Source organism: Cricetulus griseus, chromosome 10 (genome assembly GCF_003668045.3).
Source record: "Cricetulus griseus strain 17A/GY chromosome 10, alternate assembly CriGri-PICRH-1.0, whole genome shotgun sequence".
NCBI classification, from domain to species: Eukaryota; Metazoa; Chordata; class Mammalia; order Rodentia; family Cricetidae; genus Cricetulus; species Cricetulus griseus.
The window spans coordinates 2,813,768-2,885,856 of record NC_048603.1 but is presented as its reverse complement, the minus strand read 5'-3'; the positions used below and the strand labels follow the sequence as shown (position 1 = coordinate 2,885,856).

Below are 72,089 nucleotides of genomic sequence, written 5' to 3'. Positions count from 1 at the left end.
CTCTGGCTTCTGTTAGAGGGCAGACCTCAGGCCATGCTTCATCAATACTCCCACCTTCAATATTTCGTCCTTGTCACTCAGGTGTTAGCCATGCTCTTCAGGGCCAAAGTTTTAATACTTGACAAGAGAATATGCCAACATTTAAACTTTCTCATTTATTCAGATGACACCAAGACTAAAGGTCTACTCCCCAACCAAATGAATGCATGTTTTAAAATGTGACCTAGTTGATTTAATGCAATGCATAAACTGACATCAAAATGAGACTGATGGGTGACATTTGCATAAATAGTCTATCAATATTAAAATAACATGGAAGAAACTTTAAATGCAACATTAATTAGAAACCTGATCTAATTTTGTTATTAACCATTGATACCCTCAAAACATGATTGTACTCTTTAAAATACTGAAATGAAAGTTTGTGAGTCACATTTTATGTGTAGAATAATATAATAATTTCATGAAACAAGGCAATATTTTATTTTATTTTTGGTTTTTCGAGACAGGGTTTCTCTGTGTAGCTTTGGAGCCTATCCTGGCACTTGCTCTGGAGACCAGGCTGGCCTCGAACTCACAGAGATCCACCTGCCTCTGCCTCCCGAGTGCTGGGATTAAAGGTGTGTGCCACCAACGCCCGGCTCGAAATATTTTATTTTTAAATTTACACTTTTGTAAAAGAAATCACATATTTCATTTTATTATTTCAATGCCTTTTTTGAAAGATAATTCTTTATCTGCCACAAAGTTTACTTAAGCATACAATACAAAGATTCTTAGTAAATTTACAAAATTATATAATATTACTAAATTACAATTTTAGGACAGAACACTTATTTTTGAGACAGCCCTGGCTGTCCTAGAACTCGATTTATAGATCAGGCTGGCCTCAAACTCACAGAGATTCACTTGCCTCTGCCTCCTGAGTGCTGGGATTAAAGGCTTGCACCCCTGCCCCTGGTCCAGAATATAACATTCTAAATGTGCCTCACATGTATAACACAGTTGTTGACATTAATTTCTTAATTTGTTAATAGGCCAGAGAAATGACACTGAAAATAGTAGGAAGTACTGAGTATTGATGAAGACACTGAACAAAAGTTGGATTGAATATTACCTGGAATAGTCACTGTGAGAAAACCTTTCTTTTCTCATATTTTGAGTGCACATTTTCAGAAGTAATATACAGACAACACCAGTAACTTTAACATTACAATTCTCTCTCTCTCTCTCTCTCTCTCTCTCTCTCTCTCTCTCTCTCTCTCTCTCTCTCTCTCTCTCCCTCTCTCTGAGACAAGATACTATTATGTAGCTCAGTGTGGTGGTTTGAAAGAAAATGGCCCCCAAAGGGAGTGGCACTATTAGAAGGTGTGGCTTTGCTGGAGTATGTGTGGCCTTTTATGAGGAAGTGTGTTGCTATAGGGGTAGGCTTTGAGGTCTCATTTGCTCAAGCTATGTTCAGTGTGGCTCACAATTCACTTCCTGTCACCTGTGACAGGTAGACGTAGAATTCTCAGCTCCTGCTCCAGCACCATGTCTGCCTGCACAATGCCATGTCCTGGAAAAACCTCTGAAATTGTAAGCTACCCCCAGTTAAATGTTTTCCTTTATAAGAGTTGCTATGGTCATGGAATCTCTTCATGGCGAGAGAAACCCCAACTAAGATAGTCAAGCCTGGTCTTGAAGCTGCAATCCGCTTGCCTTACTAGAGTGCAGACGTTACTGTTGTATGCGATCATACTCAGTTTCTGACAAATGTCCTCTCCCCTCTCCCCTCCTCTCCTCCCCTCTCCTCCCCTCCCCTCCTCTCCTTCTCTCTGCTTGTATGTTTGCAGTATTAAAAGTTAAACCTAGCGCCTCTTACCTGTAGCCCCTTTTAATTAAAAAAGATTTTTTTTAAAGACAAGCTCTCACTAAGGTAACCAGGTTGTCCTTGAGGGTATGTTGTAGTCCAGGAGGGCACTAAACTTGTAATCCTCTTATCTCATTCTCCCCAGTATCTGGGATTATGGGCCTACATCACTTGTCCCAGATTTTGTGACAATTGATAGAAGATACCCTAGGCAGATGCAAAGCCGTGGAGGGATGCAGATATTTATAAAGACTGACAGAGTCTCACGAGTAACCCCTTCAAGTAGTACCTTTCCAGACATAGATACTCAGAGAGAATGCTTGAAAGGATATAAGGAACTATTCTGAGTGCTAGTTATCTTTTTTTTTTTTTTCTGTTTGATATTTCGAGACAGGGTTTCTCTGTATTGCTTTGGAGCCTGTCCTGGCACTTACTCTGTAGACCAGGCTGGACTCGAACTTACAGAGATCTGCCTGCCTCTACCTCCCGAATGCTGGAACCAAAGTTGTGTGCCACCACCGCCCAGCTGAGTGCTAGTTATCATAACAGTAAGATCTGTATAAGGGGGTGGAATATTTGGACAAACGGTAAGGTAACCAAGGCAAAGCACTGTACCAAACTTTTATACTACTAATGTAATTTATGCTGCAGAATGATAAAAGGAAAAAAAAATTGGGATATTTAAATTCTAGCATCAGAATTCTTTGTTAATAAGAGCAGACTTTCTATTTGAAAACCCGCCTTGACGGATGGCTGTGTCATACCATTAACAACTAGCAAACAGAGAAGAAAGGAGCTTACCAGTAAGTCCCTGAATGTGTAAGTTCAATCTTTGCTCTGATTCGAGGAAGAGGAATATTTTATAAGAGGGATCACACAGCAGAGGGTAAACCAGAAACCAAAATAGTAAACACCTCAAATACTAGTAAACAATGGAAGTACTTGGCTTCAATCTCACACAATCAAAACAGTTCACATGGCTGCAAGTGAGATCCTCTTACGTGATTCCCCCCACCCCCCCCCCACTCCAAGTCTTCTGTAAATTAGTCACAGTCAACAATTTTCTATGTACAGAGATTGTTCTGTGAAGGAGTTCAGGGTGTTTTTTTTTTTTTTCCTGGCTTTTGGCAATAGCTTGCATGACCATTTGGGTAGAGACACCATATTACAATTTTTGTTCTTTCTGCGTCCTAAGAATGTTGTTAAAACACACACAGAGAAAAGGCTTTGGATTTTCATAGTCTATGAAATTCAGGGCTAAAGCCAAAGAAAAGACGGCCAGAAAGTTTATGAGTTCTGATACCTTTTAAAATTTTCTACTGTTTTATATTTTTGTTTTTCACACGAAGGCGTAGGCAGCCAGCATTTTCAAGATGCTTACGTGGAGGAACCAGGAGTCTGTGCCATCAATTTTCATTGCTACGTCTGGACTGTTAAATACATGCACTTTAAGACTTTTTTCAACTCAAGTTGAAGAGTCACCAGATGTTGTTTTGGATGGACATGTTCTTGGGAAAATTTTATTGTCAGCTGAGACAGCATAGAGGGGAAGACAGGCTCTCTATGAGCAACAGTTCTCATGGCTTTGGAAACCAACGGGGCTCGGGTCCTTGGAAATCAAAAGCTTCCCACACCAGCATTTGCCAGGTGGCTGTGCCCATTGCTAATTTCAGCTGCAGTCATGAGAAGGATAAAATGGAAAAATAAATATTTGTGCAATGACTAGAAAAGCCAATTAGTTCTGCACCAGTGAGAACCAAGGCAGAACTTCTCATGTCTAATAATAAATTGGCTCTTTGCATGTATGTTTTAAAATGTATGTTTACTGCACAATTTAACTAGCACAGGAATAAGCATATTACGAAAGCTTTTAAAGATATACAGTTACGGAATACCTAAATTTTAAGAATAAAAGTAACAAAAACAGGATCTAAGTAAGTATTAATTCATCTAGTCAATGACAGAGTTATTTTGTTGTTGCTTCTAAAACACACGAGCATCAATTATACTTTCCTTCTCCTAGATATCTTCTCTTCTCAAGGAAGCAAACCATCAAGAGCAGTCAGTTAGCAACGCCATTTCATTCTTAATATCCCTGACAATTCCACATACATATCATTAGGTTTTTAAAGAATGAAAAGTCTAACTTGATGGAGGTTTTCCTCCATGTTGCTTGGTTTCAAAGATAGAGATGAAAGTATTTGGTGACTCGTTCCACATTTAATGACACAGTATTGCCTGTATAATGACAGACCAGTTATGAATTTGAGATGCTCATTGCCATATCCTTTGTATATTGAACAATTAATTAGAATGGGATTTGTAAAATCATTCTTTTGTAAATTGATATATTTAGCTTTTTCAATAAGCCTAGAAAAACTTGTAATAGAGGAAAGACAAATAGCCCCCTTCCTACATGTGATGATACAAATTCAGAAAGATTATGAAAATCCAGTTGGTGATACTTAAGCTTTTGTGAATCATGGTGTCATGGTGTCTTCTAGTATTTCGTCTGTTTTTCATCTGCCCATCCATTTATTTCTAAAGTAATGTTCTGCCCCCATGATACATCGGGCACTATTTACTAAAAGTCGGGGATATAACAGTAGGAAGAAGCCCAGTCCCCGCCTAGCAAGAGCTCACATTTTCTTGGGTACAGGCAAAGAAGTAATTAGCAGTCGATCGCCTTAATCACTCAGGAGCATGCAAAAAAGTAAGTAAACAAAATAAAATAAACAACAAAAAAGTGTAGTGAGATAGTCATGGAGGCTCTGCAAGGGGTACCAGTATTTTTCTGGACAGCTGTAGAGGCCTCTTGACAGAGTTTCTGTCCCTTCTGGTCCTGCATTCATTTAGTCCCAAATAAACACACAGAAGCTTATATCAATTATAAACTGTTTGGCTCATGGCTCAGGCTTCTTATTGGCTAGCTCTCTCTTGATGATTAACCCAATTTTATTAATCTGTGTATCTTCACTTGGTCTTGGCTTACTGGTGATGTTCGGGCATCTTGCTTCCTCAGCGGCTACATGCCTGAGTCTGCCTGCTACCTTTCTCTCTCCGTGCTCTAATTTCCCACCTGGCTGAATCCTGCCTGTCCATGGGCTGAAACACTTTATTCATTAACCGATAAGAGAAACATATATTCCCAGCATACAGAAGGACATCCTGCCTCAGAGACCACCAGTCGTATTCTTGGGGTTTTTATTTATTGCATTGTACTACTCTCATCTGCAGGTAAGCATCTTAAGTAAGTGCTGTGAAGAAGAAATTGGAAATGGCTGAATTCACCTCACAGGAGGTGAGGATGGTCCTGGCAGGAGGTAGAGGCAGCATCGCCTGCACTGTCAGAAAGGGAATGTTCTAGAAGAAGGCATGCTATGAAGAGTTGCCTAACTGTCATTTCAAGCTAACAGAGCCTTACTCTCTTGAACACCTGTTTTGAAAAGAAGGTATTCAGTATCACAGGGATGATCTACAACAACAATATGCCTGGCTTTCCCTTAGAAAAGTCTGGGGATGTAGAATGCTTGCCTAGTATTCGTGAGTTCTGGATCCTGTCCTCAGTACTTTAAAAAAAAAAATGGAGCAGCAGACACAGTCCTCCGGTTCTCATTGATCACATTGAAGTCACCAAGACACTCATCTTCATTGCCTCAGCATCTCCAAAGTCTAATTATCTTGTGTGCCACATTTATTTCTGGAACTTGGTAGGATGGCATCTCTTGTGGATGATCTTAAGGGAGAGCGATGGCCAACTCTCACTTCTAATTAGTCTTTTCACGTTACTTAATGTCTTAGCTAAATTGCGTTCTGTTTGGTCGCCTTCCCATTTCCTCTCCTCCGCTGAATAATAAGTTGCTGAGTGTTTGTAAACATCATGCTGAGGAAGAATGACTGAAACCCCCAAATAAATGAGATCCTCAACACAGAGATGCAGCCTAATTTTGCCCTAAGGGTGTTAGGAGAGAAATTATGTCTTGGGAGCTGTCATCACTCCCACAACTAGACTAAGCCAGAAAAGAGTCACCTTCTTGTGACATTTTCTAAAAGATAGGAAAAATATTTGCATGCATGTGACAGCGTGAATGTTTCATTTTAAGTCACGTCACTCTGAAGGATAGTGTTGTTTTAAGTTTCAATGTCTGTCATCTCAGGCGGTGAGATTTCCCCTAAGCCATGCAGAACTGTAACTGTAAGATAATGTATGATGTCTGACATCCTTTTTGATTGATAGAGTTAGGTTTAATAGCCTGAGGGGTTAAAATAGGAGTTCATAATATCTAACATTGACATTGGAGGTGCCTAGATAGGTGATATTTATTTGTTGCGGACTTAACTCTTTGCTCTGATTTTATGAATGAATATTATAGACTTTATGGACAAAATGCTGGCATTAGACGGACAGGTTTGTGATTGCTATGTGATATTACTGCTGGATACATTGCTTTTCAAGGGCAGTTCACTCTTAAAAATTCTCAGGAGGAGGTATATGTGTCTAGACTGCTCTATCTTAGTGTGTGCTTCCAGATTAATCGTTAGCTGTATGAATTTCCTTAGGAGTTGGGAGGGCAAAACGGGCAAAAAGATGAAGTGGCTGTTTTGGGTTGAGCATTGAGTTGAGTTTTTTCCCTAAGGCTCTTCATTGAGTTTTTTTTTTTTAATTACCTTTTCCCCAGTGACAAACAACTTTTGTGGACTTTACTTGTGCAGTTTGCTAGTAAAGAAGACAGAAAGGGGAAATGGGTTAGCTCTTGCTCACTCATAGGGCAGACTGGAACAGTGGGAAGATCTCAGCTTCCTTGTCCGGGAGAGGACAGGTCTGGGAGCTTCCAAGGCATTTGGAAAAACAAATACCCTGCTTAGTTATCATCGTAGCAGTCAGCCGATACCTTCAAAATCTGCCAAACCTGCTTTGAAAAGATTGTGTGTGTGTGTGTGTGTGTGTGTGTGTGTGTGTGTGTGTGTGTGTGTGTGTGTGTATGTGCTCGAGTACCCACAGATGTACCGATAATTCTGTGAAGACTTTCAGAGCGTCTTTAAGACGGTGACTTGTTCCCGGTCACCTCAGCCTTTGCTTTCAAGGAAATGCCCTTTTCATATTTTGAAAATGCTTTGCTGTATCTACATGCTTCTTTTTATAAAGTTAAATTTGTTTGACAATAAATGACTTACTAATATATAATGTGAGTATTTCACACAACAGATAATTCGAGTATATTTTGCTCAGTGTGAAGGAGAAAAGGGATTATTTTTATTAGGAAAGTCTTTTTGGGGGGCCATTGTCATTGCTTTCTCTTTGGCAGGAAATTGAAGCATATTTGCATTGATTACCACTCTTAAAAAGAATTATAACACACATCCCCCATATTTACCAATGGAATGAATTCAGCGTGCAATCATGTTCATTGCTTTGGAAATATGAAGTAAGATAGGTGGATGGACTAGACTTTCATATCAGATATGCTGGTTCTAAGAAGGCTCTGTTCGCAGTAGTTTAATACACCACTGGTTGCAAACTAGAATAGTGTATCTGCTTAGCAAAGTGTTTGAACCCGTAGGCAATGATCACATGACTTATAGGAATCTCCTACAACTTTTAATCTGGCCACTCAGCCATTTGAAGGGGGTATTTGCGTGGACAGTGAACCCATTGTGTCCACACTAGGACCGGTTAGTATACCAACTTTAGCTGTAAGCCTATTCCTTATTTAAAAGTTATGAAGAAAGAATTATATGTTATAAAGTAGATCAAAAAGAACTTTCCTCATTTGTTCACAACGATATCCCTAATTAGGATGCTTCAAAGAAGTGACGCAGGATTAGTGATCATTGGAACATTTTATTAACTGTAGGATTTGTTTCTACTCCTTTTCTCCTCAATAAGCATTCAAGGTGCCTCTGAAAACACATTTTAGACATTATCTCTATCTATGAAATGGATTTTAGGTCAAATTCCATTCTAATAAACAACTGTTACAGTTTTATATTGACTTATGCTTCATAAGTAGCATTTTAAATAAAAGAGCATTGTCACTGTGTCTTAGATGTTATTTTTATCATGATTGAGTACAAACTTTTGTCCATTATCCAGTCAATAAATATTTATTAAAAATTTGCTATATGCTAATCACAGAGACCACAACACTAAGTTTTCAGAAAAAAAGTATCAATGATGAAAACATTTGGACTAAAGATGCGGTTCAGTTGTAGAATGTTTGTGTGTAAGCCCTGGGTGGGGTCCCAGGGCCACAAAAACAAAGTGAAAAAAAAAAAACAAACCCAATAAAACCTTGATACAATATACTTCTGAAGCCCAGCACACTGGCATACTTGGAATCTTAGTGCCTAGGAAGTTGAGGTAGAAGATTATGAGCCGGAGCCCAGTCTGGGCTACACGACAAGAAAACGAAACAGAAACCAAAAAGGTCAAGATTTGAAACTTTTGGCCAACCTGTAGTACAAACTTTTTTTGATGTTTCAGCATAACTCATTGTGGGACTGACCAGTGTCACATGTTTTGTGACGAATCAGAGGATATACTCTTTGCTATAGACTCTAGATGCCCGAGGGGAATCTAATCCCAGCTACATAAGCCTTTCCAAAATCTGTTGGCTATATATACATTGTTTCCAAAAAAGCATTGTGTCGTCTTGTAATTAAGTTAATCGTTTTGTTTTCGAGGCTTAGCTGACTACAGAGAAGTGGAATCTCCTGTCGCTTGGTCATTGATGAGTGTCTAAGTGATTGGATAGAGTTTAATGTTGAAGAAGCTAATATTCTGCCTCACTTCTCTTCCTCAGATGCAAATTCGAAGAAGGCTTCCTCTGACAATAGTGGTGAGGTTTGCCACAATTGGATTCGCAGCATCTGAAACTGTAAGCTCACTGGAAGCACAGTCACTAATACCAGAAGAGAGGAATTAGTTGTAAAGCCTTGTGGTTGTGCTGCCGAGCGGAGAAGACAATAGCATCACTCCATGCATTCAGGAGTCCTCGTGAAAACAAATGGTTCTGCCTTTTCCGAGGAACTCTGAGGCAGCCTTTGCCTGTCTCCCTAGAGGTGCTCCTGGCAGCCAGAAGGCATACAAATCCAGGCTTTGCAATCCACAGGAGAAGATGAGCTGTGCTCTCTTTGCGGCTCAACTGGGGCCTCTGGGAAAATTCTCCTTAAGACAAGTTACAGGCCTCTCTCTCAAACCACCCAAGACCAGAAAATACACAGTACTCACAACTCATGCAGTTTGAACACTGCATTCCAGGTATGGACGAGAGAGCTGTATTGCCGTGATTTCTAATTTAAGACATTTAGGGCTTTCGCTTTGAGTGGCTGTTTTGTGCACGTAGAATCAAGGCAGAAGAATATCAAAGAATATATTTGATTGTCTTCAGTATTGTAATGCCCCCAAATCACAGCTTTGCTTTTTGCAATACCGTTTTGCTTTTTGCATATACAAAATAAAGACAAAAGGCATAAGTACTTGTGGGATTAGGAAGGCACAAAGCAATTGCTTTGAAATTTGTAAGATCAAACCAGTCTGACCTAGAAGGTGATTTTAAGGGTTAATTAGTTCAAATTTGCAGTGTCTGGCACAGCAACTGTCCCATCCAGAATAACTGATAAAATATACTTGACACAAATGTGTCAACTATGCAGACCTGATATTTTCCAAGACGTTCTAGTTTATTTTTCTATTATTTATTTGGATCTTACGAGACTTAATAAAGTGTTTCTTTTATTGTTTGAGTATCAATATTTTATCATGTCTTTTCTCAATAAATACAAATTGGTGCATTTGTATTTATTGTGCTTCTAATGTGCAAACATCTTTAAAAATGCAAATGGTTAAAGGAAAAATTATATGGCCCCTGTTTATCAAGGAAAAAAATAAAATTGGATGGTTCTCAGGCCATTTGTCAGGAATATATGAAATATTGAAAATGATCGATGCTTCATATATGTTTACTTTAGATCGAAATGAAACTTTAATGGTGCTGTTTATAATACAACCCAATCAAAATTTCAGTGCTTTTGTTTTTAATGTTTCCAGTTAGAACTTTTGAAAAACTGACATGGTGGGTAGTAACTGTAAAGTCATCTTGCTGTGGAAATGCTATTCAACTGGGGAATAAGACTGTTACCGTCTGTGTACGGCTGGTCTACACTAGAGACTGTGAACTTCCTGCCCCGTTGTTGACGAGAGCATGGTAAAGGAAAACCTCCATGGAATGCTGTTTTCCTGGGAAAGGGGCAGTGTGAGGCAGACATGGATGTCTAAATTGAGACAGTTGAGTTCAGAGCCTTTGAAAAAATCTAAACTAATGTTGACTTCAAGGCTTCAGGCTCTTATCAGTGGCCATGACTTTCTACTTTCTTCATGGGTATTTCCATTCATTGGTAGTTCTCAGCCTTTTGCTAAAACTGGGACATTGTGCTTCAGTGTGACAGAGTACATGCCAGTGTGTGGTTGTATGTTAGAGATTGTTGTCCTGTGCTAGTCAACTAAGAATATGTATGTATGTATGTATGTATGTATGTATGTATATAGCATGTATGTATATATGTGTGTTTACTATATATGTATATATATAAACAATATTAGATACTTTTCCCTTTTTTGCTTCAGAAAAACTCTATATGGTGAACTTTGTTAATCTTCCCATTATATAAACGAAATCCTAAAATGTTACAGAGACTACACATTTTGTTCAAGTCCGCACATTTAAGGAAGCACAGAAACTAGAAATCAAAATGTAACCTTTCTAATTTATAAGGTCATATATGAAACTAATACCCATCTTCTTGTTCACTAAACATGAAAGAGGCAAGCGTGATGAAAAGCCAAATACATGGTTAATAACAAGATTGCTTTTGTGCCCCTTTTAGATGACAGTTACATGCAAACAGTAACATCAGCAAATATTTTTAAACTATAAATTTATTTGTCAGAACTTGGTAGGGCTATATCTGGGGTGATCATGGCAGCATTTCATAGAAATGTATACACTTTCTGTAAATGAAATATAAAACAATGTGTAAGTAGGATGCTGGGTTGGGCTGGTGAGATGGCTTAGCAGGTAAAGGTGCTGCCCCCAAGGCTACAATCTGAATTTGATCCCTGGGGCCCAGATGATAGAGGGTAAAGGCTAACTTCCATGGTTGTTCTTTGACCTCTATACGTGTGTTATAGCTTATATACCACCCTACTCAGCAAGTAAAATGTTATAAAACCTTGTATGAATGACTTTGCCGAAGGATGAGCTACCTTTTGGAAAATCCTAATAAGAAATTGGAGCTGAAAACAGCCAGCACCAAGAAGCCAAAGCTGTTATGTCTGTGATGTTTTGTGGCTGGCAGAGTATTTATTCTCAGAGGTAACTGTTGTAAATTGCATCTTGCCCCTTCAGTGGCGGTGAGCTTATGATGGAGAGTGGGTGGAGAGGACAACCTATAATTCAGGATGGTTGGGAAGCTGGTTGCCTAGGAAACTGAGATGAACAGCAGAATGCCCACCAAAACCAACTGTCAACAAGAGGGGATTTTCTGTTCTGATTTGAGTGACTTTTCTAATTTATTCTCTGGGTCTCCTATGGTATCCAATTAGGACTATTTACCCTCAATGGGCAGAGCATGCCAAAGTCACCCACATTAGCTAGGAGAGGGTACAAAGCTTTGCATAAGCCATTGTGCTGACTAAATATTTGGAAGGAAGTTGATGCTGCAATTAAAATGGGTTTATAAGATTGTGGTAAATATGAGGCTATTTTAAATATTTAATATAAGGCATATAAAATTTTAATACTGTTTCTGTGTGTACACAGTGTACATGCGTGGGTGCATTGCAGGCTTGTATGCCCATGCTCACGCATGCGGAGGCTGGAGGAAGATGTAAGGTGTTTCCTTTTAGCTACCTCCACTGTCTACATTGGCTCTTATATTCACCATCAGAGCTGGCCTGGCTGAACCTAGAGCTCCCAAGTTCCACCCGTCTCTGCCCACCAGTGCTTAAATTACAGAGGTTTAGCCACACTGGCTTTGACTCAAAGTCCTCTGGCTTGCGCAGCAAGCACTCTTGACCACTGAGCTCTTCAGAAGCACATAAGGGCAACTCTTGTTCATGACTTAGCTGCACCTAAATTGATGGTCACAAGACTTACTTTTGTCTCTAACATGGAAGTTTTATTTGCTATAATCCACTATTCTCTCCACTCTTACGATATTTACATGAGATACTTCAGTGTACAGTAATTATCTTCAAGAATAACACTTAGAAGCCCATAAATATTTGATGAAAATGGTATCTAATTTCTCAATACTTTAAAAATATAGACATTTAATTTTTAATTTTAAATATATTATCTATGTCCATACATATTTTATAGCTATGTATATTTAATAAGATCCCAACATATGAAATTTCAGTACAGAGCCTATGACCAGGGTAATTTCTTTTAGCTAAATTTATAATTAGATGGAATCTATCTGTAGTTTCCCGTCTTACCAATGCTACCTACTCCCCCTCTCCATACCTCTCCACCCATGGCAAGGTATGTGACCTGTGTGCTCAGAATCATGAACACTTACAAATATGCTGGTGAATCCATGTCTAAACTAATAACAGAGCTTATGGCCCAGGCTCAGACTCATGGGTTGCTCTTCTCTGCTGATTTCTATAGCCCAACATTTCCCAGTCTGTATTCAGAGTTGTCTGTCCTTTCTGTCCTCTCATCCTTAGTGAGTTCCAGCCTGATTTGTCCTTGGTTCCCTGTCTTTTCAACTTTCATCCTTCTAGATTCGATTTTTCTCCTCGGTGCCGGAAACTGTTCACAAATGATCCATGCAACAGAGTACAGTCCTGTGTCACCCAGATGGATTAGTAGTTGTTTCCTGGTTTTGTCTAATTTGTCTCTACAGAACAACTTGATATTTTTCTCAGGTAACATAGGATATGTGAGAAGGGAATACTTTAGTTTTATTCGGCTGACATTAGCTGCTGAGGTCTACACCTTCTCCAACAAGGACAGATTGCCTCCCTAGAGCTATTTCTTTGACTCTTCACTGTCAGAGTCAAGTTAATAGTCAGACAATAGTGTTCTGTGCAGAGCCCTTAGAATTTATAATACAGAGGAGAATATTGGAAGTCTTGTGGTTTGCTGGATGTATGACTCCCCACTGATGTGATAGACTTCAGACAAGGGCAGCTTCTTTGTCCTGGTTGACTCCCAGTGCCACTGACATTCTATTCTTCTGGTCAATGATAAATTGATCCGATTAGAACATTGACAGTTATCTCTGCTTGACAAGATGGCATACTCTCGTAACACCAGGATGAGAGGTTATTCTAGAGCTAAACCTCTCCACGTTTTCAGCAGACAGGATAAAAAAGGAGATGGCAGTAAGAACTCAGTGGTTTGGAGCTCTTCCTTCTTCTCCACTCTGCCCCACAGTCTCCTCCACTAAGTCTTCATAGATCTTTGGCCTATATTCAAATGACTGCTGTTTGACCAGGCTCTTGCTCCTTCTCCTCTATGGAAAGGAAGGTAGTTTGGTAATGGGTCAATCATTGGGATTTTGTGACTTGAAGTTCTTTTGGGAACAAACCAGAAGGCTCCATTCCTGATCAATTGTGACTGATGTGCCTGATGCTGCCTGGGCTGTGTCTTCCACACTCAGCTGAGGGTGCTCCAGCAAAGGAAGATGTATTTTACTGTGAAGGGTATTATTTACCCAGCAGGGGACTTGTCAAGGGCAAGGGCATATCCAGCATCGGCTCAGATCATAGATTTCAGTGACTAATATTCTTTGTTCCCCACTTCAGGAGTGAAATCCCAAAATGGTCCTAGGAGAGTTACAATCCTGACAGCTGCTTAGAGGTGGTGTCTGACCTAAATCCCAGGAGAGATGTTTGTGGGGAGAAACCAAACAAAAAGAAGAGAATGGGGTTATTGTAGAGAAAGACAGAAGGGCGGTTGTTTGCAGCTCACTCAGGTGTGTTGTGAAGGTCATTGCCCCATGTCAGCATTACCAGAGCAACTCCACCATTTAGAAAGCACAGTGAGATCACACAGTATGTGCCTGTGTACACACACACACACACACACACACACACACACACACATCTACCTTATGGTTCCACCTTCTGGTCTCCCAGAACAGCGGTTTCTGTGGGCGATAGGATGAGACCAGATGATCTTGCAAGAAGACTCGTTTTCACAGACCTACTACCAACATTGATGGAGGAGGCCTGTTAACTCAGTACTGGAAGCCACTTTTTAAAGTATTCTTAGGAAATTGTGTGATTATAGGAATTCCAGTGCTTCTTTTCTTCCAAAACTGGACAACAGGTCAAACTCCAGCAGCAACAGTAACTACTCCTGCCCTGGCTGCCATGGAGTTTGTTGAGAGAACTTACCTTGTGAATGACCAAGCCACCAAGATGTACACCTTCACTCTAGACAGGTAATAAGATACTTATGTCTGTATTGCCATTTTTCTGTGGCTCGAGTACACAGTAAGGTAACATATATTCTTGCTTTAGAATGGAAAACTTCTGCTTTGCAAACTGGGATCATTTTGAAGCATCTCAGGAATGGCTGACTCATTTGTGCAATTCAGATCCTGAGACATACTGTAGTCTGTATAGCTAGTTTGACTCCTTGAACATGATAAGTTCATAAAAGAAATATCTGTTAAGGCATTTTTCTCTTGCGGTTTTTAATTACAGAAATATTGCAAGGACAATCTCATTGTTTACTGTTGCTTTCTTCAAATTTTCCTACTTTGAAGTTAGAGAATAAACTGTCAAAATTATATGTAGGAAAAAAAGTAATACTTTTCAATGATGGCTCAAAACGAGGGCTATATTCATCTCAAGATTAACTAATGAATGGATTATTTTATGTCAGTAGATGTACCTGTAACAAATGTAGCTGAATTTAATGTTTTCCATAGTTCCAGGTTTTTTTAAATGTCTTTGATGGTGTCATGTGTAATATCATCTTTGATTTTCATTTTAAACAATTATTGATTGAACACATCTATCTTATGTAGTGTATATCTAATTGAAAAGAAAATATTTCTAGTCCTAGATGTGTGTTTATTTGGAACTAAGAATTGTGTAGAAGAATGATTACAGGATATGTTGGGGATATTTAATGAGAATTTTAAGAGAAAACATCAAGAGAAGCTATGGTTTACCAGGGTTTGAGGATGAAGCAAATAACTCCAGAAATGACAGAATTAGGACGCAACAAGACAAAATAGAATCACAGTTGATTTAAGGGAAATCTATGTAGAAAGCCAGGAAATGGGAGATTGGGATGTAGCTCAAAAATAGTGTGTGTCTAGCAAAAGGTCCTGGGTTCAATTCCAAGCCCTGCAACAACAACAACAACAACAACAACAACAACAACAACAACAACAACAACAAAGAGTGAGGGGAATTTTGATCATAATGAGATAATTGCAAACTAAAGAAAGATATATGAAAGGAAGAGAGCTTGGGAGATCACACTAATGAGAAGTTAAGTGGATAAGTGAAAACTTGTAATAGACTCAGGTAGAGCCAATTTTAAGAGAAAAATGTACTTATTAATAATATATGTAATGTTTTCATTTATTTTGTAGAACCAAATTAATCATCTAAAAACAATGTTATGTTCGATCCCATCAAATATATTAAAACTGCAAAGAGGACTTTCCCTAAAGAGTATTTATAACTTGGCTTTACAAATGAATAGTATACAGGATGGACATTTTCTTAGAATTATTTTCTTAGAAAATTTGAGGTCAGTTATTGATCTTATAATTATTAAAAACAAAGCCTCAAATGAAGTCAGGCAAAAACCTTGGACAGCATGTTGTTAGCACTAGGAATACTGCTACATTTTCGAAATAGCAATAATTCCTATGGGCTGGAGAGATGGCTCAGCCATTAAAGGCTAGGCTCACAACCAAAAATAGTTATGGAATTCTGTAATACAAATTGCCAACAGTTTATAGCAATGGTCTTGTTCACCTCATAGGGTGAACTTGGTATGGTTTTCAAGGCATAGTTCTTCCAATTGCCATGAAATCATTCAGTGTTTTCTTTTCACATATAAAGATTAAATCTTAAACAGGTTTTTTTAGGATACTGATCTCTCCATTTTCCTCTGAAGAAAATGAATGCCAAAAACAGGGTGTGCCTTTGTAAGCTCAGATGGCTGAAAGAACATTGAGAAGATCCATGCCCCTAGTCGGTCAGTTTAGTGTCTCTCCTTCTCCTGCACCCACACTCTATATAGCCTCAAAATCTAACTTAATTGCTCCAGAGATAATCTGCATCGTGCAGAGCTCTTAGTCCTTCGCCACCTCTTCCGACCCCCATATCCAGGCATTTTCTTTCATTTCTGAGCTTCGTCTCTTGACAGTCTTTCTCTTCTCCCTCTCCGGGGTTTCCTTTCACCTGCCATGATCTTCCTATTGAGATTGTTATTTGCTGCTGAGACACTGAATCTTGAAGGAAACCTTGTTGGTTTGCAACGAGCTACGGGCACAGTTGGTGGCTGCTAGCACACAGTTCTGTGAGAGGAAACACAGGCATGACTTTTCTTGTGGTTTGCTCAGGAGCCCATTTCCGCCTGGTGTCTAGTCTAGGAGCTCCAAGGCGCCTTTCCTCACATGCCTGGGGTTTTCAGGCTGACTTTTGGCTCGAGTCTTTGTTCTTTTTCTCCCTGTTTACATCAGCCTGAGAGACTCTTGACCTGGAAGTTCAGGACGGAAAAAGTGCAAGACTGGCCGCGGATGGCTGTCACATAGTCCAAGCCCAAAGCAGAATCACTGTTGCCATGTCAACAGGCTAGAGCAAGTCTCAAGGCGTAGGTTTTTATCATGACAGGTATTTCCAGGTGTCATCTTTATACATATTCCACCATAGGGCAAAGGAACATTTGTCAGTGCCACGGTCACTAGTGTGTCCCCTTTCTTTCTTCTGGACTTTTTGTTCCGTGTTATAAGAGCAGTGGAGCCTTTAATCCTAGCACTTGGGAGGCAGAGGCAGGTGAATTTCTGATTTCAGGGCCAGCCTGGTCTCCAGAGTGTGTTTCAGGACAGCCAGGGCTACACGGGGAAACCCTGTCTCAAAACCAAACCAAACCAAACCAAACCAAACCAAACCAAACCAAACCAAACCAAACCAAACCAAACCAAATAAACACAAAGAAGGGCAGTGGAAGCAAGAACAGGGATAGATGGCAGAGATGAGCTGCTAAAGTCTTTTCAACAGTGTGTGTGTGTGTGTGTGTGTGTGTGTGTGTGTGTGTGTGTGTGTGTCTGTGTGTGCTGATGTGTGTATGTGTATGTATTGGTGTGTGTATAGGTGTGTGTCTGTGTGTGCTGATGTTGTTTCTGTGTGTCTGTGTGTATGTGTGTATGTGTGTATGTGTGTATGCTGGTGTGTGTATGTGTGTGTGTCTGTGTGTATATGTGGGCATATATATATGTGTATGTATTGTATATGTGTGTGTATGCATGTATATATATGTGTGTATGTTTGTGTGTCTGTGTTTGCTGACGTGTGTGTCTGTATGTGTGTCTATATGTGTGTATATATGTGTATGCTGGTGTGTATATGTGTGTGTGTCTGTGTGTATACATGTATATGTATATGTTTGTGTATATGTGTGTGCTGATATGTGTGTATTGTATATGTGTATGCATGCATGTATATATGTGTGCTGATGTGTGTATATGTGTGTGTGTCTGTGTGTATACATGTATATGTATGTTTGTGTATATGTGTGTGCTGATATGTGTGTATTGTATATGTGTATGCATGCATGTATATATGTGTGCTGATGTGTGTATATGTGTGTGTGTATGTGTGTATATATGTGTATATATGTGTATGCTGATGTATGTGTATTTATGTGTTTATCTCTGTGTGTATGTATACGTATACATGTATACTGATGAGTGTGTGTATGTGTATATATGCATTTGTGTGTGTATGTATGTAATTTTTTGTATGTATGTGTGTGTATGTGTGTATGCTGTTGTGTGTGTATCTATGTGTATATTTGTGTATCTATGTGTGTATATGTGTGTGCATGTATATGTATATATGTGTGCTGATGAGTGTGTGGATGTGTATGTATATAATTTTTTGTGTATGTATGTGTGTATGTATGTGTGTGTATGTATGTGTATGTATGTGTGTATGCATGTGTATGTATGCATGTGTATATATGTGTGTGTGTATGTATGTATGTGTACATATATGTGTGTATGTTTGTATGTGTGTGTGCGTGTGAGTGTGTGGTATGTATGAGTATATATGTGTGTATGTATGTGTGTGTGTGAGTGTGTGTGTATGTGTGTGTATGTATGTATGTGTATATATATGTGTGTATGTTTGTATGTGTGTGTGTGTATGAGTGTGTGTGTATGTGTGTGTATGTATGAGTATATATGTGTGTATGTATGTGTATGTATGTGCGTGTGTAGTGTGTGTGTATGTATATGTATATATGTGTGCTGATGAGTGTGTGCATGTGTACGCATGCTGATTTGTACACATGTGGAGGGCATCCCTCATTTCCCCTGGCCTGGCACTTGACACGTAGGTTAGGCTGGCCGGTCAGTGAGCCCCAGAGATCCGTGTGTCTCTGCTTACCCAGTCCTGGGATTGCAAGCACGTGCCACACAACTGATTTTTTTACAGCTTCTGAGGACCAAACTCGGGCTCTTTGCCCTGCAGTCGTTTTACTGACTGAACTTTCTCTCCAGCGCTAACAAACACTTAACTGGCGAGTTTGTTTTTCCTATCTGTGGAGTGGTCGTAAGGGCACATGCAGAAAATGGAAATCAACGTGCACACAGCCCTGCTGTATCTCAGCAAGGAGTGCGAGACTGGCTATTTTCAAGCAGAAAAACATTGATGACAACAACGGAATTCTTTTTTCTCCTGGTGAGAAATGAAGACAGAGCTTGATGCTTCATGAGCCATAGACGAGCAAAACCAGCCAGAGATGTCTGAAGTATGAACCACTTCTGGACTGAAGCAAAGCACAGACTGGCACCAGACAGTAACCCTGCCAGGAGGTGTGTGACGAGTTCAAAGTTCATATTCCCCATGCCCCACATTCACGGGTTGACACTTGAAGGCCTCTAAGAATGTAACCAAGTTTAAATGTTGTTACAGGAATAGGTGTTACGTGTGACAAGCCACAGAGTTCCTTTTCTCCTTCTTTGTGTGTACAACGAGGAAAAGCTGTGAGCAGATGTATGAAGGCAGTCATAATTAAGCCAGAAAGAATGTGTCTGATGCAGAAATTTACTGGCAAACTGACCAGGAAGTTCTAAACCCCAGATCTTCGAGAAGATAAATTTCTGTTGCGTTAAGTTGCCCATGCTGTGATGTTTCTTGAAGTTCAAGCAGACTAATGCAAGCCCCAAATTTAGTTAAACCACCTGCATCGTGGGATAGTTTGTATCTTTGAGAATTTTTGGAAACTGGCAGAGCAATTGGGAGGCAATTGAAGAGCCCAAACTCTGGGTGAGAAGCTGGTATAGATAGAACTATACTTACTAGTTAGGGCATGGAAAGAGACGGACAAAGAAAGGGCAACTAAAATGACCACCATACCTGGAGGGTGGGGGCAGGGTAAAGACACACGAGTACAAAGATGGGTCTCCTCAAGGAACACACAGGGTTCACAGGCGTGGAAAACTAGAGGAATTGGATGTTGCTAAACTAGATAAGCAAAGTCACCAAATAAATAAATAAAAAAAGGAGCCGGGCGTTGGTGGCGCACACCTTTAATCCCAGCACTCGGGAGGCAGAGCACTCTGTGAGTTCGAGACCAGCCTGGTCTCCAGAGCGAGTGCCAGGATAGGCTCCAAAGCTACACAGAGAAACCCTGTCTCGAAAAAGAAAGAAAGAAAGAAAGAAAGAAAGAAAGAAAGAAGGAAGGAAAAACCTACAAAAAAATCCACATAGGATCAGTATCTAGCATCGACATAGTGCATATTCTAAATATCTTGGTTTTCAACAAAATCACGAGTCACAAAGAAATGGGAAAAAATGTATAAATAGCAAAAAAAAAAAAAATCCTTTAATAGGAAGTGCCTTTAAAAGGGTTTAACTGTTGGCCTTAAAATTCAAACATTTTAATAGCAGCTACTATAATATATCAAAAGAACCAGATATAATTATGTTTAAAGAATTCATGAGAAACTGGATGGCAATCCACAAATAGTAGATACTAATAAAGAAAGAAATGATAACATCAAAAGGTAACTTTTAGGGTGGAAAGGCATAATAAGTAAAATAAAAAATACATCCCTGGAAGGACCTAGTAACAGATCCTTGATATTGACATGAGCTGACATAACAAAAGTTCAGTGTTCTGGACAATAAAGCAATAATTATCATGTATTTACTATAATGAAAAGAAGGAAAAAGTTAAAGGAAAATGAACAGAGCATTAGAGAAACCTGGCACATTGGCAAATTCACTAATTTATATGTAATAGTGGTACTAGAAAGAGAGAGCAAATTTAATATAAATTAAAGAAAGCAATGCTCCCCAAATTTGGTGTATATTAGTTTGTACTTCCTTTATACTTAGTTGTTGGGAGATCTTGATGATCCAAGGTTGCAGTGTATCCTGGCCTGGCAGCTCTCTCCAAAGCTTGATAAAATGTGGGACTTCCTCCCTAGCAAGACTTCCTGCTCTCGACCTGCCCTTATCTGGAGAATGTCTCTAGGCCTGAAGGACTGACCTTATCTGAAAGCTGTCTCTAAGCCTGGATGCCTGACTTATCTCTAGGGCGACCCTTGGCACAGTTTCCTGTTAGAAGCCTTTCCCCATGCTATACATATGGTAACTAAGACATATACTACGACCTTTGCTATAGAACTTGGCTGCCACATACACAAAGGCTTAATGATAGGAGCCTGCCACTTAATGAAAATGAGGGTTTATGCCCAGGCTTCCCAATCCTATATATTTCCTATACTCTGGAATAAAGTTGAGCTGATTCACGGAAGTCATATCCACAGCCATCTGAACTCTGTTCTCTGATTCTTCTCCCTCCACCCTCATGAGCCTGTGGCCAATGATCCCAAGGAATGAAGGAGAACCATACTCAGTGAAGTATAAGGAGAAGCAAGCAGCAGGGGGGTGGGGTGCATGCCTTTAATACCAGCACTTGGGAGACAGAGGGAGGTGACTCTCTATGTGCTTAAATAGTGAGTTCTGAGATATACAGGGCGACAGAGAGAGAGACTCTGTCTCAAAACACCCCAAATTAATTGATTAACCAATTAATTAATGAATGAAAAAAGAAGAAACAAGCAAACCTATTTATAACCTGACATTTCATACTAAAAGATTTATTTTACCTTTGTGTGTGCACACACATACGGATGCACACATGTACACTTGAGCACACATGCCTAGAGAGTCCAGAATAAGGTTGTAAGCTGCCTGACTTGGTAGGTAGTCGTGAGCCCTCATGTATGTGCTCAGAGCTAAAACCCAGTTCTTCTGAAAAAGCCCTAAGCACTCACTCCCCAAGCCATCTCCTCAGCCCCAAAAGAATCGCCTGACACTGCTCAAAATGGAATGTCATCATTATGAGAGAGGTCAACATTGCACTGTGTATTCTAGATACAACTTTTATGCAAGAAAACAAAATGAGTGATATCAGATTAGAAAGGACAAACAAAAACTCTTTTCGAAAATGATAATATAGTTTACATATAAAAATGTCAATCAGAAAACACTTGGTTATTCCCATAATAGTTATGCAGGTATTACACTGGAGAGAATATTTGTCTGTTCATCTAGGTAACTCACACACACACACACACACAAAGAAGACAAAAGGAGGAGAAGGAAGAAGGGCTTCAGGAGAGAGAGGATAACGCAGGGTGAAAATAACTGAAATTCATTATGTGCATGTATGAAACCACCAGAGAATAAAAACACAGAAAAAGGTAAATACGAAGTTAAATTCACAACATAGGATACCAGTTTAAATACACATACAGAGTAATTGGATGGGTCAATTGTCTTCCAACAAGGTTTTTTTCAATAAGTGTTATTGGGACAACTAAATAGTCACATGCAGGAGAATTAATTTGTCTATATTTCTGACACCATACTAAAAAACTTCATGAAAATGGATCAAAGGCATTAAGGTAGGTGCTAAAATTATACAGCTATAAATCTTCCAAAAGAAAACACAGGCATAAACCTATGACTCTTGGATTAGGCATGCTTTCTTGATAAAATGCTTAAAACACAAATGTTAAAGTTGTGTAAATTTTAAAACCCCAAAGGAAAATATTTTGTTCTTCAAGCAATAGAATGGAAACAATGCCCACACTGCACCAAGTTGTTGTTGTGGCTGTGTGTGTGTGTGTGTGTGTGTGTGTGTGTGTGTGTGTGTGTGTGTAGAATTTGTTTTATTCTCAGCTCTAGGAGGCAGAATGGTTGGGTTTAGACAGCCAAATGTAATGAGGTCTTCTGGTTATAGTAGATGGTTCTCACTTGACGAAATTGGCTTACCTGCAGACTCTTGGGTCAGTTATGAGAGGGAATATTAAATTAGTTTTCTCATTTCTGTAACAAACACCCAACAAAAGCAGCTGAAGGGAGGAAAGATACATTTGTGGTCATGGTTTTGAGAGATTCCAGTCTATCATGCCATGGCAGAGTAGCTCCCTTGTGATGGGAGCATGCACCTGGGCCTCTCACAACTTAGCTTTACCAGGAATTAGAGAGTAAAAGATGAAAATCAAGGAGGAGTTAGACAACCCATAGGCTGGTCCTAGAGCCCACTTCTGCAGCCAAATCCCATACTTTAAACTCCCAAAACAGTTACAGAGGCTGGAGACCCAGAGTTGAAACACATGAGTTACCAATACGCAGCCAGGTAAAGATTAGGGTATGTTTATTAGGGCGCTGCCTTACTTTACAGAGCAACCTAGCCAGCTGGCAGGAAACGTAGTAAGCAGAGCAAGGCCATGAAGCAGGAAAAAAGAAGGGGCTCCACATGTGTGCCCCTCACTCTTAAACCTCTCTCACGTCATCCTGCCCACGCCCTAGGGGGTGTGGCCAGGTACACCTGTAACCAGCCCCAGGAGGCGTGGTTAAGGTGTCCCCTACACATGAGCTCATTGTGGGGGGGGGGAGCTTCAGAGTGAAGCCATGACAGATAACTTCTCCACTTATGCATGAACACCAATGAGCATAGCCTGATACCCTCTGACAACCCTTCCAGGCCAGGAGGAAACTCAGTCCGGGCATAAGGATAGCTGAAGGAGAGAAAAAGCTCTGGAGCCCTGTCCAAATAGGTTCCTCTAGGTGTTTTCAGTAGCAGAACCATTCTCATGCATTATCTTTTCAATATAATTAATGTTTTCTGTACATACAACTCAAAACATTCTAATCAATATTGACTTTCAATATATAAAAATGTGTATTTATATGCTGCAACACTAACCTATACGATATCAATAATTGTGTTTTGGGGATATGCGTACCAGTGCTTTTTCTCTGCTCGGTGCCTCTTTGTAACTCTAGCTTTTCTATAATGATATGCATGAATTTTTTTCAGAAAAATTCAAATATGACAATAATTAGAGAGATCCTAATGCTTATGAGCCAAGTCAAAATCATCAGAGTTTTAATTCCAGGTGGTGATAATCCAAATGAAATAAGTCCCTAAATAGAAGCAAGCTTAAATTTTTTACTTTCAGAGCTAGAAATGAAAAGTTCTTAAGAACCTAATTAGTGTTTTTAAATAAGTTTATTGGGTTAAAAAAATCCTATTAGTTCAAGGTCCATGGGCAGTGTCATCCACACCACCAAATTAGGTGCACTGATATTGGGATGGCAACTCATCTGTGGCATGGTAGCTAAACAATGGGGTTTAGCTCATCTGTTTCTGCCTATTTGACCTTAGAAAATCACATTACCTCTCTTAAACTTACCTACCGCAGCCAGGAAACTATGCGGTTGAGTTTGATTCTATCAATAGTTTCTCCATCTACCATCCCCAAATTAAGTTTTGTGTTGGAGCAGGAGTGGTAGTTACTATTTTGGGATGCACAAGTAGGATCTAGATTTCATCATAACAGTGGGGATTTTGTAGAGGTAAGGTGTGATCATTTGTCTGAGGGTCCCCACAGACCCTCAATACTGAACAAGCACTGTGACCCACTGATGCATATTTGCTATATCGTACAATCTTCCCTGACGATGGTGGTGGTGGGTTCTGTCCATATCCAGAATCTTTTAATAATGGGACAATTAAGAAAGACTTGCCATTAAGTATTTCTGTTTCTTTCCTTCTAGTGCCCTAGCTCAACAAAAGTAGTGATTGGCAGCAAATTGAGAAGACAATGTAATGAGATCTCTGAATATTAACTCGGTTGCTGGTTTGCCAGTGTCCTAAGAGCCACACTGAGAGTGAGTAGGGCTGCCAGGGAGGTGTGTGTTTGCAACCATGCTCACTTCTTGCTCCTGTCCAAATCATTCTTAACAGAGAACTTCGACAGAAACCTCTGAATAAAGGTCAGTGTCCGGGAGACAGGCCAGAGCAGCCAGAGGCAGGAGGCATCCGTCACTGCCACAGCAGCTTCAAGGCCCCGGAGAACAGGTCGAGCAAGCAGGTGCCTGCCAAATGGAGACTCTGCGCTGCTTCAGCGATATGCTTCATCTTTATGGTGGCAGAGGCGGTCGGTAAGTGCTGCCCAGGAAAACTCGGACAAAACCCTGTATCATACTGGGAAGGACAACCGAGTTGTTCTTTAAAAGAAATAGTTAATGTTTTTGGCGTGTATTGAATGACAGTAAGCATAGAGCAGTCAAGTTGGAAAACTAAAGAAAAATAAAATCTATTAATATGTCACGTTCAAAGGATTACCTCTAATAACACCATGGTATTTGCTGTAGTTCGTCTTCCATTATAGCTCAGGGGGTTTTTCTTTTACATAACTGGGACCATGTTGAATGCTCTTCTCAGTCCCATCAAATATTATTTAAAATATGTTTATGTCCAAGTAATGCATTCCACGTAAAGCACATAAGGATTTCTCTGTTGTCAGACCCTTGGGGAGATTTCTTCCTATTTCTGGGCTATACAATGAAGAAAACCTTAATAAAATTCTGCCTACCTTCTAGTTAATCCCTTGAAATGGATTCTAAAAATGGAAATAATAGAAACAATTGGTTGAAAGACATGAATATTTTCTTACTTCTTGTACCATTCTGTTAAACCTATATATCCAGACACTTGAAATGATTCATCTGTATGGAAGCTCTTCATGAAAACGATTTTTCCACCCAGCTCTTTAAAACTATCTTTGTTGGGACTGGAGATTTCTCAGTGGTTAAGAGTGCCTTCTGTTCTTTCAAAGGACCTGAGTTCAGTTCCCAGCACCCATGTTGGACAACTCACAACTACCTGTAAACACGGCTGTAGAGGGTCTAACACCTTGTTCTGGCCTACACACACACACACACACACACACACACACACACACACACACACCATGTACACATATCTCTGTTGATGTAAATATGAGTGCTTTAGTATTCGTTGTTTCCATTATTAGAATATTTCATATACTTATTAGTGGGATGTGACTACCCCTGCTATGCCTCACTTTCTTCCCCCTGTTGTCTTCTTAGTTGAGAACTTTGCAAATTATTTTATTGATATCTGAGAGCTCCTTATATATTGGGATGTTAAGTCTGGACTACATTGTACATAGCTAAGATTTTAGTTTATTGCTTGCCTTTTAATTTGTGTTTTGACTTGAGAAGCTTTAAATTTTCTACAGGCAATGTAGGTCTGAAATAGAGGTGACTATGAAACGTTCAGTCTGAGCTCATTTTTTTGAACTTGGTAATCTCCACCCATGAGAGAATAAATACTTTTTTATGCTTCTTTGTTCAATTTTTGTATGCAACATTTATATCAATGTAAAATTAGGTCTTTTGCATTCTACAAGAACTAAAATCCCCTTTCTAAACAGCTAAAAAAGTTTCCAGCATTGGATATTCAATATATTCTTGTCAGGAATTAACCTTTTAGAAGTACCAAAGTGTGTTTCTTAGGTTGAGTTCCTGTTCTCTGGCAGTAACTTAATTAATTGTAGATTTAAATATTACAGTATCTGTTTTCTTCTCTCTATTTAGCAGAAATGTATAAAGGTTATTCATTTCTGTTTTTTTTTAAATTAAACACAATATTAATTCTGTTCTCACCCAATCTAATTATGATTTGATTGGCATGTGAGTTAATAGAAAAATATAAATACGTATTAATAATTGAAATTGAGCTGTTGGTTTGTGTTTTGGTGTTTTCCTACTTTTTTTTTCAGTCACAATTGAGCATGCTCATATGGAAAGCTGAGTTTTTAAAAATTTCATTTTAATAAACAAGCCGTATGACTTGCAATTGTCTCTTCCTTTTCAGAGAGCATTCTGGGTATATAGTTCTAGAGAACTTTTGATATACTCTTTTGATATGTATTTTATTTTTTTCTCAGTTGTTGGTAATATAAAAATTTCCACTTAGGTACTTTTTTCTCTTCTCTTCTCCTAAACCAATCATCTGATGAAAAATTTCAAAATTCTTGTCATACAATGGGATATGATGGCTTTTTATTTGAGTTATTCATCTTGAAGGTTTTTGAAATACGGTGCTATCTTATTTTCCTCCAAATATGTAAAAGAATACTGTAGGGTACCTATACATAGGACACTGTTACCTTTGCAATCTGGTTACCTCTGCTCCCTGTCTCACTGTTACCAATTTCTTAGGGGTTTTCTATTCATCTCCATTACCCAAAGAAAAATCTAAATGAGTAAGAAGCAGGAGACTAAAGGAAAATAGGCTCCAACTAGATTCTTTGTACACTGTATTTTCTAGCTACTAGAATAAGCTGTGTTTCTGCTAGCTGTGTTTCTTCTTGTATTTAGACTTGTACAGTTGTTGAAAATCTGGTAAAGCCCTAGATCTATTGAATCCAAAACAACCACAGATTTGATACACAGCATTTTAGTCAAAATTTATGAAGAGAATCATTATCACACAATTTCTATACCAAGTGCTCTATCTTTAGAGGAAAGAGATTGAAGGTTTGATGGAGTTGCAAAGTAATTTGCTGTAGGCAATAGGCAGTTCCAATCTAGAGCATCCTCTTGAAATCCACCAGCACCTCACAAAAATGCATGCATGCACATGCACACAGGTGTGCACACAGATAACATACAGACACACACACCCACACATTCACATCCATGTTTATTTAAATAGATGACGCAGTCTACAAATAGGAAATTTCACTCCTTCCTTTCCTATTGGGACGCTTTCTATTCCTTTGTCTTGTTGATTTGCTCTGGTTAAGGCCTCCGGAGCATGGCTAAGGTGAGTTCCTTGGTTTGCTCCTGACCTCCCAGGAAGGGCTTTCCCTTTTCCACCTTGTGTAGCATGAAACTGTGACAATTGGAACTTTATTTTGTTAGCTGCATGTCTACTATTCCTTATTTGATATTTGCCATTTTGTTTCAAAATGTTTCATGTGAGGCAGGCGTGGGGAGCTATCAACACAGTCCTCCTTTCCCTCTTATTTCTATGTGTCCAACGGTGCCAGGTCTCTACTCTCAGAAGTGATTTAGTCAGTAAAGGAACGTAATGGATACTGACTGATACTTGCCCGAGTTTTAAGCTGTATCAATATCAAGCTGGTTGTTCCAAACATGGCTCTTACCATGCTACATCCAGTCTTTAAAATTCTTTAGCTTATTTGTTTTGCTTGAAATGCTGACGAACTTGGGGCTAAACTGACAAGATCATGTGCAGCTGGAAGGGACTAGTTCAGAAATCACTTCTATGCTCGACTCCACTCTGCTCTCCCAAATGAACGGTGATCAATATTTTGGAAGTTTCTGATACCCAGAACAAAAGAAAAGACAGTTCTTTCTTTGGATTTTCAGATAGTCCACCATCATTCTGCCATGTAAATTATTAATACCTGTCCTCTCGACACATCCTTACAGAAATATTGAGTTCTGACTCAGAGATTATTCATTCTCTGCAAAATAATCCTTATGCTTTAGGGTCCCGGTAGCTTCTGTCCTTTTATTTAAATACAAAAGTCTTCTCTTTGTTCCATTTACTAGGCACCATAACTGCAAGCCTGGTCCTCTTGGCCTGAGGACCTGCTACTCACAGTCTCTGGTCTTTATATAAAGAGACTGGATAAAAACTTGCTGCAGAAATATCAGTGTGGAATGATGGTAGTCCCAGAGCTCCGAAAGCCCCGCCTGTATCTTATCCGCCTTCAATAATCTGCCTTAGTAATATCTTTTGATCCTTAGACTTAGGACATGCCTGCTCAATTATGCCCACATTCCCTTTCATTTATACGAGCCAATAACTTAAAATCTTTCTGTTGTTTAAGCTAATTTAGATTAAGCTTTTATGACTTAGACCTGAAAGAGAATTCCTAAAGCAGATTTTGTCAAGGACACAGCTTGAATGGTAATGGGGGCTCAGCTGGGGAACCAGGTCCTTTTGTAGAGCTTGCGTTGTAACTCGTATTTAGAACAGGAGAGAGTCAGGCCGTTGGGCTGTGTTTAGGGAGATCACTGCCACAGTGTTCCCAGCAGAGTGGTGGAAGAACTAAGGAGTGAAGGAGATAGGTACAACATGCCCACTCTTGGGCCTTTGGAGCTGTCAAACGGGGGCTACTTTTGACAGCTTGTAAGAATTCTTCTTTGTGGATGGCTATAAATAAATGGGGGGTTATACTGCAGATGTGAACACTGTCTATTTGGAAAGATGGAATGCAGATACGGAGAACTCCGGAAAATAAGCTCAAGTGTGTCATTGCTGGAAGCAATTGATAGTAGGCAGGGAGAGACATCTGAGATACCACATTCAGGGTTACATAAATATGGGAGAGATGATACTGCCTGGCTGTGACGCAGAGCTGCAGCAGGCTGAAGAGGATACAAGTCTGAGAGTGCGAACCTTCTGTCTCACTAAGAGAAAGACGTAGCGGTAACGTGTGATACCCACATGTTTGATTATTGGCTTTTTACTTGCTTAGTCTGTAGTTACTGTAGTGACCCAGGTCACAAATATTCTTGATTTAAAACCTTTACCCTTTGAGAGAACTGATGGGGAATGTCCTTCTGTGTATGTTTATCCTATTGGTTGTTGAAAAACGTACTCTTGGACAATGAAGAAGCAAGTTAGGTGGGACTAGGAGTCAAGGAGGATTCTGGGAAATGTAGTAAAGATATCCAGGCAGGAAGTGACATAGCAGGCAGAATCATATATAAGCAGGGACAAACAGAAAGTCACTCTCTTCTTGCTCTTGCTCCCTCTCCTGCTCTCTGCTCTGAAGTCACCACGTGACTACCAGAGAGACAGGATGCATTCCGAGGGTGTCCACCATAAGAAAAGGTTATGGTTATGGCTGATAATTAAGACTGAGCTAGCAGATAAGAAATCCTGGTCATTGGCCAAGCAGCATTTGAAACTAATATAAATCTCTCTGTGTTATTTGGGGCCCTAACTTGGCAGGCAGAACTTGGGTGGCTGGCGGAAAGCTTCCACGTGGCAGCAGGACTCGGGAGGCTTTGGTATAAAGACTTATTGTTACAGAGAACTTTATATATGAGCACAAAATCTACCTCTCACTGGCCCCTCCATTTCTCCATCCAACTCCTCCTGTGCCTGCCACCCCAATTCAGGTCACAGATATTTCTTGAGGTTCCTGCTGTTAGGACAATCATAAAACAGGGCCATGAAAATGGTGTTATGGTTTAAGAACTTGCTAAATAATAACTGGAGGTTTTGACACATCAAATTAAACAGTACAGTATGATAAAATGCCACCAATCTGATAGGTGGCATAGGAATTAAAAGCAATTCATAAATGCTGCAGCCCAGTAATTGATGCAAGGCTGTCTTGGCTACTTTTCTTTAGCTAGACAGGACACCATGGCCAAGGCAATTTGGAGAAGAATGAGTTCACTTGGAGCCGACACTTTCAGAGTGTTCTAATCCATGATCATCATAGAAAAAAGTATGGCATCAGGTAACACTGGAGCAGTAATTGAGAGTTCATATCTTGAGGGTAGAGAGAGCTAACCGGAAATGCTGTAGGCATTTGAAACCTCAAAGCCCACCTCCAATGACACACCTCTTCCAACAAAACCACACCTCCTAATCCTTCCCTCACAGTTCCACCAGCCGGGGACCAAACAGTCAAATATATGAACCTGTGAGGGCCGTTCTCATTCTAACCCTCACACAAGCTAATATCACCAGGTGAGCCGTTATTTTCTCAGCACTGTCCATGTACCTCTTCTTCCATGGAAAATGCATGGGAATTTCAACTGTTTAAATCTGAGGGGTTCTGTGCCCAGGAGATGCAGGCCTAGTGTTCTACTGTTGCCTTCCGTGCATGGGGCTCAGGTGATCTGTTTCCAGGGCTGAGCTCTCTCTCTGTGCCTCGGTTGCCCTGGTCTAAGCTCATTCTGCATCTATCTTGCTAGAAATAGAACTGTCAACACTCACTCTGCTTCGCACATTCGCCATGGTTCCCTCCAGTGATTACTGCTGTGGGGTTTTAAAACTTAGCATACAAAGTATTAAGTTGCATTTTGGTATTCTGAAACATTTCTGTCGTTGACTCTTCTGTCTCCTCTTCTCCTTCCTGGTCCTGTTCCCCACATAGACCCTTCTACCTCTACATCATCCTCTCAGCCTTCTTGTCTTGTCTTGTCTAACCCTAACCCTAACCCTAACCCTAACCCTAACCCTAACCCTAACCCTAACCCTAACCCTAACCCTAACCCTCTTCTCCTTTCTCAATAACTCTTTTTCACTCATCTCATGGTCTGCTTTCTAGTTCCATAGCTTGTGCACATTCACATCCATTTTTATAGACAGACAGACATGCACGCGTGTACACACACACACTAAAGCAAGGATCCGAGTATGAGAAAGATCATGTGACATTTGTCTTTCTGAGTCACCTCATACAATGGCTCCAGATCCATGTGTATCAACCACCAGCCTCCTCTCCCTCCAAGTCAGCCTCTATACTGGTGCCAAAGATCGCTCTCAAACCCAAATTGAAACATGCCTCAGCCTTGCCTGAAAATCCTAAGGAGATTTCCTCAGCCTATAGGCCAATGTTCAGTTTCCCTGGTTTTTCATGGAATCCCTCTTCAATGGTCTCTACTCCATCATTGAGGTCTCATTTCCCAGCTGTCTCCAGTCCTCCATTGCAGTCTCATTTCCCATCGTCCTCTGGTGCCTGCCACCTATTTTTACAGAAAAGTGGCACTTTATTTGACTTCTTTTTCTGTGTTCCTGTTTATTCACGAAAGCCCAGCATTTTCTGGTTAATTCTCAGCACTTCTTTGAAGAGTCCCTGAATACCCAGGGTTCTCTGTCTCCATTCCAGTAGCAAGTCTTCAGTGCTGTGTTAGGAGAACACCGAGGAAAAACATTGTAATTTGTTTATCTTTGTGTACTTTGCCCAAGCTACCACGCACAGCAAGGGCTCAATAAATGCTGGCTGGATAGTTGAATTAATGGTCAATAATGCCCCACGCTTTCAGAAACAAATGCACATGCTTCCTTTTGCAAACAGTTTGCTCTGTAGCATTCAGCAGTGCCCACAGCTTTCTGGATAGTTCTTATTGCCGGCTGTGATGGCTGGAAAATGATTGTGGGGGTCTCGGGTCTCCACATGAACACGCTCCTTCTAAAACATACCCCTTTCCTTCTCTGTTGCCTCCTGACCGTCCGAGCCTGCTAAGGAATTCCTCCAAGACTTTCTTCCTTTGACTTAGTGGGCAATTTCAGCATGGCGAGTAGAATCCTCATCATTCATGGCTGAATTGCTGCATGCTGCTTATCTGCATGTAGTCATTCTCCAGGCAAGAAATAATGCATTATTAACACAGCTTTATTATCACGACCGAGGACGGCAGATAGAGGAACATTAGAGGATAATTGGAAGGACAGCTGATTTGTTAGCAAAATGTTGCCTTTTGGCTAATGAATCATTCCGATTTTTGCACCGACAGCTCAGTAACAAGCTCGAAGACTACTTTGCTTCAGACCATTACACTTTGACAAACCAGTTATTAAGTACAGCTCGAGCCCCCGTCTGTGGGGATTATTGCAATTACGAGCCATCCATGTAATTTTTTTTAATCATTAGGCGAGACAAGGTGAGTCTGATGACTGACAGCCTCTGTCGCCTTCTCGTACACCAGGCAATAAACAGCTGCAGGACCGACTCATCAGTCAGCACACCCAAAGCTCTTTGCAGGGAAGAGCTGGTCAGAGTAATAAAGGTTATTGCTCTCAGACAACAAGCCCTGCTGGGGAAGGAAAGGACACAATTTTCCTTTCATTTCTCTTCTGGAGACTGGAGGTCTTTTCAAAGGAGAAACAGAGGGAAGAAAACAGGGATGTCACAAATGCCCAGAAAAGCAAGCTGGGCTCACACGCCTGCAGGGTTCTATCCTATGCTTTGACACAATGTTTGCACTTGGTGCATCCGCGGCCCCATGCCCCCATTTGTCCTTTTCTGCTCTGCTCTCCCGATGTTTCTAGCAAGAATCTCCAGTGCAGTTAGGTAGCATAATTCAGCAGAAGCCGTCAGACTATGGTAAAATTGTAAATAGATAACAGATCTGTGGGCTGATGTAACACTGTTTTCTAGCAAGACTTTCAAGCCTACAGCCTGGATTATGAGACCCCGTGAATCTAGCCAACACCACCACAGCCGAATGTACCTGTAGGCTTATTCCCGAGGCTTCCGGCCTAGCCTAGTTAAAATGCTGTCCCTATTTGCCTCATAATTCCTGTCTCCGTGTTGCCACAGCCTCAGAAATGGCTCCCTTAACATTCAGTTTTATTTGCTTCTAGGGTCTCAGTTATTTTTCAAGTTGAGAGGAAGGGGTGGATTCATTTGACTTGGATAACTTTTGTTCTATGGCGTTCTGGACCTTCAGCCCTGTGTGATATTGTGCATCTCACAGGTGGACACGTTGCTGGGAGTCTTGCCGTCCTCACCGATGCTGCTCACCTCTTAATTGACCTGGCCAGTTTCCTGCTCAGTCTCTTTTCTCTATGGTTGTCGTCGCGGCCTCCCTCCAAGCGGCTGACCTTTGGGTGGTACCGTGCAGGTAACGGTCTACGATTGCCCAATAATGAATGCATACTGACACACACTCAAGCTGAGGGTTCAAAACAGGGCAAGGTAAAGAGCAAAGCCTTGTTCAAAAATTCCCTCTGGGCCACAGGTTTGGTGCTCAGGATAAAATAACCCTGTGGGAATATGTGCTCTCAACATGAGGTCAGCTGACAGCGAGATTAACGGAAGCACCTCCTCCCCGGTGGGACAAGAATATGTGTATCCTGATAGCAGCTATGCCATCCCCAGGGTCTCTGTGGAGCAACAACTAGGAAATGTTCTTTCATTTACTCCGTATCCTTGAGAGAGATGGTGAAGGCAAAGCTTCTGCCTCGTTAGAAACTAAAGCCCCAGAGTCCAAGACAGTGGTGGTACTGAAGGATTTCTCCTCAGGGAGTCAGGCACGAGATACTGGCTGTCCCACTGGCACACAGCGTTTCGCCATTGCTATGGCTGCAATGCTGCTTTTGGATCTCCTGTTGGAATGTAATGATTATTGGCATGGTGCTGAGATGGGACCCCATGAAGTCATGAGGGCAGTGCTCTCGTTAGTGGGTCAAGGTTGTTATCGTTGGAATCCTGATAGGAAAGATGAAGTCATTATAATTTCTTCCCCTTGTCTCGCACACACTTGCTCGATTTTCTATCATGCTACCATGGGGCTCAGAAATGTTTGTCAGCTTCAAGAACCTTGGTCTGGTACTTCCCGGCACCCAGGACTGTGAGCAAAAAACCAAACCAAAACAAGAAACCTTTCATTATAAATCACCTAGCCTGTAGTATTTTGTTACAGCAGCAGAAAATGCACCAAGACAGCCATTCAGGGCATACCTGGCTCAGCTGAATACCTGTTCACTTAATCACCACCGACAAAGTAAAAGCAAATGCTGACTGTGAGAAAGAAGAGAAGGAATAAAATCCACCCCTTCCTCCTTTCTCAGAGCTGCTGCTTGCACTGAGTGACTCCTTGCCCTTGCTCTGCAAACTATTTATCATGGGTTTTCTTTACAGCACCCTCTCACCCATCCACACACACTGCAGCTCTATGTCCCCTGTCTGCTGGAGGAGTTTATATATTAGCTGCAGGAGTTGCTGTTGGAGTGTTTTGTGCCAGTCTTAGAAATACATAGCTGCAGCTCTGTGATTTCACACTGGCTCAGAAGTCAAGGCAAATGCATGGGTAGCCCTCACGGTCAGCCTTCCCAGTGAAAGACGTCAGTGGCTGCAAACCGGAGCTTGTTCCTGACAATGTGAGCTCTAGGTTTTTGAAGTTAGAATACTAAGGTCTATGAACTAAGCAGTTTAACAGTGCGGGTGTTCTGGATTGGCTTCCCTTCATCGTTCAGAGAGAAACAAATAGCAACGCAAAGTTGGTGAGAGAGAGAGTTTAGAGAACTGGCCCCGTGCACTTGGAAGCCATGTGAGCTTGCTTGAGCTCTCAGCATTTGTCAGCACAAATTTTTACACGTGCTCAACACTTTCTGGTATTGTTAGAACAGTTTTGTTCCTCTAGAATGTTTTCTTTTTACGAGAAAGTAGACTCAGAATGTTCCATCATTGTTTAGACCAGTGCTTCTCAACCTGTGGTTCCCCACCCTTTGGGGGCATTGAGCAACCCTTTCACGGGGATCACATAACAGATACCCTGCAAAACAGGTATTGACATTGCAGTAGAAAATTTACAGCTATGAAGTAGCAATGAAAATAATTTTATGGCTTGGGGTCACCACGGCATAAGGAACTGTGTTAAAGGGTCCCAGCATTATGAAGGTTAAGAACCACTGGCTTAGACTGTGTCCCCTTGACCATGAAAATTTATGACCCTTAATATCCTAAAAGACAAAGATTGTTCAATAAAACGCTCCACTATTAGGTAAAACATTTTGAGATATAGTTAATGATATAAATATTGAGAACTTTAAATGGGACCAGTATGGTATAATAATATTTTTGATTTTATCTGATTTCTAGTTAAATGGCTGCACAGGTGGTTACCATGTAAAGCACTGCCTAGAGACATGGGTGGGCCCTGAGAAGCCACAGCCCAGGATGGCCAATCCGCTGGCCTTGCCTTGCTTGGGTGTTTTCTTGGAAACTGTGGTGGCACTGACCCATGTTTCCTCATGTGTTTCTTTCTTTCCTTTTTCTTTTTCTAATTGCATTCTAAATTCTAATTCAGACCAATTTTAAATTAGAAACAAGCTTCTTTTACATGGCAATCCCAGTCCCCTCTCCCTCCCCTCCTCCCCTGCCCCCCCCATCCCAGCTCCCTTCTGCTCCCCAGGGAGGGTGAAGCCTTCCATAGGGAATCTTCAAAGTCTGTCAAATCTCTTGTAGCAGGACCTAGACCCTCCGGCATGTGTCTAGGCTGAGAGAGTTTCCCTCTATGTGTTGTGGGCTCCCAAAGTCCATTCCTGTACTAGGGATAAATACTGATGCATTATCAAAGGCCCCATAGATTAACCAGACCTCCAAACTGACATCCTCTGGATCAATCCCATGCTGGTTTCCTAGCTATCATTCTGGGGTCCATGGGCTCCCCCCGTGTTCAGGTCAGCTGTTTCTGTGGGTTTCTCCAGCCTGGTCTTGACCGCTTTGCTCATCACTCCTCCCTCTCTGCAACTGGATTCCAGAGTTCAGCTCAGTGTTTAGCTGTGTGGTGTCTGCTTCTGCTTCTATCAGCTGCTGGATGAAGGCTCTCACTCAGGCTTTTCCTTTCTTATGAATGCCCAGCCTTAGCTTGGCTTACTTCTAGCCAGCTTTTCTTAACTTAAATTTCATTCCATCTACCTTTTGCCTCTGGCTTTTACCTTTCTCATTCCTGTATTATTTTTTGATTCTTGTTGCATGTCTGGCTGTGTGCTGGCCCCTTCTTTTCTTGCTCCTTGATCTTTCTTTCCCCAGATTTCTCCTCCTATTAATTCCCTCTGCCTTTCAGCTATGCCTTCCCTTTGTCCTGCCTTGCTATTGGCCACTCAGATCTTTATTAGCCCAATCAGGGGTTTTAGACAGGCAAAGTAACCCAGCTTCACGGAGATACACAAACGCAGCCATGTGTTTCTTTTCTAACTAGTTGCTCTTCTTGGATCCCTACATAATGTTTCCATTTGCCTGTTGATCCTTGAGCTTGTCATGAGGGCTTTATTGATCCAGCTCTTTTCTCACTACACATTTCTACACATGGGCTTTGGGTGGGACACGCTCAACTGGAATATCTTGATTCAGATTCCCCGGTGGATAGGGACCATACCACTCACCATGTGTGAATTCAGTCTCTGTTTCTGGTTAAGCAGATTTTTTTCTTAAGCCTGATTCTCATTAATTTCAGCAAAGGAAGCTTTAAACAATCTAACTAATTAAATGGTAATTCTTGAGAGTTTGTTTAATAGTGTATGTTTCACCGAGCTGCTTTAACAGTAGGGTTCCAACTGGACGGCTCAGAGAGAATTTACTGTCTTAGCGGTCTAGAGAAACGGAAGTATGAGATTAGGGCGTGAGTAAAGTTGGCTTCTTCTGAGGTCTGCCAGGGAAAACCTGCTCCATAGCTCTCTCAGACCTGCTGGTGGTATGCTCCAATCTTTGTTATCCTTTGACGTAAGTATCTCTGCTTTGAACTTTGCACTGTCTTGCACTCTGTCTGTATGCATAACTATTTCCATACTTCCCCTAAGAGTAAGTAAACCAGCCATATTTGAATGGTTGTATTTTAACTAGTCCGGTGCAAAGACCCCATTTTCAAATAAGGTGACAATAAGAATTGCCGATGAATAACATTTTTACACACAAATCCTTGAGCACATAATTCCAGCCACAACACTTGCCAACTCGTATCTATCCATATGCTATTTTAAAGTCCTACCTTCTAAAAAAAGAAGCTCTTATCTGTATACAGTGGATAGGAACTGTATACAGACAGACCGATAGGCAGTCACTGATATACCATATGGGGCTGATACTTGAAGTGAAGTCCTAACTCTCTGTACCAGCACTTCCGGTAGTGTGAAAAATGTTCCATGGATGGGCCATCAGATGTGTTGAGCGTTGCCAGGGCAACAGTCACATATGCATTCTGTTGTGATGAAACAGAAAGTAGTACATCAAACTTGTAATTTTATGGGTTACTTATTTAGGAAGAAGCTAAGCACAAAAGCAAATTAAAGTGAGACTTTGACTAAGGTAAGAGGCACAATAATGAAGATTGTATTAAATGACTAAAGTCAGGGAAGCAATAGCCACTTATATCGAGTAATGGTATACAATTCTGCTTTAACAGGAGTTGATGTGTAGGAATAACAGAAAGGGAGTGTCACAGTTAACTGTCATCTTGGCACAGCCTAGAGTCACCTGAGAAGGGACTCCCAAAAGAGGGACTGTCCAGATAAGATTGATCTGTCGGCATGTCCCTGGTGGGTATTCTTGATTGCTGTGGGAAGGCCCTGCCTTACATGGGCGGCGCCATTCCCTAGGTTGATGGTCTTGTGCTGTGTAAGAAGCCAGCTAAGCAGAAGCTATCAAGCAGCATCCCTCCATTGTTTCTGGTTCGAGTTCTTTCTTGAGTTCTGGTCTTGACTTCCATCAGTGATAAATTGTAGCCTGGAAGTTATGCCAAATAAACCTATTCCTTTCCTCAGTTGGTGTTTGTTACAGCAACAGAATGAAACCAGGGCAGATAGTAGAGAATAGCATAATGGACTTTGCCTGACCAGTGGCTCACAGCGTATTTCTAGACCCTTGGTGGTTTTAAAAAATCTATCTACAAGGCTGAGTGAAAGAACAGGGTGAGGTATTAAGAAATGTCCATGGGAGCCAAAGTACTTTCTTTCTTAAACAAGCAATCGAGATCTCTCTTATCTTCAAATATTAATGCAAATATTTCCATTTTGATGTTCCTTTTCCTTGCAGTTGCTCTAAAAATGCAGTTGGAGTGCAGAGAAGCCCTTGAGTTTGCCTCTGTGTTTACAATATGTCCGGTTGGCAAATGAAACCCATTTTTGCAAAGTACACTCCAAAGCCTTCCCTTTTTACTAGCTTATTCCTCAAAAGGTGCCAGGGCCGGCAAGTTGTAAATGCTTTATGGAGAAATTAAGAGTTTCTAAACACATTTTACTCGTCGTATCTCATTATTTCATCCCCTAATAAGTTTCCATCATTTTAGCACCTGTGTAAATTAAAATCCCCAAGGAGAACAGGGAGGGCAGGCAGCAATTAATTTGTTCTAAAAATTTGCTGAAAATTACTCGGTAATAGGAAGCATAATGAATTCTGATGTTCGTGTTTTATGGATGCAATGCTAAAGCACCTCATCTCAGTTTTCAAATCCATTCATACTTCTGCTTCATGAATTACTGGCAAACAACAGTATAAAGCCATTTTCCTAGGCAGGGGGATCAAAGAGTCTATGACTCTTGCTGGGGAGCTGGGCATACGAAGGTGATATTCATGTTGTCTTCTGTGAATTTGACTCCCAGAGATCCTTGGAGCCCTGCTGTCTGTCCTTTGCATCTGGGTGGTGACTGGTGTGCTGGTGTACCTTGCCTGTGAGCGCCTATTATATCCGGATTACCAGATCCAAGCAAGCATCATGATCACTGTTTCTGGCTGTGCAGTGGCAGCCAACATTGTGTAAGTCATCCGTGTTGAGTGTCTATTCATTTGGCTTATCTTCAGTTCTATCTAAAAAAAAATCACCTTTGTCTTTGAAGACGCTAAAGTTCTCACATGGTGTTTGAGTGCCACTCAAACTGAACATAGTATTGATCACTGTAGTTTAAGGAGTTTTAAAACATTCACTTCTATTAGCCACACTTGTGAAAGCTTCCACCATGTCAGAGAGTGGGAAAGGATTTTGCGATATACACATCAAATTGAATTTAGCAGTCTTCCAACCCCGCAGAGTATGAAAGGGAAACTCAGCTATGTTGAATAGGTAGTGAGGAATTAGTATACGAATCTAGATCCATGCATTTGGAACAGAGTTGCCATCTACTCTGCTTTCTCATGTGTGTTAATGACCCCATGGCATGTGGCTTCCAAAAGGTTCAAATTTTGTTATGTAAGTAGATTATGAATCTCAGGATTGCTGAGAGACCTTAGAAATGATTTACCGTAGTATGGATTTTGTATTTAAGGTCTCTTTGTAAAGAGGTCGCCACCTTTGTATATTTCAATCAAAGCAAAAATGGAGGTTTTTCTTCCATCAAACTCTATTTCATCATTATAATATGCTACTACATGAAAAGCTGTTAGGGAAAAAGAAACTCATCCAACGAGTGCCTTCCGAAAGAATTCAGTCTTTCAAACCTACTTCATACTTCTCACCTCCAGAGTTGTAAGATAATGAATTCATGTTGTTCTAAACTCCTAAAACATTGTGGTAATTTATTAATTCAGTAAAATGAAAATCATATACAGATTGAATATTCCTGATCCAAAATCTAAAATGTCCTGAAGCCTGAAACATTGGAATATGTTTCAGTCTCAAAATTCTTGGAACATTTTGAATCATTAAATCAGGGATATTTAACTCATAAATTTTATGTAAAAATTCACACACACACACACACAAAAAAAAAAATTGAAAACACTTCCAGTACGAAGTGTGTCATCTTCTAATCTTCCAGCACAAACTTATACATATTATAAGGTAGATTTGACATCAAAGACTTGACAGTGGTTGAAGAAACAAAAATGGTACAGCATTTTTTAAAGAGAGGGCATGGTGAAATCTTTGCATTTGGCAGCTATACTAACTTGTATGGTTTGAAAAGTTCCCTCAGGTTATTGTAAGAGCCTTACATTTTGATACCTCCGTTTTTGACCTTACAGCATATTTGCCCCTAGGAACCCCAAACCAAGACAGAAAATTCCAATACCAACCATGTCCTCATGGTCTTTGATAAAATTGTAGACAGATCCCTAAAGCAAATGTTTTTCCTGCATAATTTGTGAATTCAATCCAGTTGCTATGTGTATCTAAACCAGCACCTCTGTACCAACCATAGTGGCTATTTTTAGTCGATATGAGCATAAATGTGTGTGTGAGAGAGAGAGGGTGGAGGGAGAGATAAGGAGAGAGAGAGAGAGAGAGAGAGAGAGAGAGAGAGAGAGAGATCCCTGCTATCTCTGCCACAAATGTATGCTGGGGAGATATCATGCCCAGTTTATGGTACAAATATTTAACCATGCCTCAATATGTTTGTTCCCCATCATCTTAAAATAACACAAGTAAAAGACTGAATGACAAAGTGATGAACATAAATAACAGATCTAGAAGACTTATAGACTGCCAGCCTATCAGGCCATCTGGGGCGTGTGGAATGGTAACTCATAGTTGACAGTGAATTTCTATCCAAATACTGACAATCTGAAAACTGCATTGTAGGAATACCCACAATGGTGGGTATCTGTGATTCTGCTTTTGGTGATGGCCTGGGATTTAACAGATACTTTGCCCATATATGATGTTTCCTTCAGTTTGTTGGGAAGAGTCATGCTGAACTTTGCAATATGTTGCAGCATGTATGCATATAGACAAGTTCTTTATACTAGATCAGGTGATTTCAGTCTCTGTATGAATAGGTATATATGCAGACACAGTATTCTCTTCATTGGCCATTAGAAAATTATTCTGATTTCAAACAGTCATTCAAACCAACCCAATTAAGCACAATGAAAAATTAAAGATTCTAACTTTGGGAGCAGAATAGATATTTCATGCTTGCGATGCATAAATTTGAACCCCCTCCCCCAGAAGCCACAGAAAAATCCTAGGCATAGTGGTTTGTAATCTCAATGCTGGGGACACAAAGACATGGTTCATCAGTCAGCTTGCCTAGCCAAATCAGTGAGTCTCAAGCTAATGAGACTCTGTCTCATAAACAGGGTAGATAGCTCCTGAATCAAGGTGGTTCTCTGATAACCACATACACAAGTGTTGGCATACATAGGAGCACATAAACATATAGCTATATAGATTGATGAATTCCCTCCAAAAGTCATGGACTGTGTACCAAAACACCAGTATGACACAGGCGAAACCTTTTGAGTGTTGGTCAAGAGAGACCAAGAAGTTCCTCAAAAATATCCTTGCTTGACTCCCAGAACTTGAAGGGAAGAACTTATTTCCGGAGACAACATGTACTTTGTATGAAGGAGGGACTGAGCTCAAGTTGACGCGGAAGCCTCCTCCCTGTGGAATAACTCTTAGAGAATTTGAAGGTTCTATGCAAGCTGCCAAGGGAGATAAAAGCCAATAGTCTGAGCCAGCTACAAAGCCTGGGAACAAGCTCATCAAGATATACTCAGGGTTGCAATAGCAGCACTTACATGTTGGTGGGCAAAACCAACGTCATCTAATTGGACCAAGGTTTGGTTTTCATGAAAGCAATAATGTTTTTCAGTTTTACTGTGGAACAGAATAGGATTATGCTGGTGAATTCTCCAGAAAACTGAGGTGAATTTTTAAAATATTTCCTTTTGAGAGTTTTTAAACGTTCTAAGGTATACTTATAATCAAATATAAGTCCAACGTGGCACACTTTAAAGCACTGATAATCTAACTACCTGACAGTTTCGATAATGAATGCTACTGATGACTTCTCCATTATGCTACATAGGTTTTTAAAGGCTTATTGTCCATGTGTCAGAAACATTATCGTCTCTTTCAGACTAACTGCAATTTTGCACCAACGGCACCTTGGCCACAACCACAAGGATGAGCAAGCTAATGCCAGTGTCAGAGCAGCCTTTGTGCATGCCCTTGGGGATGTATTTCAGAGCATCAGTGTGCTAATTAGTGCTCTCATCATCTACTTTAAGGTATGTTTAGGTAATCATAGTAATCCTAAGACTCAAATACAACCAATATTAGCAGCCTGTGCTGACCTGCACAAACCGCTTCAGAAAGTTAAAGCTAACAAATACTGAAGCCTTAATATTCTCCAGATTCCAAAGAGCTACCTTTATCTGTTTGAGTCTTTCAAGAAAGTTCCTTTTGATACGGTGTTAAAATGTAAAACAATGAAAGCATGAACACCTTGAGTGTATTTAGATGGAAGCAATGGATGAGATATCTGATTTGTTTAGATTAAACTAATTGGCTGAAATGTATGGAATGAACTCAGATATACTTATTTCTACCTTGATAGAAATCAAGGTAGAAATAAGGGCACAGTTTGGCATCTGTGCATATCGTGCTGAAATAAATGTGTCTGATCAAGTATTTTTCCTGTTCTTATCATAGCTGAGAGTCATATTTCTTAAAGACTTATGTTTATTTTATAAATCAGATTCTCTGGGGCGTAATGTGAATGCTTGGACATGAACTCAGGTTCTCTGTAAGAGCAACAGTCACTCCTAACCACTGAGCAATCTCTCTGGCACTCTGAGAATCACATTTCTTGGGAGGCTCACCAATTCATTGAGCTTTGAACTTATGCCTACTGTTTGGCTGGGGAAGGTTAAAGTGCTTGATTCAGAGACCTATTTACATTGTCCTCAGTGTGGGAGGAGCTTCTTTTCCCCCAAAGCAGAACTCTGGGGCAAAATGGGAGTGGAGAAGGATCTCCCACCCTAAACATGCAAGTACTCACCAAAAGAGTTGGGTGCTGGGACAGAGAGAGTGGGGGTAAAAATATCATTCAGCTCTACTTTTTTTTTGTCATGCTATCAGGATTTTCCAATTTGGAAAGAATAGTGTTTTTCCCAAAGTGTGGAAATACATAAGTAAAAGTAAACAATAAAAGAATTCCAGGCCGGCGTTGGTGGCATATGCCTTTAATCCTAGCACTCAGGAGGCAGAGGCAGGCAGATCTCTGTGAGTTCGAGGCCAGCCTGGTCTACAGAGCAAGTTCCAGGGTAGGCCCCAAAGCAAGAGAAACCCTGTCTCAAACAAACAAACAAACAAACAAACAGAATTCCGAACTCAGACAGAGAAAATGCCCCCTTGAAAGCTTCAAGTCAGGTAATACACAAAAACTTTAAAAGTGAAATGAAAGCTTCAAGTCAAAGTCAAAGACAATTTAAAAGCGTAAAGATGAACAGCTTGAGTTTGCCAGAGGGGATGGAGAATACGATGAACGGAGGCCTTTTAAACCCAACAGGACCCACGCACATGTGAACTCATGCAGACTGTGGCAGCATGCACACTTCCTGGGCTGACCCAGGCCTCATGTGTGGTCCTAGCGCTGAGAGGGGACATGGACACAAGCCCCCATCCCAAACCCAGAAGCTATTCCCAGTTGATAACCACTCACAAATGAAAAGTTAGTTTTCTCTAGTGGGGTGGAACCATAGTTAAGGGCAGGCACCATACCCAGCAGTAGAAGCCAAAGCATAATAAAATCAATGGCGTTTTTGGAGGTTCTTTGTCTCTTAATGCTTTGTCAGAGCATTTAAAAAAATCCTACAGGTCCTTTGCATAAATATTATAACTTCTGGTTATGTGTTTTTATGGGATTTTTGTGTGTGGGCATTTGTTTATGTGTCCATATCCATGTGTGTTTCTTGCTCTTTTTCTTTGGCTTTTTCTTCTATTTTTTGTCTTATTCTGTTTGTTTTTTATTTTATCTGTTATCATCATCAAATTATTATTATTATTATTATTATTATTATTATTATTATTATTATTATTATCGATGCCTGTGTGTATTCTATGGAGAGGAAGAAAGAAAGAGTGTGGATTTGGGTGGGTGTGGAAGTGGGAAGGAACTGAGAGGAGCTGGGAAATGATGATCAGAATATATTATATTGAGCAATCTATTTCAACTTAAAAAAATTGCAATGCATTCTTAGCAGACCACTAGCTTTCAGCAATCCAAAGCTAAGAATGTCATCAGATACCATCTGAGACTGTAGCAGGATTTTGCCAGCTCGGTTGTAACTGCCTATCTACCCATGGCCCTCACCATGTAGTTGGTAAATACTTTGATTTATAATTTTCTTTGCTGGGTAACTAATAAAATCCCATGCAGCAACTTCCAAAAGAAAATAACTCAAGTCCCTGCACAAGGTTCAGTTAATGCTTCTGTTTCCCTAGGGAAGTGAAGCTTGGACTTTTCTGTGCCAAAGAGCTTCGCTACTACATTACAATCAGAATAGCGTGTATTTTACTCCAATGGAGAGAGGGGGGTGGGCACATGAATCAAGTCTCATGCCTTAGTTTGGTCTTTAAAGGCTGAAATAAATGACACTCTGAGCCTTTTCAACCATAATTATGGTTGAAAAGCTTTGGCTAGTGTGATCATCTTTTCACACATTTCCATGACTATAGTGTTTTCATATTAATTTAAGAAACTTTCAATCAGGTATTTTTAGCGAATACTTACCAGTATGTTTTACTTTAATTCCTAAGTTATTGGGAGCACATTTCCAGAAGCCTCCATTCCTTACTCACTGGAAATTCAGAACATGCTGCCTTTGAGTTGAGTGCTAAGGGTCAGGAAGGTAGATGAGCAGTGACGAAGAAGAACTTAGAGAAGGCCACTTATTTTATTAATCGGTTTTCTTGGTAGAAAGTTTGAACTCGGTTAACCAAAGCTGCCGTGTTTTTTCCAGCCAGACTACAAAATTGCTGATCCAGTGTGTACATTTGTCTTTTCCATCCTGGTTTTGGTCAGTACCATCATGATCTTAAAAGACTTCTCCATCTTACTCCTGGAAGGTAGGAGGGCTTTCATGGTTATTCCTGGGACTGATGCTTCCCCCCTTTGATCATAAAGGGTGACTGCAAGGCATGCTCCGGGTTCATTTGTATTACAGAACAAAATTAGAGTGATAAGGATTTTTAATATTTGGTTTTTGCTTATACGGAACAAATAGAAATTATATATATGTATATGCTAAATTATGTCTCACAATGCAAAGATATCAAGAACAAACACTAAATACAAAATTAGAGGGAAATATTTTATTAATATGTCCCCAAGTACATCTAAGAAATTCAAGAGGAGTCTTCCCCTTAGGCGGCATTATAATTGAACACCTGGGTCTCATGTGTCTCAAGCACAAGGACACTGGGATGACTTTTATTTGCTCAGTAAGTGCTTGCTGAACCCTGCCAGATCGTGTCCTTAAAAATCAGACTTACGAGGATGAGCAAAGCCGTGATTGACACTCTCCTGATGGAGGGAGCTACCCTTGAGTGAAAGAGGACGTTGTCCAAACCATGAGAAAGAATAGAACAGAACAGCAAGTTCTACAAAACAAGAGGCGTGGAACTTTAACATGGCGGGATGGCGGGGAGGGGGGGGGCAGTGGGCAGAGCTGGGGAAATGAGGTTTCAAGTTTGTTCCTAGCCCAAAGTAGGATCTTTTGCTTATTAACCTTATTGCCCATAGCCAGTGAGATCTTGTATATTCTGCTTTGCCAGGCTCCGTGGCCTTCCAGTCAATCAGAAATAGATGACAGTAGTGACTCTCACAGTCAAGAAAGCAGGCCATGACTAAAGCTTACTGAGCACGTTTCCTTCCTCTGTTCTGCATTTTGGTGATTTTCTTTTCATTTGGCATCGACACAGTTGAAATATTGCTGTTTTCTGAATTTCTCAGACTGCATCTCTGCAGTTAGGTGTGACGTACACATTGGAACTAGTTCAGTCCCAAAGACTCGCTAATTAGTCAGGTATAGTGGCAGATGCCTGTAAGCTCAGCATTTTTGAGGTACAGGCCTGAGAACTGTTACCCATAAATTCAGGCCATTTAAGGGTTACAGAGTGAGAACCTGTCAAAATTAAATGGAAAAAAAATGAAAAGAAAGCTCATTGGCTGGTGGTCTTCCCATCTTCCCACGATTCATTTAGAAGAGTGACTGAAATGATAGTCTGTGACCCAGATGTTGAATGCTGATTGGGCAGCTAAAACAATAGGAATTTTGCAAACCAAATGATCAGAGGTCATCGCAATGTTAGCACTTCCTCTTAGCACAATTCCTGGAGTGACTTGCTAGACAACCAACATTGCATAGCATTATAATTTACAAATAACGGGCTTGTTCCACGAGGTGTCCGTATCATTCCATTTCCATGCATTGCTCTTATTGGCCACATTTTAGTATTCATCAGCGAAGAATCACAATTTGGGAAAATTCATAGTAATTGTAGTCAGAATGCAAACCCAAGGTTTATGACACCAGACCCCATGTTGTTTCATCACAGTTTCAGAGCATGTGCAAAAGATAGTTGGGAAAAGCACTGTTGGTATAATAACATTTTGATGATTACATCGCTGGATATTGCCTAGTGCATTCTGTGAGTATTTTCTCATGGACTTGAAATTGGTGACAGGGTCAGATTTTTAAACGTTTGAAGCACAGGACCCAAGAGGGGTCTGAATGCAAGTTGGTGATCTGCTGAGGACTTTGCAGCCGACTTAGCCTGTGTAGCGAGCTCATTGTAACAAGAAGGTCATACTTTTCCCATGTCAGGTGTTCCAGAGGGCCTGAGTTACAACAGCGTGAAGGAGCTCATCCTTGCGGTTGATGGTGTGACGTCCCTACACAACCTGCATATCTGGTCGCTCACAGGGAACCAAGTGATTCTCTCTGTCCATGTGGCTACAGGTCAGTGAGTTTTGTAAACACCCGGGGCAAGGTTCACTCCGTATCCTGAAAGCGTAGTCATTTCTCTTCCTTTTAGATCTGCCCTTCCTGTCTATTGTCTGTCAAAACAACTGTAAAATGTGTTGCTCTACCCAGCGAGCCTCTGAAAACCAACCCACTTATCAATGTTGTCATAGCAACAATGATCCCAGTAGCATCCTCTGGGCTGATTGCATAGTGTTGAGAGAGAGTACAAATGGCTGAAACATCACTCCAACTTCAAGCCCTTGGCCTCAGGAAAAGATGACTTTACCTGTTTGTTTGGGAAACCCCACCACCACCGCCCCAAGTCTAAATAACAGGAATGAATTCGACAACGAAAAATCTCCATGGAATATCTCCTGTGTAAAAGGTAGTTTACTGACCCTGAAGATGAAAGAAGGGAAATGGAAGCTCAGCTTTGAAATTCCAGCAAGCTAATAGATGTGTTTCTGAAAGATGGTCCGACATCCCGTGGTCATGCAACACACTGCATATGAGAGCATAGACTGAAGCCTGCTTTTTCCAAGTAGAAAAGGATTATGCCCATGATAAGTTTTCAGACTGGGGGAAATGGGAGGTAGGAGGTTTTTCTTCCTCCTAAGAGAAGGCTTAGGCCAGGGATAGTATGTTAGGCTGTTACAAAAATGGCTAAAGAAGTGGCTCAGAGGCAAGGGCCAGGAATATCTGTGACAGTCATTTGAAGGCTGTGTTTTTTCTCCAAGGGGCTCAGATATGACTTCAGGAAATTTACAGGATCTTTTGTGCAAATATTTCACTCCAAGTGGAAGAATATAGTAAGCAATCAGGTTACCATGGAGGGGACTTTGCAGCCTCCTGATATTATTGAAGACAGGAAAAAGGGTGGCAGTGAGGATGGGTGCTCAGGGGGAGGTCTGTGGGGAGCACCAAATGCTTCCTTGCTCCTGCCACTTGTCTTGATATAAATTCTAATTAAATCCAAGGGCTGCAAAAGGGAGATTGGGGGGGGGAGGGACTGGTGAGTGGGTCCCAGTAAGTCTCAATAGCTCAGCCTGGTCCTGTTTCTTTCCAAGTCTTGTCTCTCCTTCCATAGGAAGCTCCTATGAATGCCAGACTACAGAGCTAACTGGGTAGGAAGAATACCCATAGTGAGGGGTACTTTACGGTGCTCAAGTTCCCCTGCCTTGTCTCTTCGAAGAGAGCTGATGGCTCTACCCTCACCCCATCCTTCAGGCACCAAACACTTGAAGCTGAAAGCAATCAGCTCCTGCCTCTCTCTCTCTCTCTCTCTCTCTCTCTCTCTCTCTCTGTGTGTGTGTGTGTGAGAGAGAGAGGAGAGAGAGAGAGAGAGAGAGAGAGAGAGAGAGAGGAATGGAGTGAAGGAGAGAGAGGAAGAGAGGGAGAGAGAATTATAGAGAGGATGAAAGAGAGGAAGAGAGACAGAGACGGAGGGAGAGAGACAGAGAGAGGGAAAGAGAGAGGGGGGAAAGAGAGAGAGAGATTGCATTATCTATGTATCTGTGTTAATCTTCCTATGGCTCTTCGCCCACAGCTGCCAGCCAGGACAGCCAGTCTGTGAGGACAAGAATTGCTGGCGCCCTCAGCGGGAGCTTTGACCTACACTCCCTCACCATTCAGATAGAGTCTGAAGCAGACCAGGACCCCAGCTGCCTTTTGTGTGAAGACCCACAGGACTAGCTGGGTCACACGGCTAGCTTCCTGTGTTTCAGAGTAGTCGTGACTGGCTGCTGCAAGGTTTCTGTAACACACGATTAAGCAACCCTCGGAAGGGATAGGAGGAAGTCATGACAATGTAAAGTGTGTGTTCTTCCTACCTGTTTATCTCCATCCGCCATAATGAAGACACACGAGACTCATCAGTTTCTTGGATTATATCATAATTAGTAGCCGTGTCCAATTACAGGAATACACATATACATTACTCCTAGCTGGGGGTGGAATAGCAGATGTTTAATAATAAATGGTTCACTTCCCTACAGTAATCAGTATAGTTGGATTCAGGAATGCCTTTCTGGGAACCCTCAACATGAGAAACCATCTGAGGCATTAGAATTAGACTGTTCCCCCGGGCAGTGGTGGCGCACGCCTTTAATCCCAGCACTCGGGAGGCAGAGGCAGGGGGATCTCTGTGAGTTCGAGGCCAGCCTGGTCTCCAGAGTGAGTGCCAGGATAGGCTCCAAAGCTACACAGAGAAACCCTGTCTCGAAAAACCAAAAAAAAAAAAAAAAAAAAAAAAAAATTGACTCTCCCACCACCCTCAATGAGACATTCATTATTTGTGAAATTGTGGAATTCCCTCTTTTAATCTTACATGTAATGTACGGTGCTGTATGTGTAAGTTATTGAATTATATTTTACACTACTACAGTTCTTTACATGTAAGCTACTGAATTATATTTTCATTCCCTGTGCAAAGGGAATGGAAAGGGAAAAGTTCTGAACTTGGATGTTTTCATAAAGTATAACTTAATAACTCAAGAAAATGAAGAACCGTGGAACAGGATGGTTCTTATCCAGGCCACATGGAAGGGAATTCAAATAATTAAGATAAATGTCAAATTTTGCACAATTTTTATGGATCACTGTTGTTCAATCTCTGTATTGCATTTTCTAACAGCATAACTTTTAGAATTTCAGCGCCATACTATTATATATAGATAGAATGTAAAAAAGAGGATAATAATTTTAAAATGTTATTTATTCACTCATTCAAAACATAATTTTTTGATGTTAGGCTTGGGATGGGGACCAAGGGATAGCGACCAAGGGATAGCTTTGTTTTTCATTTCTGTAACTGAATCATAGTAGGTAATTCAAAAAGAAATAAGTTTATGTCGCTCCTGGCTCTACAGGCTGGGAAGCGATACATAGTGGTGGCTTCCTGTGATGGTAATAGATGCTTGTTGAGTCTCCAGGCAGGGTAGAACATCGAGGGATCCAATGATGGAGCATCCTGGCTTACTTTGCTCCTCCTCATATAAAGCCCCAGTCTCACTGAATTAGTGCCCATGTTTGTGTTCTCATTTGACATTACCCCCCAAAGGTCCCACCCCCAAAACCAAACCAGATTAGGATTCTACCCTCTTCCAGGCCCAGCAGGGGCATTAAATATCAGTGTTAGTTTTAGTGGGGTTGTTCAAACTGTTACCAGTGAATGGAGCTGAGACAATGCTTGCCCTCATAGAGCTATTTATTTTTCCTCTTGTGGACTGAGGCAGATAGAGATGAAGACAACTGGAAAATGCTAGAAGAACTGGCCAGCGATGTAGAAACAGCATGTAAGCTGAGATGGGAGCAAAAAGCATGGGCTAGCTAGGTGGAATGCAGGAGGACCCAGGTTCTAGAAGACTCAAAGCTGTGAGGGAGCCCCCTGAAGAACTTGGTACATTTGAGGAGCTTGGGGAAGGCGCTTGTTGCCAACGGTGCACTAAACACATGAATTAAAGGCCGTGAAAGACGTGACACTGGAGAGAGAAGCAAGCCAAGACACTATGCAAGCTCTACTTTCCTTAAGCTCAACTATGCTTTCTCTTTGAATATATTTTCCTGTGTTCTCCGCACCCGCCAGCCCTCCTCTCTCTTATTTTGACCAAGTCATCTGTTTCAAGATTATTAGTTTGCATTCTTCATAAGAATACAGTGAATAAAGTGTGGAGTTTAAAAGCAAAGCCCTGACAGTGATTCCTTGATGTATCCTATCCATGACTGAACATGCCCTGCTATTCCCAGACAGCACTGAGCTTGACTCTGAATAAAAGTCTGGCTAAGGGAAGAGACAGAAGTAATTTGAAAAGGTAGTGATTTCGATAAAAGATGGATCTGGGCTATGCTGCTAACAACAGAGCTGTGGGAGAGAGGGGCTACAGTGACATGGATGGGACGGGGGTTACAGTGACATGGATGGGAGGGGGTTACAGTGACATGGATGGGAGGGGGGCTACAGTGGCATGGATGGGAGGGGGGCTACAGTGACATGGATGGGAGAGGGGGCTACAGTGACATGGATGGGAGAGGGGGCTACAGTGGCATGGGTGGAATGAGGGATGGCTTTGAGGCCAAAAGCACGAGAGAATTAGAAAACATGGCTTCCATCTTTTCTTGCTTTCTTCCCCATCTCTAACCTTGAACTCGTTCTCTTCCTCTGAACTTCAGATTCCTCATTGGAAATTGAAGTTTCTATTCTTATGGAGACATTAATATCCGAGCTTCATGGACTAATACTGTGAAGAACAGGGTTCTTTCTGTGGTATGTCTCTGAACCTCAACATGGAAAGAAATGTTAAATATGAGGTTTTCTATAAACTACTACAAAAGATATTTTTGATAAGAATTAAAATATTTTTATCTCCCCACCTTTTAAACATTTTATGCAAATGTTTTAATCCGATACCCCCATCTGGTAAAATCTTTGAATAGACGAAGACCCTGCTATGACCTCTGATCAAAATGGCAGATATGTCTACCCTCCATTTCATTTCTGCTGAGTTTTTAGAGGGAAGGATTGTGAGATCAGATGCCAGACAATTATGAAAAGACACAGTCGCCGCCTGCATTAGAATTAAAAATTAAATTTCCTATGTGCTTGCTCCTCTGATTTAGTGATGAGGGCACTAAAATCTGCCTCCTTGAGAGACTTTGACTGGAATTTTTGTCTCTTTCTTTGCAAACTCAAACATATTTTTAACAGCACTATTCTTATTTGGGGCTGAGTCATTCTTTGTTGTGTGGAATGCTGCCCTGTGTTTGAATCATCCCTAAGACCTAGTTGTACTTGCTAAGTGTGGAACACACACACACACACACACACACACACACACACACACACACACACACACACACACACACGCAGGCAAGCAGGGCAGGCAGATTTACAGGCCATCAGGGTAAAGTGGAGGTTGTGAAGATTTGGAGCTTGTATGGATGCCCTTGAACAAGAACCCAGAATTAGAAGGGAACTTGATGCCTTTTACGTTGGGGTAATTATCTCTGTTGTTTGCTCCAGTTATACAATAGTGAGGAATGAACCACTGAACTCAACGAAACCCACATATGAGAGGCCGCTTGCTTAAAAGCGACAGCTTGCTCATGCATACAGAGTGGTTAATCAGCTACACAAAGAATGATGTAGCCACACAACACGTAGCGTAGCTATTCCACGCAGGGCCCTTTGAGCTGTCTAAGCATCTGCCTGAGTGCTGGTGTGCATGAGTACTCTAACAGTTGACAGGGGGCAGGGTCAGCATAATGCCAGGGTATCAACATTTTCTGTCTACTGATTTTCCAGATCCTTCATTAAGGAGACCGGGCATTTAATACAATTCATCTGAAATTAGAGTATACACTGGGCTAACTTTCCAAAGTTATGTTGTACTCGGGCTCATATCTCCTCTATTCCCCTTGGTCCACAAACTAGGCAGAGTATGTCTCTGTGAGCTGGCTCACTCCCTTTTTCCTACTCTGGTGAGCACAGCATTGAGTACATAAGGACTGTTTCTCTGCACACGTGCCCAACCATCTCTCTCTCTCATTCATCATTTGCATAGGGAGAGTGAGTAAGCTGGCCTCAAGACTTAAGCTTAAACCACAGAAAAATGGATGGCTTATTTCATATTCCAGCACCCAAAACATTTCCTCAAGTTATAGGATATTGACTCAGATATTACTCAAGTGTCATTTTGATTTGTGATCTACTGTTTATAGGTCTTCTTCCAAGACCTCCTCGGGGAAGAAGGACTATTGGCAAGACAGGTCTTTATCATTCTAAGTTCTTGACTGTTATACCATATAATTCTAAACATCGGAGAGGAAACATGCTCCATTTGACTATGCCAATTATGAAGGTGTAAATGTGCAGAAAGTTATTAAAAATTGGTCACAGCCCTTAAAATAGAACATTTTTTTTCTAGTCTGGGTTTGGATATGTGTATATACAAACTCCTTTTCAAGTTATTATTCCTTTGTCATCTTGACAATAAATCCCTCCTAGCTTTAAATTCAAACCTGTTTATTAATAGGCCATTAATTCACGGAAATTTCAAAGAGATGCTATTCAAGAAAAGAGTATTTGGTTCTATCAGAGTGGACCCAGAGACCCCCAAGAAGAGCACACAAAAACTTAGAAGCTGAATTCTCCAAGCTGTTGAAATGACAATTAACCTAAAAGGAGAAATCAGGATGCAATGACTTCTTTGATTCCACGTGGACTCTCCGAGCACTTGCTTTGCAGCAGGCAAAGCTTGACAGTTGGGTTATAAAGAAGAATTAGACATAGTGTATGCTTCTAACCCATAGTGATAACTCACACTTTCTCTGGTAATTCAATTAAAACAAAAGGGTGCAGGCTGATTTCTGGGAAACCACCAGTCCGTAGCCATGGTTTATAACCTCTGCTTCTGCATGTATGTAAATTACCTAGAGATGCTGCTAAAGACGAGCACAGCCTGGAAGCCACAGACACAAACTTAGAGAACTACAGCAGATTCTCATGTTATAGGATGAAGTAAGGCATGAAAGGCGATAGTGAGAGTTGCTGAGTGAGCTTCAGAATTAATTTATGCCATCCTGGTAACAGCCATGCTAGAATTTTATGACGGGGTTCCAAGCAGCTAAAAATAGGCCCGTTCTAGACAAAGGCACAAACGGGACAAAGACATGTGTTGTTAGGTTAGTCTTCTATTTAAAAAGCAATGAGCATATGGGAAGGGACTTACTCAACTGTGGGATTCTTAACATCATATAATTTCACAGCTTCATGGTTATTAGTGTGTAGAGAATAGCAGTCCAGTCTTAGATGACCTTTATATCATTGTCAGCCTCCAGCGGGATGCTAGACACCCAGAAAGCATTGACCAGGTAGGTCAACGCCTCTAAGGCTAGCGGTGGGCCTTGCCACTGCATTTTCGCTTGTACTTGTAGTTTTTTCTGGAATTTTGAAGGCCAAGAACACATTGACTTTGACAGAGGAGGTCACATCTCTTCAGATCAGTCAGCTCCACTGACACGCTACTTAGCATTCTGCTGACGTCTGGCCCTGCTCCGTGGAGACACATCTATGTTCTCCCCTCTTCAATGAGCCCATCCAAGCAAGTGCTCAGGGTTCTCATGTCTCCGGCCACAGCTGGCTTCCCCAATTGCTGGCATCATGCCAATTTGCTTCCCATGTCTCAAGAGCTATGGAATGGTTCTTTATTTTCATATTCTGTACAGGTCAGAGTGCTAATGATGAAACGACCTGGCAAACACGCTGGCTCCAGTGCAAGTTCAAATCATGGTAAGATTTTATTTTATATAAAAAGCAAGGCAATTTTATTTTATATATATGCAAGGCAATCATGGAAAGGAGGGAGTGGTATGTTTACCAAAGGAATCGTCTCATGGCTTCTAGTTAACCCTCTAAAATGTCTATGTCTTGGAAACTGCATATCTTTAAAACAGTTCACTCCAACAATCTAGATTGTAAAGACAACCTAAAATGTTGATTTTTTAAAGATCTTAAGATGAAAACCCAGATGTCACCAAGCACGTGTCCACGCCATCTGTCAGTTCTAACGTTTTGGCTCACCCTTTGCCCCTTCCTTGGCATAGTCAGAATTCTGAGCCATTGGAGGGTGAGGGACAGTATAGGTTTTTTTTTTGCTTCGAGGCATTTTATTCCCCCAGCTCTCCTAGCATCACTTCTCTCAAAGCAACACGCCTCGTTCTTCTGAGACCTGGAATCAGGTCAGCTTCACTGACCTCTCCATCCTTAATATGGTGCTCCACCATCCGGCACAGAGTTGACAATCAGCTGAGGCTCTATGGTGATGCTGAGGCTCATAAAGGAACTTTATGTGCTCCGTATGTTTGATTGCAGATGGAAGATGGGAATTCTGAAGGACATGACTGAGACAAAGTTTCTGCAGGGAACATCGATCTGGAAGCTAGATTACTGAAATTTGGATCTTAGCTCTTTATCTTATTAGCCCTGTAACCTCTCAAGCTGGTTACTTAAATATTTTGACCCTCCATTTCCTTCGTGGCAAAGGAATGCCACAATCCAATCTAAGTGGATCAGTACTTGTCCCTAGCATAGGAATGGACTTTGGGAGCTCATCCCACATGGAGGGATACTCCCTGAGCCAAGACACACGGGGGTGGGCCTAGGCTCTATCCCAAAGGATATGATAGACTCTGATGACCCCCCCCCATGGAAGGCCTCACCCTCCTTGGGGAGCAGAAAGGGTATGGGATGTGTAGGGTGTTAGTTGGGGGGGCAGGGGAGGAGGGGAGGGAGAGGGACCTGGGAGTGACATGTCAGGCAGATCTCTGTGAGTTCGAGGCCAGCCTGGTCTCCAGATCGAGTGCCAGGATAGGCTCCAAAGCTACAGAGAAACCCTGTCTTGAAACCCCCTAAAAATAATAATAATCTTCTTTCTAATTAAAACTAAAAAATTTTTTTAAAAGTAACTAAAACATTGGGGCAATTAGCACAGTTAGACCTGTGTGAAGTGTTCGGTCATCAGGACATTTTAGCTATTATCCATTATATATGAAGGTGAGAATTGAGACTGGAGAATATATATATATATATATATATATATATATATATATATATATATATATATATATATATATATATATATATATATATATATATATGTATATATATGGAACAAACACAGCTTTAAATCATCCAGCTCTTTAGAAGCTCTTTAGCTATCACCACATATACCACCTTAGACAGGGGACTGGTTGGTGAAAATTAAACAGCCTTTCCATAAGAAGGAGTGACGGAGACTTGCTGAGATAAAGGCGTTTCCTGAGAGGATGCGTCCTGCTGAGGAAGGCACGGGCTAATTAAATCAGTGCAATCTCTTCCCGTCTGCCTCTGAAAATTTCCACTCTCATCTTTGAAGTAGAAGCTGAGTTTGTCTCTCAGTGTGCATTTCTTAGCAAAAGTGCAACTGCCCAGTTCCAGTAAGGCAGTTATGGCTTTCTTGAGTCTTCCACCGTTTCTGGGAAATCTCACACTAACTACATCCTATCTCTGTCACCCCATCTCTCTCCTCTAACTCATTCCTATTCGAACAAACATTCTCTTCGAATGCTTATTTATTTATATTTGTAGTGCGTGTGAGTGTGTTTTTGTGTGTGTGCGTGCGCACATGCGTGTGTGTGTGCATGTGTGCACACGTGTGTGTGTGTGTGTGTGTGTGTGTGTGTGTGTGTGTGTATCTACCGTATGTGCATGCATGCATGCCATCATGCTTGCCCTTGCACGCTTTTTGGAAGTCACTGTGCATCCTGCTCCGTCACTCTACGCCTTACCTGTTTGAGACAGGTTCTCTCAGTGAACCTGGCCCTGGACTGGCATTCAGCAAACCCCAGAGATCCTCTGGTCTCCGCCCACTATGGTGCTGGGTTCTAAGGCCAGGCCGCCACATCTTGCTTTTTCCCTGGGTTTGAAGTCAGCCCCTCACGTTTGCACTCTCAGCCACTGAGCCGTCTTTCTTAGCCTCTGTTTCAATTCATTCTCAACAAGTACATTCCCTTCCAGTCTTAGCTAGCCAACTGCAAAATGGGATTACTTGGTGTCCTCACACCAACAAAAACCTTTACAGCACTCTGGTGTCAAAAAGGAAAAGGTCTGTTCTCCATCACGTATATTTTATAGAGTCCTGGTGGCTCTCCAGCTCCAATGACCCCTCCACAGAGAAAACCTTTGCTTTCCACATTAAGCTCTAAAAAATGCTTCAGGACATTGTTTTCTCGGTTCATCTTTCTGCTTCCTCAGTTTTGGATCGCAAGGCAGTCTGTTTAAATGACTAATTACAGGCATCATTAAAGGCACCAAGCAAATGTTGTCTGTGAATACCCATTTCCCAACTTTTACAAGTCTTTCTTCTCTTGACAGTGATGAGGCCACTTAACAGGCCACTGCAGGCGGATGTTTTAAAGAGAAAAAAAACGCTGACCATATGTGGTTTAGTTTCTTAACTTTCAAATTTCACACTTAACACTTGTCACTCTGTTAGTGGGCACCTGTTTAAATTCTATTTTAAAATGTTAATTTGTGGTGTTTAGAATAAAATCGGGAAGAAGATTGTTCAGGTTAATTTGTCTTTTTATTTATTTATTTATTTTTTCAATAACCAACATAACGGTGGAAATACTTTCCATTACTGCAAGGAGGCCTGCTATGAAAATTCCTTTTCAGCTCTCTCTCTTTTTTTTATTGGTAGAAAGAGCTCCATTTGATACACAGGTTGGCTTAGGGAAATGGACACTGGTCTAAGAACAGGGGTCATTTTTAAACTCGTCCTGGTCAAAGATATCAAAATCCAGTTGGAGAGGAAGGATGCAGATCAAAGGTACTATGGTAGTGTTTGACAATTGTTAGAAAAAACTTCAACTGTAAGATCTGGGTGGAGACCAGAGATGTCTAAGTATACCCTAGTTAGGAGCATCAGTTGTGATTATGTTGGTCCTTTTTCATGCGTCCTAGAATTTGCTACCCATCCTTCAACTGTGGTTGTCATTTGCCTAAGTAAAAACATTGCTACAACAGACACGCATTAATAATGAGGAGTTTGAAAAAGAAAATCTAACCCTGTGCCCTGAGCATCTTCATTGAATTCAATTCGTTTGTTCACCACATCTTTCTAATAGATAAATTCCAAGCCAAACACAATGGCAGGGTTCCTAGGAGTGCTTTAGAAAAATTGATATTCATCCCAAACATTCCTATTCACAGCCGTGATTAGAAGCCACTGAACTCTAGGGGTCCTCAAAAAAAAAAAAAGCATCAGTGCTAAGCATCAGTTCTGAGAAATAAACACACCTGCAATGATCCTCCCCTGAGAAATCCATTACCCAACAGCATGGCTCAGGTGCAATCAACTCATGGGAGCAGCCACATTTCCTGGTGTCTTCTTCCTGTGTGCTCCCAATCATGGACGTGTGTCACTTTGCCTTCCTCCTTCAATCACTAAGAGAGTCGATGTCTGCATCGTGAGGAGTAAAAGTGGGCGATGATGTGTTTATTTGTGAAGGTTAGTACTTGGAAACTGCTCAGAAGTGGAGTTGGAAAGGTCAAGAGGTGTGTGTGTGTGTGTGTGTGTGTGTGTGCGTGTGTGTCTGTGTGTGTCTGTGCATGTGTGAGTGTGTGTGTGTTGTGTGTGTGTGTGTTTGTGTGTGCATGTGTGTGTACATGTGTGCGTGTGTGTCTGTTTGTGCATGTGTGTGTGTGTGTGAGTGTGTGTGTATGCACTTGTGTGTGTCTGTGTGCACTTGTGTGTGTCTGTGCGTGTGTGTATGTGTGTGCGTGTGTCTTTGCGCGCGCGCATGCGTGTGTGTGTGTGTGTGTGTGTGTGTGTGTGTGTGTGTGTGTGTGTGGTTAGACAATATGACAAGATGAGGAGCTTACCTGGAGATCAGAGGCCTAGTAAACCAACAACTGAGCAATTAAAGAAATAGCTGTTTCTGTGAATCTGAGCTGAAATGAAAGAAATAGAACTCTTATTTTTATTTAATTTAGAAATAATCTTATTTTACATATCAATCCCAGTTCCCTCTCCCTCCCATTCTCCCATGGGCCCCACCGACTGCCACGGCCCCATCCCACCCCCATCCACTCCCCAGGGAGGGTGAGGCCTTCCACAAGGGATCATCAAAGTCCGTCACATCATTTGGGGCAGCGCCTACGCCCTCCCCTGTGTATCTAGGCTGAGAGAGTATCCCTCCATCGGGAATGGTCTCCTAAAGTCCATTTGTGCCCTAGGGATAAAGACTGATCCACTGTCAGAGGTCCCATAGACTCTTGATGTCCCCACACAATCCAGGATATACTAGGGAGGGACTCTACTCTCTTAAGTGGCAGCATCAGGCCAGAGGGAGGACAAGTAGAGAGATGCTGCTTTCAACCCCGTCTTACACTTTTAAATTATATTATCTTCAAACTGATATTTCGCCTGTCTGCCGAGTCCATTGACTGCACTAACCACACGGTCCTAACCTAACCAAATGTGAGCTGGCAGGTGCAAGAGAGTTCAATTCTGAAGGAGCATCTATGCACAAAACAGTCTCCAAAACCAGAATTCGGCCGGCAGACAGGGGTTTGGTGGACTCAATCCAACACTATCTTTGGATCGATTCCTTTTTTTCCCCCTATGAAGGAGGAACTAAGTTCACCGATTGAGTGTGTCAATGAAGGAGAAGACGCCGGGAATTTGAAATAGGAAGAACAAGAATCAGTCACCTGGAAGAGTAACTGGTCAAGAGACTGATGAAAGGGTGAGTGATTGGCTGGGTGTGCCTGTTGCTAAGCTCTTATCTTTCAACTCCTTACTTGCTCGTCTATGCTTGGCTTCAAGAGACTGGGGCAGGGCCGTGTTCAGAGCGCATCCCTCCTTAGCTGGCTGCTCCTTGCTAGCAGACTCTAATGGGAGATCATAAACCAGAAGCTTGGACTGAGGAAAAGAGAGTTTTCTTCTGGCTTGGTTTCCTGTGTGGGTCTCTCACAACAGAGCCAGCCCAGCAAAGCATTTTCACCCTGGCAGCAGAGTTCTTCCCCAGTCTATTTCGATTCTGAAGTTTGCCCAACAGTCACAGAGCCAGTATCAATTCCAGAGGAGAGCACCAGCCTGCTTGCTGCTCTCTCTCTCTCTCTCTCTCTCTCTCTCTCTCTCTCTCTCTCTCTCTCCCTCTCTCTCTCTCTCTCTCTCTCTCTCTCTCTCTCTCTCTCTCTCTCTCTGGACTATGTAGCTTCATGGCAGCCATCACAGAGACATAGTGCTTCTCCTCAGGGAAGAGTGTAGCCCTTTGGGTTTTAATTCTTGAAGCTCCCAAGCCCTGTTAATTCTTCAGTCCTGCCTATGCTGTTTCAGTCCTGTTTCTCCACTTTTGCCTTTCAATTCTTTAGCCTACAGCTCATATTTTATATGAAATATAAACTAGTTGGCATGGTCTTATAGGAACCCAGGCAATGCTGAGGTTTTGTGAAGACCAGCAAACCAATTAATGGGTCCCTGTTTCAATGTTATGCTTGACAAAAAAAAACCCCTAAAAACAGTCACCTTGTGTGTAGTTTGTGACTGTTAGATGAGTTGTGTATAAATCATTCAGCAAGATGTACCCCATCTGATTTCAATATATATATATATATATATATATATATATATATATATATATATATATCTTCTGGCCAAATGCTAGTCATTCTAGCATCAGAGCAATCCCTTTCAAACCTTTTCCTGATACTTTCTTGAAGGTATTGTAGTTTTGATTTTTAATCTTTTTTTCTTTCTCAAATTATGAATTTCTATTTTGTTTTTCACTTTGACACTTAGCACAAGATCTTAGCAGAAAGTAGCACTCAATGAATGGCCTTATTCAAAGTGAAATAGTCTTGCCTGGGAGACTATTCTGTTACGAATGAAACAGTGAGTCACTTTAATTCTGTCATGTCTAATTGTAAACATAAATATCTACATTTGGCCACTAGTATTACATTCACTCTGCCCTGTATTAGATGTAAATTCTTTTTTTTTTTATTTTGAGCTGCAAGATTTTGGACAGATTCGGAAACAGAGTTTAGTTCCTCAGAATTAAATCGGGATAATGGCATCTATGCCACAAGTTTGTTATAATCATTAGGTAACTAATGTGGCTGGAACATAGCGTAGCCTAAGGACATGATTGCTTGCTTCTGTTTGAAATATATCCCCGCTTGTGAATGTCAATGTGTGGGGGTTACGTGAATAAAGTATGCTGAAGTCATGTGTTATGCAATTAAGAGATTTATGGTCTTCTTTTAAGAATTAAATGATCAAAATAATGAAAAAATTATCACTCATATCATAGAACCTTACAGAGAAGATTGGATGCAAGCAGTACGATAGCCAGTTGTCTCCTTTCAGTGGATTCCATGAACTAGTCACAAAAAGCTAAAAAGGGAGACTGGATTGAATTCTAAGGAATTGGTATACATAACTAAGAGTTGCAAAAGATAGAAACTAAAGTGCCTAAAAATAGAGTACTGGAGTGATTATACAAATTGTATGGGTGTGTATAGGAAATCTCACTCAGAAATTATGCTTCTGAAATGCCCAGTGTGGAGCCTTGAATGCTAAGGCATTGTCCCAGATGGAGATGAGAGCATAAACTTTCACTTTCCCCACGGAATGCACAGGGAGAGTGCAGTTGTGGGGTGGAGAATGTGTTGCAGTTGAAGGAAGAGAGAAGGGTTTGAGGATAATGTTATAGAACAGACTCAGAGCCCCCTATACCCAGAAAGGGATCAGAAACGGCACTGGAAATGCCCATTTCCTCCCACACCTGGCAAAGTCCAATAGAAATTCACAAACCAGTGTAGGACAGACCTTAGCCTACCTCCCTGTAGGAAGCCGGTTCCTGCATTATAATGCTGCCTGAAGACACCAAGGTGTGAATTACTTCACAGGCGCTGGGTAATTTCCATTCCTTTGATCTCTGCCTATCCCGTGGCTCATTTTTGCCTGAGGAGCTGAAGCCATTCATAGGGTAATACGTCCCAGGCGGCTGGTCAGCCTTTATATAGGAATGGTTTTCTTGGTTCAATGTCTCTGCTCAGTCTCTGCTCAGTCTCTGTTCAGTCTAATGCATTAAAGCTTGTCTGCAGAAGGATCCGAGTGTCCTGCGTGTATTTCTTGCTGGCGAGGAATACAGAGCGGGCGCGGGACATATGGTGCCGAAACCCGGGAACATGTGAACATCTCCAGCACCGCAGAGACCCCTTGGCTACAGGGCGGATTCAGAACTGCAGGATGGTAAATTCGGAGAGGTATGATTTTTCTGGACTTTGGCTTGGGACAATCTTAAAGAAGTCCAGAATTACATATCAGAAACCGAATGTAATGAGAGAAATTCGGAGAGGTATGATTTTTCTGGACTTTGGCTTGGGAATGTTGCTATTTTGGGAGGTTAATATAGAGGCTTCTATGCTTTTACTAGGAGCTATTTTAACTTTTCTCACTGTTGTAGCAATCTTAAAGAAGTCCAAAATTACATATCAGAAACCGAATATGATGAGAGATGGGGCGCGCCTAACAATAAAATATAAGAAAAAAGGACCTCCCGGAATGTCTAGTGACATGGGAGTGTGTGTAAGAAGAGAAACTGCAACGTATAAGAAAAAAGGACCTCCCGGGGTGTCTAGTGACAAGGGAGTGTATAAAGCTTTAAATCTTGATAGCTCTGATGACTCTAAAAGCTCAAGAGATAAAGTTTTAAAAGAAACAGCTCAGCTGGATGAGGGAGAGACAGAGAAGGAGGGAGAAAGAATGGGGAATGGCCGGTCACACCCCGGTAAATTTAGGAGAGATGAGGAACCTAGCCTCTGCCCTGCAACGAAACTGGAAGCCTTGGAGCTGAGCAGCTCAGACTCTGAGATTTCAGACTCTAACAAGGAAGCAGAGCTAGAGGAGGAGCTGCCAAAAGTAAAAACAAATATGAGGCCATCGCCTGTTAATTCAGCGGGTGTACTTCTATCAGCACACCCACTATTTGGAACCGACTCCTTCTTACCATCAGAGGAGCGGAGAAAATTACAGATGGCTTTCCCAGTCTTTGATAGGGGAAAAGGCCATGCCTGCTATTCAACACTTCTTAAAGGCCTGGAATGCCTGGGGCTTTAAAGCCTCATTTACATTAACGCTGGGGGCCATACCGAGGCCAAGCGTCTCACCTCAAAAACTAAAAGGCCAAAAGAAAATGATAAAATGGAAAGATATCTTAACTGATTTTTGGAAAGGCCCGGATCCTATTCTCATAAGATCCAGGGGAGCGATATTGTGTTTTCTCACAGGATGAAGAGAATCCTCTGTGGATCCCAGAAAGACTCACCCGAAGAGTCCCTTCAGACCTTCAAAAGTCGGAACTCCACCCTCTACCCCCGGGAGTTGAGAGCCGCTATTGTTATCCAGATTAACTCCTGCCCTTGGCGGAGAAGGGGTGGAGGTGACAGATTGCTGTTATTTTTGGCTGGTCTATGAGAAAAGGGGTGGGTGTAATTGTTTGATGCAGCCGCTTGCGAATTGCTGTTACTTTTGACTGGCATGTAAGCTCCAGGGCTCAAACCAAGAGATCCGCCCAAGCGCTTATATTTTTGGCTACTAGCAATAGGCCGCCGGCCAGACAGCTCTTGCACACCCGGAGCCTAGGCTCACTGCACAGGGTAGAGTGTCTGGTTTTGTGCAGCCCCAAAGAGGGATGCTAAGCATAGGCATCGCACAGAGTTGCCTATTATACAGGCTTCTCTGGGAGGTACGTTGACCTGCATAAGGGTTACCTGCCCCAGTCTCCCTTTCCCAGAAAAACGGCAGAGGACAGGTCGGGAGTACTTCGGGTCAAGCTAACAGCCTGATGGTGACTCCCGTACACAGTCTTAATGTTTGATTTTGGGAAGGTCAACCTCTACCTCTATCCCTCAACATATGGGTGACCTATTTGCTTGTAATAATATAAAGCCTTTTCATTAATTAATAAAAAAAGGGGGATATGTAGGAAGCCGGTTCCTGCATTATAATGCTGCCTGAAGACACCAAGGTGTGAATTACTTCACAGGCGCTGGGTAATTTCCATTCCTTTGATCTCTGCCTATCCCGTGGCTCATTTTTGCCTGAGGAGCTGAAGCCATTCATAGGGTAATATGTCCCAGGCAGCTGGTCAGCCTTTATATAGGAATGGTTTTCTTAGTTTAGTGTCTCTGTTCAGTCTCTGCTCAGTCTCTGTTCAGTCTAATGCATTAAAGCTTGTCTGCAGAAGGATCCGAGTGTCCTGCGTGTATTTCTTGCTGGCGAGGAATACAGAGCGGGCGCGGGACACCTCCCATGTGCCTTCGCTTTCTCATGAACATGTTTTACTTAGTGAACATTTAATGATTGCCAATTTTGCACTCATTAAATTCCATGTGCAGTTCAGTTTGAGCATCCGGGCATTACACTGGCAATTGAAGGTCTAGTGAGGGACATTGTGGTAGTGTGAATGAGATATTCCCCATACTCTTGGCTATTTGAATACTTGGTCTCCAGCCGCTAACACTGTTTTGGGAGGCTTAAGTGTGATCTTGTTGGACAGAGGTAAGAAATTGAGTGTTTGGGTGTTCAATTCAGATTTTTAGACTCTGGCTTCTAGCTGCACCTCTACTCAGTCATGGTGGACTCTCATCCCCATGGGACCGTAAGTTCAAATAAATGTTTCTAAAAATTGCCTTGGACATGGTGTTTTATCAAACCAATAAAAATGTAACCAATGCAGGCACTTGTTACGATAAATCTTTCCACCACCTGCTTGAGTTCCACTTGCTGTGTTAGGGCCCCAAATAATACACAGAGACTTCTATTAGGTACAAATGCTGCTTGGCCAATGACTAGGATTTCTCATCTGTTAGCTCAGTCTTAATTATCATAAATCTATATATTTTACAAGACATCTTATTTAGGATGCCTTCCATTGGCGTCCTCATCCCAGGATCACATGGTGACTCTGGAGGAAGAGAGAAGGGGCCTACTTCCTTCTCGCCCTTGTTTAAAAGTGAGTCTCCCTGCTATGTCACTTTCTGTAGATCACCACTTCTTTACTACATTTCCCAGAATCCTCCTTGACTCCTATAGTCCCACCTAACTTGCTGCCTCATTGGCCAAACAGTGCTTTATTTATCATCCAATAAGACAAACACATACACAGAAGCACTTTCCCCATCAGACACTAATAATAACAAATAAAGATCCAAATGAGGAATTTGGGGGGCAGCGACCAGAAGAATAAAATGGAGCCATGTAATGTGGTAATGACTTCAGCTGCATATGGAAGTCCTACAGAAAAAAGGGTGACATTTGGGTTGAACCAGTACACCAGGCAGGTCCAGCCACATAAAGAGATTGAGGCAAAGGAGCAAGACCTCAGGGTACTTGAGGAAAAGAGAGACTAGCATCTGTGAAAGCCAGGGAAAAGCAAATGAAGACGGCACTGTTACAGCATTATGAGCAAAGGCTGAAGAAGAGCAGTGATCCCCATCACTGGTTCAAAACCAGTAGACGAAGACTGGAACTGAGATCTTACTGTAACTGAAAAGCCTTTCTTTGATGGACGGGACCCCAGCAAAACTGGCATGTGCTGCAAGTCTCTAAGGCGGTGTTATTTGGGAAATTATGTTTTCAAGTCAATCCATTCACCAAGGTCCACGGACCTCTTGTAAAGAAATGTCTCATTAAGTATGCATTAATTAATTACACCTGGAAATGACTCACAGGAAGTCACAAAAAGAGTTGAAAAATACGTTGGATGTCTGGTGATCCCGTCTTCACATTCTTGAGATGTATGTCACCAGCATCTAAATGGTGTTGTGGTTCAGTAAGCCCACCCCTGGCTTGGAGTTCCTCATTTTTGTTTTGTTTATCCTTTTTAGGCATGGCTTTCTGCCAGGATCTACAGGGGCAATCCATTTTCATGTGGTCACCGAGGAAAGACTGTGGTGCCCCCGATACTGTGTCTTTGAGCACAATGCCTATATTCTATCTCCGTCTTCCATGGAAAAATCATGGGCTTCTGGAGAATCTCAACATGGATTCAGATGTGATACTTATTTCAACCTCATTGTCTTCCGAACATTTAAAAGGGAATAGGAGTTAAAAAAAAAAACTGGAGCCATTTTGAGTGACCCTGGATATGGGAAACACAGAGGTAGATAACTTCAAACTCCATGTTCCAACATGGAAGCCGTTTCATGAAGTTTTTATAGTTTTAAAGAGCAAAGAAAGTCACAAATCAAGGCAAGTTTAAAATACATCGATGGTGTGGTTTGAATTGGTATGGACCCCATGGATTCATGTGTTTGAATGCTTGGCCTACAGGGAATGGCCATATTAGGAGGTGTGACTTTGTGGGAATAGGTGTGGCCTTGCCAGAGGAAGTGTGTTGCTGTGGTGATGGACTTTGAGGTCTCATATGCTCAAGCGGTACCCAGTGTGGTCCCAGTTGCTTCTGCCACCTGTGAATCAAGAACTCTCAGCTCCCTCTCCAGCTCCATGCCTGCCCGCATGCAGCCATATTTCTCCACAACATGATGATGGACTAAACCTCTGAAACTGTAAGCTATCACCAATGAAATGTTTTCCTTTATAAGAGTTTCCATGGTCATGGGGTCTCTTCACAGAAATAGAAACACTAACTAAGACAGGTGGGTATAACAGAGAGGCAGTTTTAGAGAGATGGGGGAAGGTTTCCTATAGCCCCAAGATGCTATCTGAAATTTGGGGTTGGGGAAAGCCAGTTGTCAGCTAAGTTAATAGATTCCAAAAGTTTTTAAATCTATTAACCATGGGATAGTAGTTCTGACACACAGATCGGCAAGGAATGGCTGTTCCTGGGGCTAGAACTAGCCTAAGATAAGGTAATTGGTTTCTGGACCAGCAACATTCCAATTTCTCCACGACACTGAAGTTCTAATCAGCCCACCAGTCTCTGCAGACTCAGGATTTTTGTTCATAGTACCACCTGTCTGACAAACATCACATAATAAGTGACATGCAGGGGCCACATATTACTCATTATTATTAGATTATAATATTATGTTAATGCTATAAGGTCCTTCATAGATAGGAAGGCTCATTCATTCCTCATTCCTAGGATTTGATTAGATGAGGTTTAGTAGTAAAATCTACATAGCAGATTCATTGAAGCTATATTTCTCTTTATGGGGTCATCGTCTGCCATTTTACTCTCTCATCTCATCTCTGTAATTCGCTGAGATGCTTCATTTTCACCAGTTGGCAATGTTTGCCTTTGATCATCTACTCTTCTTTTCCTTTTGTTATTTAAAATTTCTGTTTAGCTTTTTAAGGCCCTGCTAAAGACCAACTATTTCTGTATCTTCCCTGGCTTCTAGCATCTTCCTTTCTTAACATTTGTAGACACTTTATCAAATTTATTATTTTCCACTAGATTTTGATTTCTTCCAAAACATTAATACCGTTTTTTTAAAATTTGTATTTCTTACAAAGCAGTGATTTTTCTCTTACCCATTTTCTCCTTCCACAAAACCTGTCATGGCTCCTGGGCTCTAAGCTATCACTGAAGGATTTTATGAATGGAAAATTACACAGTATGTCAACTCTTAAAGCACAGACTGGATTTGCTAATATTTGATTAAACTCTTAGGGGAGTTTAGCCAGAGCATGGGGGGACATGTGACAGGAAGTACAACAGGATAGGTGGCAACATAGCCAGTTCTGTCATTGCAAATTCTTCCTCTACAAAACTGTATTTGAAATAAGATTCCAGGTCTTCCTTGTTTTCTTTCATCACTATGGAGACCAATGAGATTAACATAGGTGAAAAAGCCTTTTGTGAACTGCCAACCATCATATAATGAGCAGATATTATCCTTATTTTAGCAGTGATGACAATATACTATAGGAACTATAAAACCAATCTACCCCTTTCTTTGTGAGTATGATGTCCCTTCTCTCTTGTAACCACCAACATATTGAAAACATACATTGGACTGTTTGCTTAGCTGACTAGCCTATTCAGACCATTTTCTGTTCATCTATATGGCTGCGAGGAGCTGTTTCCTGAGAACTTTCTGTGGCACTGTTCGATCTCAATATTTGGAAGGAAATTTCATGGAAATAAGGGAGAAACTTCAAATCCGTGGAAGAGGAGAAACGATCATGGCAGTGGTAACCAGAACCGTGTCTGCAAAGTCAAGATAATTCCAGTGTGAAGCATGGGGACAGGTCTGAACTTTTACCCTGCATAAAATAGGTCCAGCATTTTGGTAGGATGATCTTGCTTATCTTACCATAGGAGTTTGGAGACAAACTTCTCCAAGGGCTATTTACCTGCGCTGGGGTCATTTTGTAAAATAAAGAAAGCAATTACAGAGAGTGTTTCCTGACTTAGAATATAATCCCAATTAACCTGTGGGTGCAATAGCCTCTGCACTAACGTTTTTTCCAGAATCCTGCACATCTTTGACCTTTGAACAAATTTTAAGAAGGTAAGAAGTCAAGGACTAAGTGATTTTAGAAGGTGCAGTTGGCTTGAAAAATCCTGCCAACTTTTTTCTGTCTTTGAAAAGAAAGAATCTGGCATGAAGTCTAAGAGAAGCATTACTGGGGTAGCTAAACCATAAGCTCCAAAGTGTGTTGAAGCCTCTAAAAGGAGGAGTTTGGCAGGGGGTGTTTATTCAAATTAGGAGCGTCTTTATTTAGAAAGAAGTGTCTCTTAGTTTCCAGTGTATCAATTCAGCTGACATAAGTGAGCTGAGGCGGAAGAAAACAACAGATTGATTGATATGGACTTCTGTAACTCATACCCTCTTCAAGAGAAGTGAACGGCTTCCACAGGAGGCCTCAGATATCACCTAATATTAAACTGATTGAAGTCCAAATAACTTGGTCTAATCACACACTCCCGGATTCCCTCAGAGCCGGGGCTGAGAGGGTGCACGTGGTCTTTTTGGATGTGTAATTCTTAGTCCTGTATGACTAGCTTCAGGCTTTCTGCTCCACTGAGGGTAAGAGACGCTGCCCCCATCTCTTTTTTGTTCCCACCATGCTGTTCCATCTCAGCATTTGGTAAATAGTTAATAATCTATTTGGCAGTAACTGCTTGAGCTTGGCATACCTCTTCAAATATCTTGGACAAGGAACACGAGATACTGAGGCAGCTTCTGGAGGGAAAGAATGGGGTCCAACCTTTCTTTATCACAAGTGAAAATTGTAATCACAAAATATTAGTACTACAAAATCAATACTATCAAAAGACCAACCAGCAAGGTGTCAGGTACCTTGACTTGACAAATACCTTTCTCATTCAGCTCTCTATAAAACTTGATATATGTATAATGACTTCCATATGAAAGATGGGAAACAGATTATCACTTACCCAAAGCTAACACATAATAAAAGGAAGATTTGAGCCTAGGTGTGTGTTATTCTACATCATAGGTTCTAAAACTATCCTATATTCCTACTTAGCCCATCTCACCTATCGCTACATGAAAAACATGGCGGGTGGTGTGGAGGGACAAGAGAGTTTTCAATTCCATTACTTGGTGCCACAGGAGTAAAATTCCTCACTAGCGCTAAGCTACAAGATGCTGTTATGGAGGCTGAGGGGAACACATTGAAAATAAAGTAATATCAGGTGGTTTTTTTCCCCCACATGTCTCCTAACCTAACTGCCCCCAAGAAATACTGAATTGTGCCTCATTTGAGAAATTCAATTATACTAGTCACATACCATTCACATAATGGTAATGATGATGGCCACATAGCTTTAGAAGAAAACCTCCCAGCTGTTGAATAATGCAATATTACCAAGGTTCATTAGCTATAGTAATGAAAATGCAACTCCGACACACTATGTTCTGTAACCATCAAACATCCTAAAAAGAACTTACAGTGTTTGCATGTGCCTCACATATTCTACTTAAAAAAAAAAGAAATTCCAAATTTGCACAGCTCATTATTGAACTAGAAACTGAAATACCTTTGTTTGACAAAGTCAACCTCATATATATTCTCTTTTAAATTATGAAGGAAAACAAATGAAGTGGAGAAGATAAAGTCCTCATACTCCATTTTCAATCACGCTGAGAATGAGATATAGTCCATTGATTCTATTATATGCATAAGGCTTTTGACATTAGGTAGAAATGGGAAGGATTAAGAATCACACAGAGGGACCCAGGAGAACTAGAATATAGATTAAAAAAATAGATTCAGAACTTTTACTTCAATTAAGTCAGAGATCATCTCAATATCACAAATAAATGATTTGACAAAATTGACATCTTTTTCCTGAATAAGAATATTCAGCAAACTCTAAGTCTAGGTGAATTCCTCAAACTGGTAAATGTCATGTGTGTAAAACCCAAGTTCCCATTGTGGTTAAAGAAGGAAGACTGAATGCTTTCTCTTTAAGATTGGGAGTAATGCAATACCCAATTTTACCATTTATTAAGCACATTACTGTATATTTTGGACCATAGAAGATAAAAGATTTGTGAGCCACAAATCTGATAGGGAACATTTATATAGAGTATGTAAAGAGTTCTTAAAATTCAATAATAAAAACATAAACAGCCCAGTTTTTAAAAAGGGACTAAAGTTTGAATAGACATTTCTCTAAAGATATAATAAGTACATGAAAAAAGTTCAACATCGTTACTTGTATTAGTTGGGGTTTCTATTGCTGTAATAAAAAAACATGATTATGAGCAACTTGTAGAGGAAAGGGTTTATTTAGCTTATTGTTCTACATCACAATACACTCTTCAAGAAACCCAGGGCAGAACAAGGATGGAGGGACTTACACAGAGGCCATGGAAGAATCCTGACTCTGGCTTGCTCATTACAGCTTGCTCATCCTTCATTCTTATAGCAACCCAGATCACCAGTCCAGGGGTAGCACTAGCCAAGTGAGGGGCTACCTCCCACATAAATCTTCCATCAAGGATATGTAGCATAGACTTGCACAGGAAAATCTGTTGGGGACGTTTTCTCAATTGAGGTTTCCTCTTCCAAAATGTCTATAGCTTATGTTTTTATGTTACTTTAGCATAAAAACTAGACAAGAGGTACATTACTCATTGGTGACATGAAAATCAAAACTATGAGCTACCAACCCAGATACATTGAGATGCCTATAATTGAAAAGTCAAAGTTAAGTGTTGATGAATATGCAAAGATATGTAAACTTTGTTATGTTGCCTTTGGGGATGCAAGATGATATGGCCACATTGGAAAACAATTCGAAATTCCTCAAAATGTTAAAGTTCCTGTACTATATGACTTAGTTGCTTGACTCCTAAATGTACATACATGTATATCTCCAAAAGGAATGAAACCACTCTCAAACACAAAATGTAAGCATGAGTGTTCATAGACTGTTCATAGAACATGGTCAAAAAGTTCAAACCAGAAATGTACCATCAGACACATTTTCCATTATTATAATATATTTTTAATTCTTTGAGTATTTTATACATGTGTAACATGTATTTTGTCATCTTCCTTCTCTCCACACTCTTTCCTAACTTTCTGTCATCTTTCTTTCTTTCTTTCTTTCTTTCTTTCTTTCTTTCTTTCTTTCTTTCTTTCTTTCTTAACAAAATAATACACTGGCCAAGTGAGGGGCTACCTCCCACATAAATCTTCCATCAAGGATATGTAGCATAGACTTGCACAGGAAAATCTGTTGGGGACGTTTTCTCAATTGAGGTTTCCTCTTCTAAAATGTCTACAGCTTATGTTTTGTGCTACCCATATACATAGGGTGTGGAGCCATCCACTGGAACCTGGTCAATTTACCAGGGTCACACTTATGTAGAAAACATATCCTTCCAACAATAGCAGTCTTAAATTAGTACATACACCTTTTGTTGACGTGATCAATACCTAAGAGAAATGTTTAAGGGAGTGTGGTGGCTCGGATAAGAATGCCCTCTGGCCATAGAATCATATTTGAATGTTTACGGATTGGCATTAGGAGATGGCGCCTTGTTGGAGGAAGTACGTCACACAGGAGTGGGCTTTGGGATTTCAAACGCTCAAGCCACGCCCCACATTGCTCTCTCTTCCTACTGTGGATCTAGATGGAGAACTCTGTTCCTTCCGCAGCACCACTGAATACCTGTGTGCTGCCGTGCTCCCTATCATGATGACAGTGGAACTCTGAGACTGAAGGCCAAGCTCCCATTAAGGATTTTCCTTTGTAAGAGTTGCCATGGTCATGGTGTCTCTTTGCAGCAATAGTAATCTTAACTAAGATCTGGAATAAAGATTAACATTTGATTCATGGTGTCAGACAAAGACAGGCTGGCTTTGTTGCTATACATCTGTGAGAAGATAGGAGAAAGGCATGGCAGAGCAAAATTGTTCACCTCATGGCATGGAGGAACCAGATGCAGCAAAGGCTCAGAGATCAAATACAACCTACAAAGATGACATCCCTGTGACTTCCTTCCCTCAGCAAGGTCCTACCCCTAAAGTGTCCACTGTCTCCCAAATGCCACCAGCCTGAAGCTTTACTGCATGAGCCCATGGGGGACAAGTCAAGTTAAAATCATAACAATGAGTGAATACATTCAACACTGGAATATTATTCCTCAATGAAAAGAGCAAACAGCTAGCCCATGCATAGATAAGGATTGAAAAATAACCTGAAGTGAAGTGATCTAGTCACAAAGAGCCCAGAGCACGATCCCACTTAACCGAAGGTCAAGAAAAGGCAATTCTGTGGAAATGGAAACTCACTTAGTGTGTGTGTGTGTGTGTGTGTGTGTGTGTGTGTGTGTGTGTGTGTGTGTGTTTTTCAGCCATGAATGGAAGGAAAGTCATGGGGAACAGATGGGAAGTGAATATTTAGGTCTTACTTGAGATGGTTAAAATTCTATGATATT

General features: G+C 41.1%; 1 protein-coding gene across 1 annotated transcript; it reads left to right on the top strand.

Moving 5' to 3' along the window:
• The first annotated feature begins 14,240 nt into the window (after positions 1-14,240).
• On the top strand, positions 14,241-48,340 carry Slc30a8 (solute carrier family 30 member 8). The gene is made up of 8 exons (XM_027431399.1): positions 14,241-14,311; positions 24,391-24,587; positions 32,934-33,080; positions 38,557-38,710; positions 41,755-41,905; positions 44,642-44,747; positions 46,508-46,642; positions 48,195-48,340. The coding sequence occupies exons 1-8, from the start codon at positions 14,241-14,243 to the stop codon at positions 48,338-48,340; spliced, it is 1,107 nt and encodes a 368-aa protein (XP_027287200.1).
• The last annotated feature ends 23,749 nt before the right edge of the window (positions 48,341-72,089 follow it).

What these genes read in the sequence shown, in the direction of transcription:
- Slc30a8 (XM_027431399.1), top strand. Translation starts at nt 14,241, where the DNA reads ATGGAGTTTGTTGAGAGAACTTACCTTGTGAATGACCAAGCCACCAAG. An exon ending in TACACCTTCACTCTAGACAG is followed by an intron (nt 14,312 to 24,390) that starts GTAATAAGATAC and finishes CATTCTTAACAG; the next exon opens with AGAACTTCGACAGAAACCTC. An exon ending in CTCTCATCATCTACTTTAAG is followed by an intron (nt 41,906 to 44,641) that starts GTATGTTTAGGT and finishes TGTTTTTTCCAG; the next exon opens with CCAGACTACAAAATTGCTGA.